The sequence below is a fragment of the Myotis daubentonii genome, chromosome X (genome assembly GCF_963259705.1).
Source record: "Myotis daubentonii chromosome X, mMyoDau2.1, whole genome shotgun sequence".
NCBI lineage: Eukaryota > Metazoa > Chordata > Mammalia > Chiroptera > Vespertilionidae > Myotis > Myotis daubentonii.
This window is the reverse complement of record NC_081861.1, coordinates 137,700,193-137,769,791: the sequence shown is the minus strand read 5'-3', so window position 1 is coordinate 137,769,791 and position 69,599 is coordinate 137,700,193. Positions and strand designations below refer to the sequence as shown.

Sequence of the window (69,599 nt, the reverse complement as noted above, 5' to 3'; positions counted from 1 at the left end):
CCAGTGGATAGAGCGTCAGCCTGTGGACTGAAGGGTCCCGGGTTCGATTCCCGGTCAGGGCACATGCCTGGGTTGTGGGCTCGAACCCCAGTCGGGGGCGTGCAGGAGGCAGCCGATCCGTGATTCTCTCTCGTCGCTGATGTTTCTGTCTCTCTCTCTTCCTCTCCCTTCCTCTCTGAAATCAATACAAATATATTTTAAAAAATAAAAATAAGAAAGGATGAAGAAATCCGCAGATGGAACCGGCAAATGCGTGCTTTTGGGGGGTAGTTTTTGGGACGCGCCCACTGGCCACGCGAGGGTCTCCTGGCGTTTGATGTCACATTGACGAGGCGTTCGTGAGCGGCAGTGGTCGTGTCCTGGGCTCTCTCCTCAGACGGAAAATGGAGAAATGATTAAATTTGGGAACGTCGGCCAGAGATTGTAGGAGGGGGATCTTGCTAAGATCGTAACATCCACCTGTAGAAATCGGTGCTGTCTCTTTTTAGTAAAAGGCGAGAGATTTATATGGTCAGGAGAGAAATCAGAGCATTATTTAAAAAAAATTGTTTAAATGTCTATGATGATTGATTTCAGAAAGAAAGGGAGAAGGAGAGAGGTTGAGGGAAACATCAATGAGGAGAGAGAGAGAGTCATGGATCGGCTGCCTCCCGCACGCCCCCAACTGGGGATGGAGCCCGCAATCCGGGCATGTGCCCTTGACCGGGAATCGAACCCGTGACCTCCTGGTTCCCAGGTCGACGCCCAACCACTGAGCCACACCAGCCGGGCTGTTATTTTGGTTTTTCAGCAGCTTCTTTGACTGCGAGGGTGTTGCCCGCGTGTTGAGATGGTCCCGCCATCGGATCCCCAGCTCATCGGAGCGTGAATTTCCCTCTAACGCAGCTGGGGTGGGGAACGTCCATCCGTCCGTCCATCTGTCCGTCCGACCGTGTGAGGCCCACGAAACCGTGTGGTCTATTCCCACCACGGTGCTCGGGGTGAGTTAACTCGACGTCTGACTGGATAGCGCAGGCTGGTCTCCAAGTGGGTGATGGTGTACGGGCCCTGGGTGATGGCCTCAGTATGCAGGTGGCCTGATCCAGGTCCCCCCAGGCCCCGGCTCGAAGGGAAAGGCTCCCCGAAATCCTGGTCATCGAGCTCAAAATGCACCCATTCCTGCTGCCGCCCAGGGTGCCTGAGCTGAGGGTCCTCCTCTGCAGGCATCTGGCCCGGGGGGCACCCTGCCTCCCCCACCGTCGGGGAGGCCCACACTCTGCCAGCACCCTGCCCACCCCACGGTGGCTGTTAGGTGCCTTCCTCCCGGGCGAGGGCCCTGGCACACGCACAGCCTGTCAGCCTCCCCTCCCGTTGGCCTGAACCCCAGAGGTCTGTCTCACAGCCAGAGGGGCTGAATGGGCTCTGTGTCCAGGGGCTGGCCCGCTCCCCGGCTCGCCGGCAGGCTGGTGAGGGGTGCAGACAGGCGCCCCTTTCATGCACCACCTGGATGGGCATGGTGTGCGGGAACAGGGCTCGGGGGTGCCACACAGGACGTGGAGGAGGGGCAGTGGGCCTGGAGGGAGCCAGATGGGGAGGGGGTGCGGGTGCATGATTGACAGGTGCAGGTGGCTCTGATTGACAGGTGAGGTGGGCGGGCGGGGAGGGCTGCCTTGGCCTGGGGACTGTGAGGGCTGAGTTACACGGAGGGGGGGGGTGAGATGCTCAGCTCTGAACCAGGGTCCCCCAGGAGGGTCCCACACCCAGCGGCACCCCCCCACGCCTTCACCCCGGCTGCTGGTCACCGGCTCACTCACCTGCATTCTGAGCAAACGGGCAGACATCTCCAGGGTCCCCTCACGCCCTCCGAGGAGTTGTAAACCTTTTTCCCTCCTTTGTCTTGGCTTGGGCACCCCCCCCCCCCCAGGCCAAGGGTACCCCGGAGAGTTTCCATCTGGCCTATAGTCACTCATTCATCACCGTTCATCACAATCGACCAGCCGGACCCCAGCCCCAAGCTAACCTACCAGTCAGAGCGTCTGCCCCCTGGTGGTCCGTGCGTGTCATAGATGGCGACTGGTTGGCCGGTTGAACAGACGGTCGGACACTTAGCGTATGAGGCTATTATATAGGATTGAGAAACTTAAATTAAATTAAATATTGAAAAATAAAATAGAAAATAAAATATTAGAAATAAAATAATAAAATATAAAATAATAATATAAAATATAAAATACAATAAAATAAAATATAAAATACTAAAATGAAACATAAAATATAAAATACAATAATAAAATAAAATATAATATAATAAAATAAAATACAAAATACAATACAATAAAATAATAAAATAAAATAAAATAATAAAATAAAATATAAAATAATAAAATAAAATATAAAATAATAAGATAAAATAATAAAATAAAATATAAAATAATAAGATAAAATATAAAATAATAAAATAAAAAAATAAAATAATAACATGAAATAAAATAAATAATAAAATAAAATAAAATAAAATATAAAAATAAAATAACATGAAATAATATAATAAAATAAAATAAAAGGCTGCCGAGAGATGTATGTTGGCCGTGTGGCCTCTCATACTAAGTACACGCTCACACACACGTGTCAGCACCGGCCAGGCCCCGCCACACGGTCCCAGCGGACACTCTCCGGGGCTGGAATAGGAACCGTGGGCTCAGGGCCCACAGTAGCCTCCGTTCTATCGTTTGCATGACTCCGAGGAGGGAACACAGCGCTGCGTTTTACGGGCCCGGCTCCTGGGAGGGGGCGGCCTAGTGACCCGGGGGGGGGGGGGGGGAGGAGAGGCACAGCAATCTGGCTGAGAGAGCTTGCCTGGGTCACGTCCATCTGTTTCATTTGGGCCTCAGGTTTGAAAAAATAAAAAAATGAAAAGAACTCTATAATTTATTTATTTGTAAAATATTTTTATTGATTTCAGAGAGGAAGAGAGAGGGAGAGAGAGAGAGAGAAACATCCATGATGTGAGGGAATCGTGGATCGGCCGCCTCCTGCATGCCCCCGACTGGGCATCGAGCCCGCAACCCGGGCCTGTGCCCTTGACCGGGAATCGAACCCGGGACCCTTCAGTCCGCAGGGTGATGCTCTATGCACTGAGCCAGGGCGAGAACTTTATAATTTTTAAAAAGTTCGAGCCTGGCTGGTGCCGCTCACTGGTTGAGCATCGACCTAGAAACCAGGAGGTCCTGGGTTCGATTTCTGGTCAGGGGCACACGCCCGGGTTGCAGGCTCCATGCCCAGTGAGGGGCGTGCAGGAGGCGGCTGGTCCATGATTCTCTCTCCTCATGGATGTTTCTCTCTCTCTCCCTCTCCCTTCCGCAGGCTGGTTTCAAAGAAAGGGCTTAGCTTTCCAACTTTTAAACGTATTTTAAGCGTCACATCTAACAACCATCAAAATTCATTGCAGTTTTTTTAAGAAAAAGAAATGAGTGCAAGAAGCAACACACAACATGAGCTCATGGGAGTATTGCCTTTCTGCGGCAGCAATAAAATTTTTAAAAAAATACTAGAGGCTCAGTGCACAGAATTCGTGCACTCAGGGGGGCCCTCAGCCCAGCCTGCGCCTTCTCGCCGTCCAGGAGCCCTCAGGGGAGGTCCGACTGACGGCTTAGGCCCACTCCCCACGGCTTCTGGTGCACTGGCCACCAGGGGGCAGTTCCTGGGTTGAGCGTCTGCCCCCTGGTGGTCAGGGCGTGTCATAGCGACCGGTCTTTCCACCACTTGGTCAATTTGCATGTTAGCCTTTTATTATATAGGGTAGCTGGAGGGAGAGGGGGGACTCGTAGGGCCAGGAGATGAGCTGTGATGGTGCTGTGAGGGTGGGTGTCTGCTCCCACCCCTGAGGGTCAGCTGTGGGCTTGGGGTGAGGAGGACGTTGTCTGTGGGGGGGGGGCAGCCTTGGCCACAAATGTGCCATCTGGTGGGGGTGCTGATTATGGGGGAGGGGCTGTGCATCATTGGGGGAGGGGATTGCATGGATTGAGGGGCTGTGCAGGCGTAGGAGAGAGGCTGTACAGGCATAGGGGAGGGGCTGTGAATGGTGGGAGGGGCCGTGCATGGGGGAGGGGCTGTGCATGAGGGAGGGGCTGTGCATGGGGGGAGGGGCCGTGCATGGGGGGAGGGGCTGTGCATGGGGGGAGGGGCTGTGCATGGGGGAGGGGCTGTGCATGGGGGGAGGGGCTGTGCATGGGGGGAGGGGCTGTGCATGGGGGGAGGGGCCGTGCATGGGGGAGGGGCTGTGCATGGGGAGAGGGGCTGTGCATGGGGGAGGGGCTGTGCATGAGGGGAGAGGGGCTGTGCATCATTGGGGGAGGGGCTTGCATGGGTTGAGGGGCTGTGCATGGGTTGGGGAGGGGCTGTGCAGGCGTAGGAGAGAGGCTGTGCAGGCATAGGGGAGGGGCTGTGCATGGTGGGAGGGGCCGTGCATGGGGGAGGGGCTGTGCATGAGGGGAGAGGGGCTGTGCATCATTGGGGGAGGGGCTTGCATGGGTTGAGGGGCTGTGCATGGGTGGGGGAGGGGCTGTGCAGGCGTAGGAGAGGCTGTGCAGGCATAGGGGAGGGGCTGTGCATGGTGGGAGGGGCCATGCATGGGGGAGGGGCTGTGCATGAGGGAGGGGCTGTGCATGGGGGGAGGGGCCGTGCATGGGGGGAGGGGCTGTGCATGGGGGGAGGGGCTGTGCATGGGGGAGGGGCTGTGCATGGGGGGAGGGGCTGTGCATGGGGGAGGGGCTGTGCATGGGGGAGGGGCCATGCATGGGGGGAGGGGCCGTGCATGGGGGAGGGGCTGTGCATGGGGGAGGGGCTGTGCATGGGGGAGGGCCTGTGCATGGGGGGAGGGGCTGTGCAGAGGAGGCTGTGCATGGGGGAGGGGCCGTGCATGGGGGGAGGGGCCGTGCATGGGGGGAGGGGCCGTGCATGGGGGGAGGGCTGTAGGGAAATATCTCTCTTTTCTGCTCCATTTTGCTCCGAGGCTGCACCTGCTGTAGAAACAAAGCACATGGACACGTGTGTGTGTGTGTGTGTGTGTGTGTGTGTGTGTATTGGGCTCCGAGGGCTGTTCTGCCAGCGAAGCCCCCGCTGTCCTCGGGGATCACGTGACTCCGTCTTCCCGGTTGCAGGCGCAGCTCCCGCGCGTGGGACCCGAAAGTGTCCTTTCCGGCCGAGCGTGAAATGCGGCCCTGAACCCGGGCCGGAGTCACTTTCGTTCAGGAGGGAGGCAGGTGCCCGTCAGCTCCGGGCAGCACCCGGCTCCTCCGGCGCCTGAAAGGGCCCCTTTCCCAAAGCCGGGCCGGGGCCACCCTTACGGCACCCCCACCCGCCCCGCGCCCAGGCCACCGGGTGCCCCTGGGCGACTCTGCAGCCTGGTCCCGCACACCCGTTAGCTGAGGTCACGTCCCGCCTCTTACGTCACTGTTATTGTCATCCTTTAACTGGATTACATCACATCAGGTTATCGTGAGTTGCATGGTGTTAATTACATTCATCTACATTGTGCCCCGTCGCTTTAATGCGATTGCTTGGTGTTGTGTCACGTCATTTTACGTTAGTTTGGTTACTTTGCGTTATACCACGTCGCTTTACGTTAAAATAGCTTCATTTACGTCATGTCACGTCATCTTACGTTGGTTAAATTACGTTGTTATACCACGTTGCTTTACGTTAAAGCAGAGTTCATTGTTGTGTCAGCCACTGTGCATTCTTGGGGCTACTTTACCTTAAAGTCCCGTCACTTTACGTTAATTAGGTTGCTTTTACGGTATGTCATGTCATTTTACGTTAGCACATTACTGTACCTTATATTTTCACTTTACGTTAAAGTGGGTTCATTCCTGTTATGTCACGTGGCTTTACGTCATTAAATTAGTTTTATGTTATATCACTTTACATTACATTGTGTTAAGTTCATTTACGTTATGTCACGTCACTTTAGTTAGATTACGTTGTCACTTCATTTTATATTAATTAAATTACTTTACATTATACCCCATCGCTTTACGTTAAAGTAGGTTCCTTTACGTTATGTCTCACCATTTTATGTTAATCATATTACTTTACGGTACTGTACCACGTCGCTGTACGTTAAAGGAGGTTCATTTACGTTGCGTTACGTCACTTTACGGCAATTAGGTCACTTGCCCTTAGGTCCCGCCATTTTACATTAATTAGATTACTTTTACGTTTTGCTACGTCGCCTTCCGTTTGTGTCCCGTGGCTTTACGTTCATTAGGTTACTTTACGTTCTGTTGCATCCCCTTACGTTACTTTACGGTATGTTAACTGGATGGTATCAGCTAGGTGGCGTTAAGTTGCAGGAGATTGATTAGGCTGTTTTGCGTTGCAGTGCCTCACACGTCACATGACCTCCCGCTGCAGGGCGTCACCAGGTGGCATGATCTCCCGTTGCATTGCATCACCACGTCACATGACCTCCTGTTGCATTGTGTCACCCCATCATGACCTCCCGTTGCATTGCGTCACTACATCACATGATCTCCCGTTGAACTGTCACCAGGTCACATGACCTCCCGTTGCCTTGGTCGCCCTGTCTCATGCCCTCCCGCTGCAGGGCGTGCCTTGGGATGGAACCGTGTGTGCCGGCGGCTGCGTCACTGCCCGATGCACCTGGAGTCGGCCCCTTCTCGGACCCCATCCTGGCTGCCCGCTGCGGAGACCTGGGTCTGAGCGAATGTCGGTCGACAGGGTAGGAGGCTGGTCCAGGGGACCCCATCAGCAACACCAGCTGCTGCCCCTGCGCACCCTGACCTCGGGACACCCACTGCGTTGGCATGAGGCCCAGAGGGAAGTCAGCCTGGGACCTGGGAGTCAGCCTGGACCTGGGAGTCAGCATGGGACCTGGGAGTCAGCCTGGGACCTGGGAGTCATCAGCCTGGGACCTGGGAGTCAGCCTGGGACCTGGGAGTCATCAGCCTGGACCTGGGAGTCATCAGCCTGGGACCTGAGAGTCATCAGCCTGGACCTGGGAGTCAGCCTGGGACCTGGGAGTCATCAGCCTGGGACCTGGGAGTCAGCATGGGACCTGGGAGTCATCAGCCTGGGACCTGGGAGTCATCAGCCTGGGACCTGGGAGTCAGCCTGGGACCTGGGAGTCATCAGCCTGGGACCTGGGAGTCATCAGCCTGGGACCTGGGAGTCATCAGCCTGGGACCTGGGAGTCAGCCTGGGACCTGGGAGTCAGCCTGGGACCTGGGAGTCATCAGCCTGGGACCTGAGAGTCATCAGCCTGGGACCTGGGAGTCAGCATGGGACCTGGGAGTCAGCCTGGGACCTGGGAGTCAGCCTGGGACCTGGGAGTCGTCAGCATGGGACCTGGGAGTCAGCATGGGACCTGGGAGTCATCAGCCTGGGACCTGGGAGTCAGCCTGGGACCTGAGAGTCAGCCTGGGACCTGGGAGTCAGCCTGGGACCTGGGAGTCAGCATGGGACCTGGGAGTCAGCCTGGGACCTGGGAGTCATCAGCCTGGGACCTGGGAGTCATCAGCCTGGGACCTGGGAGTCAGCCTGGGACCTGGGAGTCATCAGCCTGGGACCTGGGAGTCATCAGCCTGGGACCTGGGAGTCATCAGCCTGGACCTGGGAGTCAGCGTGGGACCTGGGAGTCAGCGTGGGACCTGGGAGTCAGCCTGGGACCTGGGAGTCATCAGCCTGGACCTGGGAGTCAGCGTGGGACCTGGGAGTCAGCCTGGGACCTGGGAGTCATCAGCCTGGGACCTGGGAGTCATCACCCTGGGACCTGGGAGTCATCAGCCTGGGACCTGGGAGTCAGCCTGGGACCTGAGAGTCAGCCTGGGACCTGGGAGTCAGCCTGGGACCTGGGAGTCATCAGCCTGGGACCTGGGAGTCATCAGCCTGGGACCTGGGAGTCAGCCTGGGACCTGGGAGTCATCAGCCTGGGACCTGGGAGTCATCAGCCTGGGACCTGGGAGTCATCAGCCTGGACCTGGGAGTCAGCGTGGGACCTGGGAGTCAGCGTGGGACCTGGGAGTCAGCCTGGGACCTGGGAGTCATCAGCCTGGACCTGGGAGTCAGCGTGGGACCTGGGAGTCAGCCTGGGACCTGGGAGTCATCAGCCTGGGACCTGGGAGTCAGCCTGGACCTGGGAGTCATCAGCCTGGACCTGGGAGTCAGCGTGGGACCTGGGAGTCAGCCTGGACCTGGGAGTCATCAGCCTGGGACCTGGGAGTCATCAGCCTGGGACCTGGGAGTCATCAGCATGGGACCTGGGAGTCAGCCTGGGACCTGGGAGTCATCAGCCTGGGACCTGGGAGTCATCAGCCTGGGACCTGGGAGTCAGCGTGGACCTGGGAGTCATCAGCCTGGACCTGGGAGTCAGCGTGGGACCTGGGAGTCAGCCTGGACCTGGGAGTCATCAGCCTGGACCTGGGAGTCATCAGCCTGGGACCTGGGAGTCATCAGCCTGGACCTGGGAGTCATCAGCCTGGGACCTGGGAGTCATCAGCCTGGACCTGGGAGTCATCAGCCTGGGACCTGGGAGTCATCAGCCTGGGACCTGGGAGTCATCAGCCTGGACCTGGGAGTCAGCGTGGGACCTGGGAGTCAGCCTGGGACCTAGGAGTCAGCGTGGACCTGGGAGTCATCAGCCTGGACCTGGGAGTCAGCGTGGGACCTGGGAGTCAGCCTGGACCTGGGAGTCATCAGCCTGGACCTGGGAGTCATCAGCCTGGGACCTGGGAGTCATCAGCCTGGACCTGGGAGTCATCAGCCTGGGACCTGGGAGTCATCAGCCTGGACCTGGGAGTCATCAGCCTGGGACCTGGGAGTCATCAGCCTGGGACCTGGGAGTCATCAGCCTGGACCTGGGAGTCAGCGTGGGACCTGGGAGTCAGCCTGGGACCTAGGAGTCAGCGTGGGACCTGGGAGTCAGCGTGGGACCTGGGAGTCAGCCTGGACCTGGGAGTCATCAGCCTGGACCTGGGAGTCATCAGCCTGGGACCTGGGAGACATCAGCCTGGACCTGGGAGTCATCAGCCTGGGACCTGGGAGTCATCAGCCTGGACCTGGGAGTCAGCGTGGGACCTGGGAGTCAGCCTGGGACCTGGGAGTCAGCCTGGACCTGGGAGTCATCAGCCTGGACCTGGGAGTCAGCGTGGGACCTGGGAGTCAGCCTGGGACCTGGGAGTCATCAGCCTGGACCTGGGAGTCATCAGCCTGGGACCTGGGAGTCATCAGCCTGGACCTGGGAGTCAGCGTGGGACCTGGGAGTCATCAGCCTGGACCTGGGAGTCATCAGCCTGGGACCTGGGAGTCATCAGCCTGGACCTGGGAGTCAGCGTGGGACCTGGGAGTCAGCGTGGGACCTGGGAGTCAGCCTGGACCTGGGAGTCATCAGCCTGGACCTGGGAGTCATCAGCCTGGGACCTGGGAGTCATCAGCCTGGGACCTGGGAGTCATCAGCCTGGGACCTGGGAGTCATCAGCCTGGGACCTGGGAGTCATCAGCCTGGGACCTGGGAGTCATCAGCCTGGACCTGGGAGTCAGCGTGGGACCTGGGAGTCAGCCTGGGACCTGGGAGTCAGCCTGGACCTGGGAGTCATCAGCCTGGACCTGGGAGTCAGCGTGGGACCTGGGAGTCAGCCTGGGACCTGGGAGTCATCAGCCTGGACCTGGGAGTCATCAGCCTGGGACCTGGGAGTCATCAGCCTGGGACCTGGGAGTCATCAGCCTGGACCTGGGAGTCAGCGTGGGACCTGGGAGTCAGCCTGGGACCTGGGAGTCAGCCTGGACCTGGGAGTCATCAGCCTGGACCTGGGAGTCAGCGTGGGACCTGGGAGTCAGCCTGGGTCCTGGGAGTCAGCGTGGGACCTGGGAGTCAGCCTGGGTCCTGGGAGTCAGCCTGGACCTGGGAGTCAGCCTGGGACCTGGGAGTCAGCCTGGGACCTGGGAGTCATCAGCCTGGACCTGGGAGTCAGCGTGGGACCTGGGAGTCAGCCTGGGACCTGGGAGTCATCAGCCTGGACCTGGGAGTCAGCGTGGGACCTGGGAGTCAGCCTGGGACCTGAGAGTCATCAGCCTGGGACCTGGGAGTCATCAGCCTGGGACCTGGGAGTCAGCCTCAGACCTGGGAGTCATCAGCCTGGGACCTGGGAGTCAGCCTCAGACCTGGGAGTCATCAGCCTGGGACCTGGGAGTCAGCATGGGACCTGGGAGTCATCAGCCTGGGACCTGGACCAGGGAGTCAGCCTTGGAATGTGGTCCATTCACATTCAAGAGCTGCTGTTGTCATGGAAACAGGAACCTTGTTGCCCAAACAATGGGGCCGGGGCCCCAGCCCGCACTCCCTCCTTCCCCAGGCCTGTGATTCCGACTTCCCCGTAATCTGTCCTTCTGCCCAATATAAGCAGCTGGCTCATGGGGGTTGGGGGGGCGGGGGCGAGACACGGGGGCACAGGGCAGGTTTTGTGGGTGAATAAAGGCTCGCCTCGGATCCACCCCTGTCTCTGCTGAATTGGCTCAGGTGCTGACAGGCGGCCCGGGCTCATGATGGAGAGCCACGGAGCCGGGGAAAAGCGAGGCGCCCCGGAGAACGGGGGCATCATTGTCACAGAGACGGCTGGTTGCTATAAAATGCGGGTCCTCCCTGAATTCATCGATGAACGTCGCAAACCACAGCAGGCGGGTTCCCTTTGTGGATAAAACAGCTGGAAAGATACTGACACGGGAGGTGAGGGGGCATGGCGACCCCAGGAGTGTCCACCCGCGGCGAGAACAGACGGGCGAGGGAACCGAGAAGGGCCCGGCCGGCGTGGCTCCGTGGCTGAGCGTCGACCTGGGAACCAGGAGGTCCCGGGTTCGATTCCCGGTCAGGGCACAGGCCCGGGTTGCGGGCTCGATCCCCAGCGTGGGGCGTGCAGGAGGCGGCCGATCCGAGATTCTCTCTCATCATCGATGCTTCTCTCTCTCCGTCTCCCTTCCTCTCTGGAATCAATGAACATATATTTTTGTTTTTAAGAAGCACGGACGGACAGATCTGTTGGGGAATCGAAGAGCTGAGGAGAGAACGTAGGTGCACAGCCCACGGACTCAGACGGCAGGCTGGGGAGGCCGGGGGAGGGGCCGGTGTGCTTCTGGAATATTCGAGCCTGGCTTTGACCGGCCCCCCGTGTGACCCTAATCCCCCTCGATGAATTCCACCCGGACGGAGTCTGAGTGGCGATGTCTGTGTCCGCAGAGCCGTGAGCCTCCACGGGCCTGCAGTGGGGATGAGCGTGACAGACCGTCCGTCCGGCCGGCCGTCCGTCCCGTACCTCTTCGTGGTCTGCATTCCGATTAGCCTGGACCCTTTAGAAGAGCCAGGGGTCCACGCTGCACTCAGAGCTGGAGGAGGCGGGCGTCACTGTTCGTCCTCAAAGCTCCTCCCAGTGGGGATGGAGCCCACAGCCCAGGCCTGTGCCCTGAGCGGGATTCGAACCCGGGACCTCCTGGTTCCTAGGTCGATGCCCAACCACTGAGCCACACTGGCCGGGCGTTTTTTGTTTTTTGTGGGTTTTTTTTTTTTTTTAGCCAATAAATGGGTCTAGCCCACAGGGCAGTTGCAGGAGACTTTATTGTGTCGTCGTCCATATGTACAAACGTTCCCACATGGATATAATGAATGCATCCCAGCACGTCGGGCTATTTACAATAACTTTTGGGGGTGGTTTTTTTTTTTTTACAATTTTTTTTTTTTTACAAGATTACATCTCTAGATACCATGACACACGCACACGCACACACACACACACACACACAGGAAACATCCTAATTACAGACATAAATAAATTATGGAGTTTGCATGGCCGCTGGGAGGGACGGATTCCTGCGGACCGTCTGGGCGAGCGAGGATGACGACATGGCAGTCTCCTTAGCCGCCGCGTCCACGGGGCCAGGTGCCGAGAGATTCCTCAGGAGGGAAACGGTGAGTCTGGCCACACAGACGCACAGACGGAGCCACCGTCTCTCTGAGTTTTATGGAGTGTTTTGTTGTTGATGATGACTATGTTTTTATTGACGTGGGAGAGGGAGAGCGAGAGAAACATCCATGATGGAGGGGATCCCGCACCGGCTGCCTCCCGCCCGCCCCACGCCGGGGATGGAGAAGAGGCCATCGCTGCAATGCTTTCGTTGCAAGCGAGAGGCTGGGTAAGTGTTTGCACACACGGGCGTGTTATCGAGACCCAGCGGCAGGTGTCTCGTGAAGGAAGAGGGGAGCTGTAAGTGAGAAATCAGGACCCTCTCTCGCGCTGGAGGACGAAACCGTAAAAAAGCAGCCAGAAAGGAGTTGTAATTTCCCTCGGGGGCCGTGGGGGGAGCAGCGAATGGAATCGATCATTTTAGCGTAAAAAGTTCCACTGGTGCCCGGCTGAGCGTCGACCTATGAACCAAAGGTCAGGGTTCGGTTCCAGCCAGGGACACACGCCGGGGTTGTGGGCTCCATCCCCAGTAGCGGGCGGGCGGGAGGCAGCCGGTCCGCGATTCTCTCTCCTCGTGGCTGTTTCTCTCTCCCTCGCCCTCTCCCTTCCTCTCGGAAATAAAGGGATCTATATATATAAACGGCTAATATGCACAGTGTCCCTGCGGGAGTTTGCTCGCTCGCTACGATGTGCGCTGGCCACCAGGGGGCGGCGTGGAACGAGGGAAGGCGGCGACCGGCCCTGATCGCCAGCCAGCCCTAGGGACCCTCCCGGTGCACGAATTCCGAGCACAGGGCTGCTAGTCGATTAGAAAGTCAAATGAAAAGTCTCCCCGGTGAAGGCGAGGCCTGGAGTGAGTATGACCTGGGCGTGGGCCCCAGGGGTCTGATGGGAGAGACCCCGGGAGCCCGCGGTTCTGTGACGACGCGGTGTCGGCTGGCCGCGCCACGCCTGGACACGGAATTTGCATGGGTTGGGCCGTGTGTGCGAGCTCTCCGCTCCCGGGGGATGTGGCTGAGGCCGACGCAGGCTCCCGTGGGGCGCCGTGTCCGGAGGCCTCGGGGTGGAGAGAGGCTCCTGGGGGTGAGGCCGGGGCACACCCAAGGGCTCGGCCGCCTGGAGGGCAGCTCAGGGCCTCTGGGGAGCCCAGCGGTGATGGTGTGGTTGGTGGTGGTGTTTGAGGGGGGGCCCTGGGGAGAGACGGAAAACACCTGTTAGTCCCCTGGCCCCCTGGGGTCCAGCCTGACCCTGAAAGGTCGCAGACCGTCCCATCCCCTCTCTCCGTCCGGCCTCTCCCTGCCCGGGTTGCAAAAAGCAAGTGCAAATTTATTTATTTTTTTAATATAATTTTTTTTTTTTAATTTCAGAGAGGAAGGGAGAGGGAGAGAGAGAAACATCCATGATGAGAGAGAATCAGGGATCGGCTGCCTCCTGCACGCCCCCTACTGGGGATGGAGCCCGCAACCTGGGCGTGTGCCCTGACCAGGATTCGAACCCGTGACCTCCTGGTTCCTAGGTCGACGCTCAACCACGGAGCCACGCCGGCCGGGCGGACCCGTCATTTTGAAAACATCAGACGTTAATCTAGGATCACTTCTCCATTATTTTAAATGAACACACACCTTTAGACATGGCTTTGTACGGTCGGCTGGATGACGGTAAAATGTATAACGAAAAAACAGCAAGATGTTGGTTAAATAGTTGGTAACACTTTTTAAAGACCGTGTTACTGGGTTTAGCTAATTCCATTGGGGTCATATTTTGAAGAAAACGCACATCGTATATTTCAGTAAAATGGGTGTAATAAGAAAATAAGCTTCTTGTCCAAATATTATCGCCTGTACTTCGTATTGGAAAATCTTAATTTCGAGAACATTTCTGCTTCATACAATTATAGGTTTTTTTCCGTATGGACTTATGGTTTAAACGACAAAGAAGTCCCAGCCGGTGTGGCTCACTGGACAGAGTGTGGGGCCTGCGGACGGAAGGGTCCCAGGTTCGATTCCCGGTCAGGGCACAGGCCCGGGTTGCGGGCTGGGTCCCCAGTGGGGGGCGTGCAGGAGGCAGCCGATCCATAGTTCTCTCTCATCATGGATGTTTCTCTCTCTCTCTCTCTCCCTTCCTTTCTGAAAATCAAGAAAAATATCTATACTAATAAAAGGGTGATATGCTAATTAGACCGGGAGACCTTCCGGGCATCCTTCCGGACATCCTTCCGGACAAAGCCATGGTGGTGGGGCTGAGGCAGAGGTGGTTGGGGCGATCAGGCAGGCAGGCAGGTGAGCAGTTAGGAGGTAGCGGTCCCTGATTGTGAGAGGGTGCAGGCCGGGCTGAGGGATACCCCCCCCTCCCGTGCATGAAATTTGTGCACCAGGCCACTAGTATTTTATAAAAAGACAAAGAAAAGCAAGCATTCTGTATAAAATAAAAGAAAGGTTAAAAGGAAAAAGAAGAAGAGGGCGGGAGAAGGGAATTAAACGTCGACCCTGCGATTTATGCTAAAATGAACCCCCCGTGAGCAGACGTGAATGGGGAGGAGGACTCCCGGGGGGACGAGAACCCCATCTCACAGGCCTGCGGCTATGGGTGTTGGTTTTCCCCCAGGACTGCCCCGTGTGGGGAGGAAGGCGGCTCTTACCGTGTCCCGGGGGCGGGCGGTCGGGGGTCCGGAAGGTCTGGAGGGTGGCCGGCCCCTCCCCCGCAGCGGTCAGCACCTGGACCTCGAGTCGGTACAGGGTGGACGGCCTCAGGTTGGGCACGGTGAGGAAGGCGTGGTTCTGGGGGCGACACCAAGCGAGAGGCCGTCAGAGACGCTGGGGAAGGAAGACAGACCACGGCCCGGCTGGTGTGGCTCAGTGGTTGGGCGTCGACCTCGGAACCAGGAGGTCACGGTTCGAGGCCCAAGTTGTGGGCTCGGCCCCCAGTCGGGGGCGCGCGGGAGGCAGCCGACCCATGATTCTCTCTCGTCGTGGATGTTTCTGTCTCTCTCTCTCGCCCTCTCCCTTCCTCTCTGCGATCAACAAAAATACATTTAAAAGAAGAAGAAGAAGACGCACAATGCATGCATGTTGGGTGACAGGCTGTGGTGTCCGGTCCCCAGATAACGTAGAGCCTGGCCCTGATTTCTGGGGTCCCCTGCTGGGTGGTGTCTCAGGATCGGGCTCACTTCCTGGCAGCCCCAGACCCTGGGCAGAGCTCACCCCTGAGGCCAGTCCCAGGTCACCCTGGGACCCCATGGCCCATGCCTCACCCACACCCAACCCACTCCCAGCATCCCTGCTTCTGCCGGAAGCTGGTCCATCCTTGCTGCTTGACACAGTTGCCGCAGGAAAGAGACATCTGCACAGAATATGCTTCAAGGGACCTGGCGTCTATGGCATCCTGTTCTTAATATGTTTGCTCCCCGTCTTAGCGCTATGTGTTCTAACCAAGGTCACCTCTCCGAGAAAGCTTGTTTCCCCAGGTGGGGGTTTTCCCCTGGAGTTAGGGATTAACAGGACTAAGGAAGGGAATAAATCAGTAAAAACCCCTTAACTAAGTCCCAGGCGGGTAGTTAATCACTTTAACTACGAACAATCAGGCTTAAGCTACATAATCTTTACGTCGGATAATCTTTCAGTTACTTCCTTGTAGCTTAACAGAACAATAGAGTAGCGGCCTTGGAATGGAGATAAGAAATGCCCTAACCTTTGGAATAGAATGGATGGGATTAAAATCCACTGGTATAAATACAGATGTAACGGGAGAATAAAGACAGAACCTGGCTGGAACCTGGCTAGAGAACCTGGCTAGAATCTGGCTAGGCTGATGATCAATTGAACGCTGTCTCCGTCCACACCTTTGGGAACCCCTGGACCTGCTGGGGTTGGACCCCAACATGCTTCCTCATGGCTCACTCACACCCACCCACTCCCAGCATCCCTGCTGTCTCATTCCGTGGGACTTTTCTTCTGGGATTTGGGTTCTTTCTCTTCGTTTTGGAGCAGGCCTTGGCGATTCTGAGAGCGTTTGTGAAACCCTCATGGGGGGGGGGGGGGGTGTTTCAAGCCAAGGCCCTGAGTGGCGTGGGAGAGGGGCCAGCTCATTAGGGGCAGGAGCGGATCGGACGGGGGCACAGGAAGAGGGACAACAGCTCCTTTCGGTTCTTTTCTCCCCAATGAAGACCACTCGCTGTGCGTGTGCGCCGGGGCAAGAGGGACGCCGGGGAGCGAAGGCGGGAGGAGAGGGTCTCACACTCGTACAGTCAAGATGGGAGCAGGGGCTCTGGTCCCAGAATCTGTGTAGAGGGCAGTTGATTCTTTTTTAAAAAAAAAAATAGTTTTATTGATTTCAGAGAGGAAGGGAGAGGGAGCGTCAACCTATGAGCCAGGAGGTCAGGGTTCGATTCCCGGTCAAGGGCACAGGCCCGGGTTGCGGACTTGATCCCCAGTAGGAGGCATGGAGGAGGCGGACATGGGGGGGGGGGCACGGACATGGCGAGGGCGCCTACCGCGGGCAGGATCTGGGACTGCGAGATGATGCTGTTGGGCAAGCTGTTCTGCCTGCTCTCGGTCGTCACCTCCGCCCAGGTCACCTGGAAGCCGGTCACGGGCGGGTCGAGGTTGGCCTGGGCCGTCGTCCAGGCGAAGTGGCCGGTGACGTTCCCGTCCTGGACGGCGAAGGAGGCGGACAGGTCCTGGGGGGTGGCCAGCACTTTGGGGAGGTCGGGACCTGTCGGGGTGGGAAGGTGGGGCCGGTGAGGCGGGGGGGGGGGGACGGGGCGCCACGGGGTGCCTTCTGGGCAGGGGGTGCCGGCGGCCTGGTGTGGGGAAGGCTGGTGCAAGGGGACCTGCGTCCCGTCTCGTCTCGTCAGGAAGCGCGGTCTCCAGGGACCAGCGCTGTGATGGACAGGGATCGCGATGGGGCCGGCCCCGGGTCAGGGCCCCCCGTGCAACCTGCTGCCCCTCCATCCCCTGGAGTTTGTTCTCAGAATCCGGGGACGGGAGGCGGAGGAAGGATTCGAAATCTGCCAGGACGTGGCCATCTCTCAGAGGAGAGAAAAGGACTGCGGGGGGAGGGTCGGTGTGGAAGGTGTTAGAAGCTCCTAGGAGGAGGCGAGGGGACTGCGTGGGAGCGGCCGGGGATGGCTGTCCGCCTGCAGGACACACGCCCGGGTGGCGGGCTCGATCCCCGGAGGGGGCGTGAGGAGGCGGCCGAAGCGTGATTCTCTCTCGTCATCGATGTTCCCATCCCTCTCTCCCTCTCTCTTATTCTCTGAAGTCAATACAAATCCACAGTGATAAAAGGGTAATAGGCCAATTAGACCGGACATCTTCCCGACGTCCTTCCGGACAAAGCCATTGTGGCGGGGCCGAGGCAGAGGCGGTTAGGGGCGATCAGGACGGGAGAGCAGTTAGGGGCGATCAGGACGGGAGAGCAGTTAGGGGCGATCAGGCCAGCAGGGGAGGGCGGTTAGGGGCGATCAGGCCGGCAGGGGAGGGCTGTTAGGGGCGATCAGTCCAGCAGGGGAGGGCAGTTAGGGGTGATCAGGCCAGCAGGGGAGAGCAGTTGGGGGCGATCAGGACGGGAGAGCAGTTAGGGGCGATCAGGACGGGAGAGCAGTTAGGGGCGATCAGGCCAGCAGGGGAGGGCTGTTAGGGGCGATCAGTCCAGCAGGGGAGGGCAGTTAGGGGCGATCAGGCCAGCAGGGGAGAGCAGTTGGGGGCGATCAGGACGGGAGAGCAGTTAGGGGCGATCAGGCCAGCAGGGGAGGGCAGTTAGGGGCGATCAGGCCAGCAGGGGAGAGCAGTTGGGGGCGATCAGGACGGGAGAGCAGTTAGGGGCGATCAGGACGGGAGAGCAGTTAGGGGCGATCAGGCCAGCAGGGGAGGGCTGTTAGGGGCGATCAGTCCAGCAGGGGAGGGCAGTTAGGGGCGATCAGGCCAGCAGGGGAGAGCAGTTGGGGGCGATCAGGACGGGAGAGCAGTTAGGGGCGATCAGGCCAGCAGGGGAGGGCAGTTAGGGGCGATCAGGCCAGCAGGGGAGAGCAGTTGGGGGCGATCAGGACGGGAGAGCAGTTAGGGGCGATCAGGACGGGAGAGCAGTTAGGGGCGATCAGGCCAGCAGGGGAGGGCTGTTAGGGGCGATCAGTCCAGCAGGGGAGGGCAGTTAGGGGCGATCAGGCCAGCAGGGGAGAGCAGTTGGGGGCGATCAGGACGGGAGAGCAGTTAGGGGCGATCAGGCCAGCAGGGGAGGGCAGTTAGGGGCGATCAGGACTGGAGAGCAGTTAGGGGCGATCAGGCCGGCAGGGGAGAGCAGTTGGGGGTGATCAGGCCAGCAGGGGAGGGCAGTTGGGGGTGATCAGGCCAGCAGGGGAGGGCAGTTAGGGGCGATCAGGCCAGCAGGGGAGGGCAGTTGTGGGCGATCAGGCCGGCAGGCACAGGTGGTTAGGGGCGATCAGGCCGGCAGGGGAGGGCAGTTATGGGTGATCAGGCCGGCAGGGGAGGGCAGTTGGGGGCGATCAGGCCGGCAGGGGAGGGCAATTGGGGGCTATCAGGCCAGCAGGGGATGGCAGTTGTGGGCGATTGGGCCAGCAGGCAGAGGCGGTTAGGGGCGATCAGGCAGGCAGGCAGGCAGGCGAGCAGTTAGGAGCCAGCGGTCCCAGATTGCAAGTCGGACCTCCCCCGAGGGGTCCGGGACTGGAGAGGGTACAGGCCGGGCTGAGGGACACTCCCCCGCCCCGTGCTTGAATTTTGTGCACCGGGCCTCTAGTCTATACATATTTAAAGGTGTGTGTGTACATTTTGGAGAACAGCCTATACATGGGCCCTCCCATGGAGGCAGAGGGCACTGCCTGGGTTCAGGGCGCTGCGCGACGCGGCCTGGGGACACCTCAAAGTGGCCGACCCCGCGGCCAGCACCCGGGAGGCCCGTCCACGCACCTGCTTCCCCCGGGCAGCTGAGGTGGGCGCGGCTCTTGCCCTGCAGCGCCGCGCAGGGTGGGGTCCTGAAGAACAGGGTCTCGGCCTTCGAGGGGCCCCTCAGCCCCGTGGGCTGCACGGTCACCTTATACTTGCAGGAAAACGCTAGGTCTCGGAGGATCAGGTAGTTCTCCTGCAGCGAGAGAGAGGAACGCGGTGACGGTACAGCTCACTGGGGGGTGGAAACCGCGGCGGGAGACGAGAGGGTCCCCCCTTCAGGGTGTTGCCCGTTGTCGGGGGGGGTGCCATGTGGCCTCTGCAAGGAGCACAGGGCACCCTGTCCAGGCTTTTCATTTTATTAAAATACTAGAGGCCCGGTGCACGGATTCGTGCACTGGTCGGGGGGCGTGGCCTGCGGGGATCGGCCGCTCTGGGGGTGACACTCATCTCGGTCAGCCGAGCGGCACTCTCGCTGTCGGAGCGCACTGACCACCAGGGGGCAGCTCCCACGTTGAGCGCCTGCCCCCTGGTGGTCCGTGCGTGTCGTAGCGACCGGTCAACCGGTCGCTTTGGTCGTTCCACCATTCGGTCTCTGGGCTTTTATATAGATAGGTTTTTATTGATCTCAGAGAGGAAGGGAGAGGGAGGGAGAGGGAAACATCCGTGATGAGAGAGGATCATGGATCGGCTGCCTCCTGCACGCCCCCCTGCTGGGGATGGAGCCCGCAACCTGGCCATGTGTCCTTGACCAGGATCTCTCTTGTCGGTATTCTCCCCCTTTCGGGAGGGAGGGGGCTCTGTGACTACTTCCCGCCCAACGTGGCGCTGGAACAGAAACACAGGCAATGGCTGAAGTCCGAGGTGTGAGAGGCTCGGAGGTGACTGTCCGGCCCCAGGACGGGGGACCCCGAAGGCTCTCACTGGCGTTAGGGACGCTCACCCACTCTCGCCGGCGGGGTCCCCCAGGGCTGGGGTGTGGAAGAGGCAGGGGGGGCCTTGCTCACCTGCCTTTTGGAGGGGAGGGAAGGGGGCGCTGCCGCCGGACAGCAGTGCGGATTCGTGAAAAGCGAGAGACAGGAAGTCAGAGAGAGTCCGGCCGGCGTGGCTCAGTGGTTGAACATCGACCTCTGAACCGGGAGGCCAGGGTTCGATTCCCGGTCAGGACACATTGTGGGCTCGATCCCCAGTCGGGGGCGTGCAGGAGGCAGCCGATCCGTGATTCTCTCTCATCTTGGATGTTTCTCTCTCTCTCACCCTCTCCCTTCCTCTCTGAGATCAATATATATTATTATCAGTTATATGTTATACTAGAGGCCCAGTGCACTAAATTCAGGCAAGGGACTTGCCCTTGCAGCCCCGGCTTCGTCCAGAAGGTCGTCCGGAAGGTCATTTGACTGTCCGGTCTAATTAGCATATAATGCTTTTATTATTATAGATATTCCATCTATATATATAAAAGCCTAACCATTATTATATTCCATCTATATATATAAAAGCCTAACCATTATTATAGATATTCCATCTATATATATAAAAGCCTAACCATTATTATAGATATTCCACCTATATATATAAAAGCCTAACCATTATTATAGATATTCCATCTATATATATAAAAGCCTAACCATAGTGACCGGTCGCTAATACGCGCACTGACCACCAGGGGTCAGATGCTCGATGCAGGAGCTGCCCCCTGGTAGTCAGTGTGCTCCCACGGCCAACCTCCTGCGTTCCCTCCCCGCGGCCGGCCAGCCCCGATCGGGACTGGGCGAGACGGCCCCCATCGGCCCTGATCGCCGGCCAGGCCGAGGGACCCCACCCGTGCACGAATTCGTGCACCGGGCCTCTAGCCTATACATGATAAGTCAATAATATAAATAAATAAAGTTAAGAGCCGCGTCGTCGGTGCGTGGCGTGGACAGGTAACGCCTGTCGCTGCTGGGTGCGTTGGTGGCACTGGGGGACATGGCCGCGTGAGGTGCTGAGCCCCAGGACCGCGTAGAAGGCCCCTGGGAGAGCGACACCTTCAGGCGTGCAGCCAAGTCAGCACTCAGAGGACAATTCAAAGCTTTTGTCCAACTGCATGGAACGCCGAGCCCTTCCGGGCAGGCTGGGTGTCCCTGAGGGACGGGCCTCGCGTCTGCCCGTGGCCTGGCCTGAGCGACACGCCGGCGAGCTCTCGAGGGGACGCGGTGTCCGGGGAGAGGAGGCGCGAACGGGGACCCTCACCGGTCCCGTCTTCGCCTGGCGTTTGCTCGATAGGGGGTTGGTGAGCACGACGTACCCGCGGGACAGACGACGTACACGTGTCTGGGTCCAATTCTACACGCACGTTGGAGGAGTCTATTGTCTATTCCGGACGGAGCCGCGGGGTCGCGGACTCACCTGTGTCGCGGCGGACGCCGCCGCCGCTGGCCGGTCGGTGTCATTGTGGGCACAGGCCTCCGGGACCCACCGCACCTGGTAGCGACTGGCGCCGGGGTCTGCAACGGAGAACAGTCCGGGGTCACGTCCCACCCAGTCCCGGGTCCCCCAGACGTGACCGAGCAGGAAGGAAGGGACTAAAGTAGCACAGGTGACCCCCAAATGCATGCCGGAAGCGAAGGGGGGCCCACGGGGACTTCAGATCCCGACTGCTATTCCGGGATATAGTGGTTGAGCGTCCAGCTAGGAACCTGGAGGTCAGGGTTCGAGTCCCGGTCAAGGGCACACGCCCGGGTTGCGGGCTCGATGCCCAGAAGGGGGCGTGCAGGAGGCGGCCGGTCCAGGCTTCTCTCTCCTCATGGATGTTTCTCTCCCTCTCCCTTCCTCGCTGAAATTAATGTAAACAAATATTTTTAAATAAGATGCTAGCATCTCATCCTCGTCTGACGGGGGTGGGGTAGGGGGGCTTCTGAGGGGAGAGTGTTTGATGGGATCGGGTGCCTGACTGGGACCTGGAAGGAGAAAAAAAACTCACATCAGAGAACGAAAGGGACAGCAGGTGGGCCCCGCGGTGCCGGGTTCGAGGGGACCCGCCGAGGGCGCCTTGGCTCTGTGCTGGTTGTATTTTCCTTTGGACTCTTTTCGAGAGGGTGGGAGGGAGGGGGAGAGGCAGAGAGAGAAACGTCGACGGGAGAGACGCGTCGGTGGGTGGCCTCCTGCACGCGCCCCGGGGACCGACCGGGGCCGGGGATCGCGCCTGCAACCCAGGAGCCTGCCCCTTGGCCAGAATCGAACCCGGGACCGACTTCGGTCCGCAGGCCGACGCTCCATGCACTGAGCCACACATCCAGGCCGGTCTGCTGGGTTATTTTTTTTTAAAAGAGAATTGTGGGGGTTTTTTTTAACAGAATTATGGTTTTTTTAAAAATATATTTTGTATTGATTTTTTACAGAGAGGAAGGGAGAGGGATAGAGAGTTAGAAACATGGATGAGAGAGAAACATCGATCAGCTGCCTCCTGCACGCACCCCACTGGGGATGTGCCCGCAACCCAGGTACATGCCCTTGGCCGGAATCGAACCCAGGACCGACTTCGGTCCGCAGGCCGACGCTCTAACCACTGAGCCACACCGACCAGGGCAAGAATTGTGGCTTTTTAACTGGATTGCGGGATGCCCATCTGCAGGGAGTGAGTACACGCTGCTCCCCTCAGCGATGCCGCCCTGGGCACCGGGCCTGAGGCCGCCCCCCAGGAGCAGCGGCTTTGCTGGGACGTCAACAGGAGGACGGAGCAGCCCCGGCCGGTGCGGCTCAATGGTCAGCGCTCCGGCGGCATACCAGGGGGTCCCGGGTTCGACTGCCGGCCGAGGGCACGTCGACGAGTTGCAGGTTGGATCCCTGCCCCAGTCTCAACGGAACGGCGTTGCGTGGAGCAGCCGCTTTCCTCGACAGCCATCGTGTGGCCCGACATGCGTCCACCCCCCCCCCCCGACTCCCCACTCCACCCCCCAGGACCCTGACAGGCTGTGTGACCGACCGGCCGACCGGGAGCCGGTGGCAGTGACCAGGCCCCCGCGTACCTGCTGTCCTTTTCCAGTAGACCTTCGCCTGCAGCCGGCCGTCCTGGAAGAAGGGGGCGCCCACCTCCAGCCGGCGGGCGGGCCGGCGCCGCTGAGCAGGGGGCTGAGGCCGGATCGGCCCTCCTCTGTCCTTCCCGAGTGGCTCTTCTGCAACCAAGGACAAGGGTCCGGGTGACGGGTCAGAAACCATGCCGGGCCCGGCCCGCGGGGCTCAGGGGTTGAGCGTCGGCCCAGGAACCAGGAGGTCGGGGTTCGAATCCCGGTCACGGGCACAGGCCCGGGTGGCGGGCTCGATCCCCAGTGGGGGGCGTGCAGGAGGCGGCCGATGCATGATTCTCTCATCCTTGATGTTTCTCTCTCTCTCTCTCTCTCTCTCTTTCCTCTCTCTCTAAAAATGAATGAAAACAGATTTTTAAAAACAAATAAAAACAGACGGCGGCTGGATTTGGTGTGAAGGCATAGGTTGCAGAATGAGAGAGAGAGAGAGAGAGAGAGAGAGAGAGAGAGAGAGAGAGAGAGAGAGATGCTGCTCAGGCACCCCCCACCCCCAGGGCCCTAGGACTGGGCATGGACCCTGACATGAGGCAGACGCATACTCGGAATATTTCCGCTTAAATAGCTCGCATCCGTGTCTGCAGAGCTGAGGCGCACGTCCTTGGCTTACAGGCCCTTCACCTGAATGCAGGGTGTGCCTCAGGGTGCCTCCCGCGCCCCCAGGCGGATCTGCTGCACCCCAGCCGGTGGCCAGCCGTGCACCCCAGCGCTGACGCCCTCGCCCAATCCGGGAACCCTCGGGGGGTGTCGGGGAGCCGGTTTCGGCCCGATCCCCGCAGGCCAGGCCGAGGGACCCCACCGGTCGGTGCACGAATCCGTGCACCAGGCCTCTAGCCTATCTCTCTATATAAAAGGCTCATATGCAAATTGTCCGTTCGGGAGTTCGACCGGGAGAGCGCGAGTTCGACCGCTGGGTGGAAGCGCTCACAGGTGAGGGGCTCACAGGTGAGGGGCTCGGTCCCCATCCCACACACCCACCATCCCGGACCCAGGGCTGTCAATCAGACGCCCCCAGACCCAAGAGCAGGACTCCACGCATTTGCTGGGGCGGCTTCCGGAACCCGGGGACCCTTTCCTCACTCGGTCACGGGTTTATGATAAAGGAGAAAGCTCAGGCCCAGCCGGCTTGGCTCAGTGCGTGAGCGTCGACCTGGGAACCAGGAGGTCGGGGTTCGAATCCCGGTCAGGGCACAGGCCCGGGTGGCGGGCTCCATCCCCAGTAGGGGGCGTGCAGGAGGCGGCCGGTCCATGATTCTCTCTCATCACTGATGTTTCTAACTCTCTCTCCCTCTCCCTTCCTCTCTGAAATCTGTAAAAATATATATTTTTAAGAAATGAAATGAAAAAAAAAACCAACTAGAAAACTCAGGAACAGGCAGATGGAGGAGACACATAGCCAATGGGGTGAGGAAGGGAGAGTAGCGGGGTGAGGCCGGGAGTACAGCCCCTCACCCTCTCCAGGCACCCCACGGGCTCCCAATCGGCTCCCGGGCACCCACCCCAAGCTCTCCGACCCCCTCCTTTCTGATCTTAAGGAGACTGTCTAATGCAGGTGCGACTGATGGCCACTGGTCCTTCGAGGTGCCCCTCGCTATGCAGCCCCGCCCCCTGTCCCCAGCTGGGGACGGGAGGGTGGGGCTGGCCATTCCAGTCCTCTAACCCCCAGTGGGTGCAGACCAGCCCCCCTCCTCCCTCCCCCCAGGAGCCTCCAGCAGCCCCGCAACAAAGGCGCTTTCATCCCGCTCACCACTTGGGGAAATTCCCGGAGGTGCTGGGAATCGAGACCGACGCCCAACACATACTTCTTATTCTAAGTCACCACCTGGCCGGCCGCTCCTGTGGGAGAGGCAGCCGCTCCCTGCAAACAGCTGGAGAGGCAGCGGCTGGGCCAGGAGGAGGCGGGGGGAGGAGGAGGGGGGGTATAGGGGAGTGGGGGGGCAGACGATCACCCAGCTCCGTGCCAAGGGCAGCCCTCTCCCCAGCCCCCACCCCCACCAGCCGTATGAGGCCACTGACATCACGGGGTCTGTCCCTGCATTAGCAGGAGTTAATTCAATGTCTGACTGAAGACCACAGGCTCACTTTTAAGTGGGTCATTGTGTGTGGCCTGCGAATGGGGTTACGAGTACCCAGTGGCCCTAGCCAGTGTGGCTCAGTGGGCAGAGCACCAGGCCTCAGACTGAAGGGTCCCGGGTTCGATTCCGGTCAAGGGCGGCGGGTGCCTGGGTGGCAGGTTCCCCGGCCCTGGTCGGGGTGCGTGCAGGAGGCAACCCATCGATGTGTCTCTCTCACATGGGTGTCTCTCTCTGTCTCTCCCTCTCTCTCCCACTTGTTCTAAAAAAAAATTAATGGAAAAATATCCTCGGGTGAGGATTAAAAACAACAATCTATATATATAAAAGCCTAAGCAACCATCTGACCATTTGACCGCCTGACCGTTCGCTATGACATGCACTGACCACCAGAGGGCAGACACTCCAACTGGTAGCTATGACACACACTGACCACCAGGGGGCAGACGCTCCAACCTGTAGCTATGACGTGCACTGACCACCAGGGGGCAGACGCTCCAACCGGTAGCTATGACGCGCACTGACCACCAGGGGGCAGGCAGTCAGCACAGGAACTGACAAGCTGTGGTGACTTGGCAGCTGCAGTTCTCAGGTGATGCACCCGGAACCAGAGAGGAGGGAGCCCGATTCTGGGGTGCGAGACCCACCCTCTCGCAATCCGGGACCCTCGGGGGATGGCGGGGAGCCGGTTTCAGCCCAATCCCCGCAGGCCAGGCTGAGGGGCCCCACTGGTGCACAAATCCGTGCCCCGGGCCTCTAGTCTACGTATATAAAAGGCTAACATGCAAATTGTCCGCGCAGGAGTTCAACCGGGAGAGCGGGAGTTCGATCGATCGCTATGACGTGTGCTGACCACCAGGGGGCGGCGCAGATAATGGCGGGCGACCAGTGGCGGTGGCAGGGGGCTGAGGGAGCAAGGGAAGGGGGAGGCGGGGAGGCGGGGAGGCCAGGCCTCGGGACCTTAATGTGCACCGATTTCGTGCACCGGGGCCTCCAGTACATAAACCAGAAAATGCTCCGATGGCGCCCAAGCAAATGGGGATTTTTTTTCCTCCTGGTTCCTGGCTGTGGGGAGGAATACATGACGTGATGGGAGCCTGCAATCCCGTTCCAGTTGCTCACTGGGAAGGAATGTGGTTTGTTTGTTGGAAAAAAAGCAGAAGGAGAGGAGGAGGCAGGCGGAGGGCGGGGGAGCTGTGAGGCGGGGGGACGGGCAGGTGGGGATCTGGTGGGCGGGACTGAAAAGAGGGAGAAATCTCCTATACGACTCACACCTCCCAAGAGACATTGGGTCCAAAATGGGTATCTGAGGAAGAGTAGACACAGAATTCCTAGTTTGGCTATTACTTTAATTTTATAAGAAAAGAGGTGGCAGGCCCGGCCAGCATGACTCCGTGGTTGAGCGTCGGCCTAGGAACCAGGAGGTCAGGGTTTGATTCCCGGTCAAGAGCACATGCCCGGGTTGTGGGCTCGATCCCCAGTAGGGGGCGTGCAGGAGGCAGCCAGTCCATGATTCTCTCTCTTCATGGATGTTTCTATCTCTCTCTCTCCCTCAACTTTCGTCTGTAAAATAATAATAATAAAATATATATATATATATATATATATGAGAGGCCCGATGCATGAAGATTCGTGCAAGACTGGGCCTTCCTTCCCCTGGCTGCCAGCACTGCCTTCGCTCTGGCCGGAGCCACCTTTCTGCCTGTGTCCCGCCCCACCCACGGCCACTCTGCGTATGCAAATTAACCCACCAGCTTTGTTGGGTTAATTTGCATACTCACTCCTGATCGGCTGGTAGGCGTCACGAAGGTACGGTCAATTTACATCTTTCTCTTTTATTAGTGTAGATGTTGTAAAAAGTCAGCCACATGTAGATTGCAAATGAAATGCTCTCTCTCTGCACGGTAACCCCCCGTGGTTGCTGGGCAGGAGGGCGCGGGGCCGATGAGCCCGGGAGACACTCACTGTTGCTGGCGGCGGGCGTGGGGGTGAAGTGCAGGGCGACCTTCGCGCTCTTGAGGCGCATCTGCCCCCAGTAGGCCACGGCCTGCAGCTCTACGCTGTAGTCGGAGTCCGGCTGCAGGCCCTCCAGGACCACGGAGTTCTGGGACTGGGGGACAGGTGGAGGGCCGCCCCAGTCACAGGCCACCCCGCCTCCCAGCCTCACCCCCCCCCCAACCCACAGGAGGCCGCTCCCCCATCCCAGAGTCAGACCACGGTTTCCTCACGCTCACGGATAACTTTCTAAGCTCATCCCTTCTTCCTCTTTTTAAATTTTTATTTTTAATATATATATATTTTTCAATCCTCACCTGAGGATATTTTTCCATTGATTTTTTGAGAGAGTGGAAGACAGAGGGAGAGACACAGAGAGAAACATCAATGTGAGAGAGACACATCGACGGGCTGCCTCCTGCACGCGCCCCGACCAGGGCCCAGACCGGGGAGGAGCCTGCAACCAAGGTACATGCCCTTGACCGGAATTGAACCCAGGACCCTGCAGTCTGCAAGCCAGCGCTCTAGCCACTGAGCTACACTGGCCAGGGCATGAGTTCCTCTTTAGGACCTGCAAATCCAGCCCTAACCGGTGTGGCTCAGTGGATAGAGCGTCGGCCTGCGGACTGAAGGGTCCCGGGTTCGATTCTGGTCAAGGGCATGTACCTTGGTTGCGGGCACATCCCCAGTAGCGGGTGTGCAGGAGGCAGCCGATCGATGTTTCTCTCTCGTCGATGTTTCTAACTCTCTATCCCTCTCCCTTCCTCTCTGTAAAAAATCAATAAAATATATTTTTAAAAAATAAAAATAAAAATAATGGAGGGAGAGCCCTGGCCAGTGGCTCGGTGGGTTGGTGCGTCATCCCGTGCGCCAAAAAATTGCGGGTTCGATTTCCTGGTCAGGGCGCATGCCCAGGTTTCGGGTTCAACCCCCCATTGGAGCAGGTATGGGAGGCAGCCCTTCAATGTTTCTCTCTCACATGGATGTTTCTCTCTATCCCTCCCTCCCTCTCTCAAAACCAACAACCATATTTATTTACTTATTTTTTATTATTATTATTATTATTATTATTATTATTATAAACTAAAACTAGAAGCCTGATGCACGAAATTCGGCTTCGTCCGGAAGGTCGTCCGAAAGGTTGTTTGGCTGTCCGGTCTAATTAGCATATTACGCTTTTATTATTATAGATAATAATAATAAACTAAAATAGCATAACCCCCAAAGACTATCACAGCTAAATATCAAGGGTGGCTTTTGGAGACGTATTTTATAATTCCAAATGGCACAGATGCCCGGCCGGCAGGGTTCAGGGGTTGAGCATCGATCTAGGAACCAGGCGGTCAGGGTCCGATTCTCGGTCAAGGGCACATGCCCGGCTTGCAGGCTCCATCCCCAGTAGGGGGCGTGTGGGAGGCAGCCGGTCCATGGTTCTCTCTCATCATTGTTTCTCTCTCTCTCTCTCTCTCTCTCTCTCTCTCTCTCTCTCTCTTCCTCTCTGAAATCCCATAAAAAATGTATTTTAAAAAATAAATAAACACATGGCACAGATGCTGCATCTTCAGCGCAAAAAATAAAAAATAAATAAGATAGAGAAACGCTGTTGCTGGTTTTGCTGAAAGACTTTTCAACGTGTGTTTGTTTCCTGATGGCCCCGGGGGAACCGCGTTTGTGCAACTTTGTAACAACTCGATGCAACACGGTCTCAGCCGCGAGGAAAGGGAGTGGCGGCTCCCGTGCCGTGGAACACGCGTGTGCTACGCTCTGCGCTGGCCTGCGGACGGGGTCATGGGGGATCGTGCCTGTGCCCTTTGCTGCCGGCCTTTCGGGAGCGAGCTGCTCCCTGGGCTACATGCAGGCGTCGGCACCTGCGACGCCAAGGGCATCGTCCTCGCTGTGAGCCGTGGCGGTACCGTAGCCGACGAGGCACGATTATCGCTAATTGTTTAAAAAATAAAAAATAAAAAAAGGCATCGGGACTCTCTGACCTCTCTGACTCTCTATAGTCTCCTGGGTGAGGCTATAAGGGTGAAGGGGGGAACATTCCACTCCCTACATCTGCTCCTTTTTTTTTTTTTGCTGTAAATATATATTTTTTTCTGTTAATCTTTATCGTTGAAGGTATGACATAGGTCCTCCTGCTTCCCTCATTGACCTCTTCCACTCTGACTCTTTAGTCTCCTGGGTGAGACTATAAGGGTGAAGGGGGGAACATTCCACTCCCTACATCTGCTCCTTTTTTTGTTTTTTTGTTTTTTTTGCTGTAAATATATATTTTTTTCTGTTAATCTTTATCGTTGAAGGTATGACATAGGTCCTCCTTCTTCCCTCATTGACCTCTTCCAGCCGCTCCTGTCGTCCCCGCCCCCCCCCGCCCCCGCCAGGCCCTCCCCACCCCATCGTCTGTGTCCACGCTGATGCATATACACACACACGTTCATTGGTTGGTCTTGCCCCTCCCTCCCCCCCTGCCTCCCCTCCGATGACCAGAAACAGACCCAGAGTCACAGGAGCACGAACGGACTGTGGAACATGGGCCCTGCGTTAGCTCCGCGGGCGGCAGCCGGGAGCTGGCATGGCCCCGAGGGCACTCGGTCTCTTACCCCGTCCACAGACGTCCTGCGCCTCTTCCTCGTGGGGACCCCCGCACCGCGGGCGGCCCAGCTCCAGAAGACCTTGTAGTGGTGCACGGGGACGTCCGGCTCCTGGGGCCCGTCCCAGGCCAGTGTGACGGTCACACTCCCGTCGCCGTGGCTGGTGGCGTTGGCGAGCCGGAGGCGGGTGGGAGCCGCAGGGGCCGATGGATCTGGAATCCCAGGAGAAGGGCGGCCATGGGAGCCCCGCACCGAGTGGGACACAGAGTGGGGATCTGTGCACCCGTGCTGACCACAGGGCACGGGGCACCGTCCTCTCCATACGGTGTCCCCCCGAAATGTGGTCACACGCTTTGAATAATTATGAAGGCCGTGTTTATTAAAACTGGAGGCCTGGTGCATGAAATTCGTGCAGTCGGGGGCTGGGGGGGAGTCCCTCAGCCTGGATGGCGAGAGGGCGCAGGCCAGGCTGAGGGACCCTATTGGTGCATGTTCGGGGCCGGGAAGGGATGTGGAGGTTGGCCAGCCGGGGAGGGACCTTGGGAGGGCTCCAGGGCATGTCTGGTCCATCTCGCTCAGTCCCGATCAGCCAGGCCCCAGCAGCAAGTTAAACTACCAGTCAGAGTGTCTGCCCCCTGGTGGTCAGTGCACATCATAGCGACTGGTCGACCAGTCGACTGTCTACCCCCTGGTGGTCAGTGCACGTCATAGCGTGCGGTTGAGCGGCCTTAGCATATCATGTTACGTTTTGATTGGTTGAACGGCCGACCGGTTGACCGGACACTTAGCATAGTAGGCTTTTATTATATAGGATACATTTCATTTTCGAAATGGAGCTCACGGCTGTGAAAGTGTGTATACCCTTTGGGGAGACACCCGGTATGTACAATACCAGCTGGAAACCAGTAATAAATAAGACCCCTCTTGCCCGGCCGGTGTGGCTCAGGGGTTGAGCATCGACCTAGGACCCAGGAGGTCAGGGTTCGATTCCAGGTCGGAGCACGTGCCCGGGTTGCAGGCTCGATCCCCAGTAGGGGGCGTGCGGGAGGCAGCCGATCCGTGATTCTCTCTCCTCATCGATGTTTCTCTCTCTCTCCTTCTCGCTCCCTCTCTCTCTGTAAAACAAAACAAAACACAAAACAGTAAAAATATACGGGCGGGAAGCCCTGGGCACCGGTGAGATGGGCGCGGACGTGGGTGTGAATCTAGAGAAATCGGTCCCACGCCCAGGGCTCCCGGACAAGCAGTGGGTTCACACCCCCGTGACCACCCTTCACGGAGCCGCCACCACGGGGCCCGCCAGGCCCTCCTCTCCACGTTAGCCGGCCGCCGCCTGGCGCAGACCGTCCACAAGCTGGGCACGGACTCCCCGCCTCGGGCCCAGGGACCCCGGGACGCTGTCCTGTGAGGTCTCGGAGGACGGCCAGGGGTGGGACAGACACCCCGGGAACCTCAGGCATATCTGGTCCCAGCGCCAGGGACGGCCAGCCTGTCGGCCGCCCAGAAGCACAGGCACAACGAGCAATGAGTGTGCCCCACGTGCCCAGGAGGAGGGTGGGTGCAGGAGGGGGGTGCTCACCCCTGGAGGAGTGGAGGTGCCTGCTGGGGGGCCCAGGAGGAAGGGGGGTGCAGGAGGGGCATGCTCACCCCTGGAGGAGTAGAGGTGCTTGCTGGGGGGCCAAGGAGGAGGCTGGGGTGCAGGAGGGGGATGCTCACCCCGGGAGGAATGTAGGTGCCTGCTGGGGGGCTCAGGATGAGGGTGGGGTGCAGGAGGGGCATGCTCACCCCTGGAGGAGTGGAGGTGTGTGCTGGGGGGCTCAGGATGAGGGTGGGGTGCAGGAGGGGCATGCTCACCCCTGGAGGAGTGGAGGTGCGTGCTGGGGGGCTCAGGATGAGGGTGGGGTGCAGGAGGGGGCATGATCATCCTGGAGGAGGGGAGGTGCGTGCTGGGGGGCTCAGGATGAGGGTGGGGTGCAGGAGGGGCATGCTCACCCCTGGAGGAGTGGAGGTGCGTGCTGGGGGGCTCAGGATGAGGGTGGGGTGCAGGAGGGGGCATGATCACCCCTGGAGGAGTGGAGGTGCCTGCTGGGGGGCCTGGGGGGAGGGTGGGGTGCAGGAGGGCATGCTCACCCCTGGAGGAGTGGAGGTGCCTGCTGGGGGGCCTGGGGGGAGGGTGGGGTGCAGGAGGGCATGCTCACCCCTGGAGGAGTGGAGGTGCCTGCTGGGGGGCCTGGGGGGAGGGTGGGGTGCAGGAGGGCATGCTCACCCCTGGAGGAGTGGAGGTGCCTGCTGGGGGGCCCGGGGGGAGGGTGGGATGCAGGAGGGGGCATGCTCACCCCTGGAGGAGTGGAGGTGCCTGCTGGGGTCCCCGGGAGAAAGGGGGGTGCAGGAGGGGGATGCTCACCCCTGGAGGAGTGGAGGTGCCTGCTGGGGTTCCCGGGGGGAGAAAGGGGGGTGCAGGAGGGGGATGCTCACCCCTGGAGGAGTGGAGGTGCCTGCTGGGGGGCCTGGGGGGAGGATGGGGTGCAGGAAGGGGCATGCTCACCCCTGGAGGAGTGGAGGTGCCTGCTGGGGGGCCTGGGGGGAGGATGGGGTGCAGGAAGGGGCATGCTCACCCCTGGAGGAGTGGAGGTGCCTGCTGGGGGGCCTGGGGGGAGGATGGGGTGCAGGAAGGGGCATGCTCACCCCTGGAGGAGTGGAGGTGCCTGCTGGGGTCCCCGGGAGAAAGGGGGGTGCAGGAGGGGGGTGCTCACCCCTGGAGGAGTGGAGGTGCCTGCTGGGGTCCCCGGGAGGAAGTGGGGTGCAGGAGGGGGCATGCTCACCCCTGGAGGAGTGGAAGTGCTTGCTGGGAGCCGTGAAGCCGCGGGTCCCATGCACGTTGACGGCCGCCACCCGGAACTGGTACCACCGGCTGGGCCGGATGTCCGCCAGCCGCGCCCGCTCGTCCGTGGTCTGGGGGGTCACAAAGCACAGGGGAGCCCCTTATTCTGACACGGCAGGGGGTCCGTTTCCAAAGACAAGCTCGAGGGTCCGGGCTGCTGAGACCTCGCCCCCCTCCCACCCCGAGGCTGGGGCGCCTCCCTCTCACACCCCACCCGGAGCTGGGGGTCGAGCCCGCAGCCCGGGCCTGTGCCCTGACCAGGAATCGAACCCTGACCTCCTGGTTCCTAGGTCAATGCCCAACCCCTGAGCCACGCCGGCCGGGCTGCTTTATTCTCTCTCCATCTCGGGGTAGACGCCTTGCACCCCGCATCCGTCTAACAGCTTTGGAAAGAAAAGGGGATATTGTGCTCCCTCCGCCCGGGCCAGAGAGGCAGGGGCTGGGCCGAGATAAACGCGGCCGATCGCCTTGTCAAGGGGCCAAGACGGAGCAGACAGCACCTGGCAGGGTTGGCGAGCCCCCGGCGGCTCCCCCCGGCCGGCTGGTAGGCGTCTGCCCGGCCACGCGGGTCCGGGCGGAACAAAGGCTCACACTCAGGAGACACGGAGAGAAGGCACTTCCTGATCACATGTCGGATGAACGGGTCCTGGCCGGTGGCCTGGGCCTGGCTCTCGCCGGCTGCCGGCTTATCTCGAGGAAGGGCAGTTCTCGGAGGAAGTGTCCGCACTCGGATTAGAAAATTATCTCCTTCCACGGGGTTGGCAGCACAAGGAGCCCACAGTCAGGTGTCGCGAGGAGCTGGCCAGCCCGTCTCCGGCAGACGCCCACACAGACGCTGCTTCGGCTGCCGCTCGCTGGTTTATAAAAATACTAGAGGCCCGGTGCATGAAATTCGTGCATGAGGGGTAGGGGTGGTGTCCCTCAGCCCGGCCTGCACCCTCTCCAATCTGAGACCCCCCCCCCCCGGGGGATGTCCACAGGGACTGGGCCTAAACCGGCAGTCGGACTTCCCTCTCGCAATCCGGGACCGCTGGCTCCTAACTGCTCACCTGCCTGCCGGCCTGCCTGATCGCCCCAAACTGCCCCCGCTGCAGGCCTGATTGCCCCCAAGCCCACCCCCCAGCTGGCCTGATCGCCCCCCCAACCCCACCCCCCTGCAGGCCTGCTTGCCCCCAACTGCCACCCCTGCAGGCCTGATCGCCCCCAACCCCACCCCCCTGCCAGCCTGATCGCCCCCAACTGCCCTCCCCTCCTGGCTTGATCGCCCCCAACCCCACCCCCCTGCCGGCCTGATCGCCCCCAACTGCCCTCCCCTCCTGGCCTGATCGCCCCTAACCGCCTCAGCCTCAGCCCTGCCACCATGGCTTTGTCCAGAAGGATGACCGGAAGGTCTCCTGGTCTAATTAGCATATTACCCTTTTATTAGTATAGATATATTTCTATTGAGTTCAGAGAGGAAGGGAGAGGGAGAGACAGATAGAAACATCCATGATGAGAGAGAATCATGCATCGGCTGCCTCCTGCACGACCCCACTGGGGTGGAGCCCACAACTGGGCCTGTGCCCCGACCGGGAATCGAACCCTGACCTCCTGGTTCCTAGGTGGATGCTCAGCCACCGAGCCCTGCCGGCCGGGGTCCGTGCGGCACCTGCAGGTGTGGGGGGGCCCGGCCGGAAGGAGAAGGACCGCCCGGCCCCGCACTCACCTGCCCCACCGTCTGCCAGGCCGTGGCCTCGTCCTCGCTGGGGTGCAGGCCCACGTTCCACCTCCTCTGCAGCACGTAGGTCACCGGCTCGATGGAGACGTTGAACCTGGAGGACCACCTGACCTCCAGGTGCCCGGAGGGCAGTTCCGCGAACCGCAGCTCCTTCCTGGGCTTGAGGGGGACGCCTGCCACGGGACCGCGCCCGTTACCGCCGGCTGCCCCCCCACCCCCCGCCGGCCTGATCGCCCACAACTGACCTGCCCCTGCCAGCCTGATCGCCCCCAACTGCCCCCGCCGGCCTGATCGCCTCCAACTGCCTTCCCCCACCAGCCTGATCGCCCCCAACTGCCCCCCTGCTGGCCTGATCGCCCCCAACTGCCCACCCCCACTGGCCTGATCGCCCCCAACTGCCCTCCCCTGCCGGCCTGATCGCCCCCAACTGCCCCCCTGCTGGCCTGATCGCCCCCAACTGCCCGCCCCCACCGGCCTGATCGCCCCCAACTGCCCTCCCCTGCCAGCCTGATCGCCCCCAACTGCCCCGTCCGCCGGCCTGATCGCCCCCAACTGCCCCGTCCGCCGGCCTGATCGCCCCCAACTGCCCCGTCCGCCGGCCTGATCGCCCCCAACTGCCCCCCCCCCGCTGGCCTGCTCGCCCCCAACTGCCCCTCCCACCGGCCTGCTCGCCCCCAACACCCCAACAGCCCCCCCCCCGCTGGCCTGCTCGCCCCCAACTGCCCCCTCCCGCTGGCCTGCTCGCCCCCAACTGCGGGGGTGCGGGGCGCTCAGACCCAGGCTGAGGGGGAGGAGGAACCACAGGCAATTCTCGTCTGCCTCCTTTCTTTAAAAAAAAATACTTTTTTAAAATTGATTTCAGAGAGGAAGGGAGAGGGCGAGAGAGAGAGAGAAACATCAATGACCAGAGGGAATCCTGGACCGGCTGCCTCCTGCACGCCCCCTGCTGGGGATCGAGTGCCCTGACGAGGAATCGAACGGTGACCTCCTGGTCCATCGGTCGACGCTCACCCACTGAGCCACCCGGCCGGGCGCCGCCCCCGTTCCCATCGCGGTTTCGCGTTGGCGACCTCCAGGCCCCGAGGCCAGACTGGCCCCGCTCCCAGGAGTCTCGCCCCGTGGTTCTAACTGGGTCCACGCGGGTCCCTGGTTCCGGACACGCTCCCCCCCCAGTAACCTGGAGGGCCTTTGCTCTCTTTCGTTTTTTTTATGAATTTCATGCACCGGGCCCCTAGTGCACGAAATGTTATTAGTGTAGATATATGTCCATTGGGTTCAGAGAGGAAGGGAGAGGGAGAGAATCCTCACCTGGGGATATTTTCCCATTGATTTTTAGAGGGAGCGAAAGAGAGAGGGAGGGAGAGAGAGAGAAACATCGAAGGGAGAGAGAAACACCTCGATGGGTCGCCTTCTGCACGGGCCTCGTCCAGGGCACAGGCCGGGGAGGAGCCCGCAACCGAGGTCCGTGCCCTTGACCGGGGATCGAACCCGGGACCCTTCGGTCCGCTGGCCGACGCTCTAACCACTGAGCCACACCGGCCCGGGCTCCCGGGCCTTTTCTGTGTGTGTTCCTCATGCTGCCGGGGCGTCCGTGAGGCCGACGTGGGCTTCACAGGAGGGACACCCCACAGCGTTGTAAGTCCTTCGCCCACACAGCGGGCTCGGTCATGACAGCTCGGCCCCCGCCTGCTCTCCGCTGGGGCTCAGGGGTTTTCCTTTTACGGAAACGGTATAAACCCTGTGACCCCGGGGTAGGGGGACATCTTACGACACTGACTTCCATGGCGCACGAAATGCGTGCAAGGGGCTCGCCTTTGTCCGGAAGGTCATCCGGAAGGACGTCTGGAAGGCTGTCCGGTCTAATTAGCATATCAGGCTTTTCTTATTATAGACTAGAGGCCCGGTGCATGAAATTCATGCGGGGGGGGGGGTGTCCCTCAGCCCAGCCTGCACCCTCTCCAATCTGGGACCCCTCGGGGGATGTCCGACTGCTGGCTTAGGCCCGATCCCTGCATTTGCTCTGACCGGGTATCGAACCCTGAGCTCTTGGTTCACAGGTCGACGCCCAACCCCTGAGCCACGCCAGCCGGGCTCCGGTCTTATTTTGTTGGCTAATTCGTTTTGTTCGTTAGATTCCCTGAGTAGATTTCCTTAGGCTTTTATCATTCTGTGCAATCGGGCCCCTTGGTTGACCCCTCCCCAGCATACAGGGACCCCGGTGGGGATGACGGGGGGCAGGGGGGAGGGGGAAAGGGGCAGGGGGGAGAAGGGGAAGGAGAAAGGGGGCAGGAGGGAATGGTGCCCTCCCATACCTGCAGACTCCTACCTTTGAACAGCGTCTTGGGCACCTGGCAGGTGTGCCCACAGCCATTGGAGCAACACTTCTTCACCCCCGAGCACTCGCGGTCCTGCTCACAGCTCTCCACGCAGGCGGCCGCGAAGCCGCTGGCCCTCTCGGGGGCCGGGCAGTCCCCCTGCTTGACGGCCAGCACGTGCTGCAGGAACTCGCAGCTGGTCAGGCACTCGTGGCTCCGCTTGGGGAACAGAGGCTGCGAGGGAGAGCAGGGCAATTCCGCTCAGCCCCGCACACGACGTCGCAGAGGGAGACCAGGGCAATTCCGCTCAGCCCCACACACAACGTCGCAAAGGGAGACCAGGGCAATTCCGCTCAGCCCCGCACACGACGTCGCAAAGGGAGGGAGGTCAGAACCGTTCTTCCGTCCAAATGGTAGAGCAAATGCGCTCCCTTCCTTCCCATTGCAGAAGTCGTGTTTAGCCCTGGCCGGCGTGGCTCAGTGGATAGAGCGTCGGCCTGCGGACCGGAGGGTCCCGGGTTCGATTCTGGTCAAGGGCACGGACCTCCATGGCAGGATCCTCCCCTGCCTGGACCCTGGTCGAGGGGCGCGTGCAGGAGGCAACCCATCCATGCGTTTCTCTCTCATCGATGTTTCTCTCTGTCTCTCCCACTCTCTGTAAAAATCAATGGGAAAATATCCTCGGGGAGGACTAAAAAAAAGAAGTCCTATTTATGCTCGTGTCCTACAGGTTAGCGGTAGCCCCAGGGAGCCCAAGAAGACGGCATATTGGGGATAGATTTTTCTTTTAAAAGTTTTTTTTATTGATTTCAGAGAGGAAGGGAGAGGGAGAGAGAGAGACAGAAACATCCATGATGAGAGAGAATCGTGGACCGGCTGCCTCCTGCACGCCCCCTTCTGGGGATCCAGCCCGCAACCCGGGCATGTGCCCTTGACCAGGAATCGAACCCGGGACCCTTCAGTCTGCCGGATGATGCTCTACCCATTGAGCCACACAGGCAAGGGCAGTATTTTTCTTTTTTATCTGCATTCTCTGTCTCTCTCTCTCTCTCTCTCTCTCTCTCTCTCTCTCTCTCACACACACACACAGTAACTGACCCCCCAGCTACAGACAGACGGTGACCCCCTGTTGGTCCCCATCAGCCAGGGCGCAGGCACCTGGGCGACCGCCCCACTTACCTCGCAGAAGCTCAGACACCCCTCCTTCTGCAGGTCCCGCGTCTCCTTGCAGGGCGCCAGGCACTGGGAGATGGACAGTAAGAGGCGTTAGCAACACGGGGAGAAACCACGGCGGGAAGAAAGAGCTCACCTGTGCCCCTCACTTCTCCACGCCCCCCCATCCTGGGCCAGTGGTCCTCAACCTGGGGCACACGCCCCCCAGGGGGGCCGTTTGGTTTTTAAGGGGGGCAATTCGCGAAGGAGTGATTCACAGTGAATTTTCTGCATTTCTTACGGCTCTAGGGGCACCCTAGGCAGTGTCCTATATATTTAAAGCGTGGTATGCAAATTGTCCCCTCGACCAGGAGGGCATCCGTCCGGGAGTTCGACCAGGGGGCGGGGCCGGCTGGGGGAAGGGAGGGAGGCCACGGCCGACAGCCGGCAGCCGCTAGGGACCCTGCCAGTGCACAGATTTCGTGCACCGGGCCTCTAGTATAAATATATATGGTGGCATATTTATGCATTTCAGGCATCTGTTCTATGTTCTGAAACGATTGGCTATTTTTTCCTATCCCTTCATATTATTATTATTATTATTATTATTATTATTATTATTTTAACCATTTCTTAGGGATTTCTTCCTCAGGACTCCCGTGGTCCTTCCGTTCTTTTACTTTTCCCTTTCATGGAGGCCGTGTTCTTCGGACGCGTGTGTAGACCAAGTGAACGGCCTTTCAGGCTTCCTCCGTGTGAATAGGAGTTCACTTTTTTAAAAAATTTATTTATTTTACAGGAGTAGCTCTCTTTAAAAAAAAAAAAACATTTTTGTTGATTTCAGAGAGGAAGGGAGAGGGAGAGAGAGAGAGAGACAGAAATGTCAATGATGAGAGAGAATCATGGATGGGCTGCCTCCGGCAGGCACCACACTGGGGGGATCGAGCCTGCAACCCGGGCATGTGTGTGCCCTTGGCTGGAATCGAACCCGGGACCCTTCAGCCCGCAGGCCGACGCTCTATCCACTGAGCCACACCAGTTACAGCTGGAGTTCACTTTTTGAAGAATAAGAATTCCATGTCACGGTCGGGGAGGTGGGGGGGGGGGACATCAGGACGTTAGAGATGCTGCGGGGGGGGGGGGGTGGCCAAGACGAGGTTGGGGACCACTTGCCTGGACAGAGGGCCCTGCATTCTACTTGTGTGGGATGGGATGTGATTCTGACCAGGAGCCCAGGGTAGAGACACACACCCACGTCCACGTCCACCCAACGGGATGGTGCCCGGTGCGCAGGCGACACGCAGGGCAGTTTGGATAAGCAATACCGGCAGCCAAGGTACGCGTGCCCGTGGCCAGGATTCGAACCCGAGACCCTCCGGTCTGACGCGCTCACCCCCGAGCCAGACCGGCCAGGGCTGCCGTCCTTGCCTTCTGCCACGGCGGAACCTGTGTGACCAGCACGCTACCCCACACGTATGCGCGTGGGTGCACTCTCACGCCGACAGACACCCACGGATTGGAGTGTCTGTCCTCCGTGGCGGGACCCGCAGTCCCGGGCAGCCCATCCTCACGGCTTGGGGGTCAGCCACACGCCCCTTTAAGAACACGTGTCGTGGACCAATAGGGCGTGTTTCCAAGCTGCTGATGGCAGCCATCCGTGGCGCACGTGTCCTGCTCATCCTGCATCTGTCTGCCGACCGGGCACGGGCCCACGCAATTCATCGTGAGTTCAATTTTAGCTGCCTGCGTGCCCCCCTCCCAATGACCTCCCATCAGCCGTGCCTGACGCTACGTCTCACAGTCCTATATAATAAAAGGCTAATGTGCAAATCGACCGAACGGCGGAACAACCGGTCGCTATGCGTGCACTGACCACCGGGGGGCAGACGCTCGATGCAGGGAAATGACAGCCGCTCCTCTCCCACATCCGCCAAGAACACTTCCCGCTTCTCCAAGTGATCATGCTAATTTAAAAAATGTATATATGTATTTATTGATTTCAGAGAGGAAGGGAGAGGGAGAGAGAGAGAGAAACATCCATGATGAGAGAGAATCATGGATCGGCTGCCTCCTACTGGGGATCGAGCCTGCAACCTGGGCATGTGCCCTTGACCGGGAATCAAACCCTGACCTCCTGGTTCATAGGTCGACGCTCAACCCCTGAGCCACACTGGCCAGGCCATTCAACTTATTTTTAATGGTGTATGTTGGGGCGGGGGTGAGGGGGAAGAAACAGTAAGTATATAACAATTATGTAATATGTAATAATTGTTATGTATAAGCATTGTTATTGTAGTTATACTGTTAATATATTATTGTTTTAATATCAATATATTTATAATGCTGTTATTATATTATATCAATTACTAGAGGTCCAGTGCACGAAATTCGTGCACAGGGTGGGGGGTGTCCCTCAGCCCAGCCTGCACCCTCTCCAATCCAGAACCCCTTGGGGGATGTCCGACTACGGGATCGGGCCTAAACCAGCAAACATCCCTCTTGCAATCTGGGACTGCTGGCTCCTAACTGCTTGCCTGCCTGCCTGGTTGCCCCCTAACTGTTCCCCTGCCTGCCTGATCGCCCCCTAACTGTTCCCCTGCTGGCCTGGTTGCCCCTAACTGCTCTCCTGCTGGCCTGGTTGCCCCTAACTGTTCCCCTGCTGGCCTGGTTGCCCCTAACTGCTCCCCTGCTGGCCTGATCGCCCCCTAACCACTCCCCTGCTGGCCTGATCGCCTCTAACTGCTCCCCTGCTGGCATGATCACCCCTAACTGCCTCTGACTCAACCCCCACACCTGGGACCCAGGCTCCCCTCCTCGGACCGGCTGCAGGCACCTGGGACCCCGGGCGGCTTTGCCTGGGCCCCAGCCTTGTCAGGAAGGATGTCCAGAATGACATCAGGAAGTCGTCCAGTCCGTCCAGTCTAATTAGCATACTACCCTTTTATCAGTACAGCCATATAATTAAATAGACATATTACTTTGTACTCTCCTCATAACTTCTCCAAAACATTGCAAACCAGGGTCAAAACTTAAAATGCATCACGTCATCTTAAACGACTGAAAATCTCAGAGACCACGCGTTCCTCCGGCAGACGAACTGCCACGGGCACGGGCCTGCGGGCAGAGGAGGTGGGCGCTGCCTGAGTGGCCGTCCGTGGTCGAGAGGAAAGGGGGATGGAAGGGCGCACGGTTTGCAGGGGCGTCCCCCCCAGGAGCAGCTGAGCCAGCCTCCTGCAGGCTGTGTGCCGCCGCGTCCACGCCTCCTGTGAGTGAGTGAGTGGGTCAAGCACAGCTAGGGAGCCCCCCAGTCCAGGGCCAGGCAATTTTGGGGGCCCCGCAGGCCAGGGCCAGGATGTCCTGGGAACCACCAGTCTGAGGCCAGCTAGTCCCGGGGGCCCCAAGTCCAGGGCTAGAGAGTCGTGGGGGCCAGGTGCCTCCGGGGACCCCCAATCTGGGGCCAGGCTGTCGGGCCGTCAGGAGGTCCCAGGTCGGCTCCCGTGGCTGTGTGATGCCCCCCGTTTCTCATGATATAACACAGGAACTGGGCTCACCGGCCAGGGTGCCATCAGCCTCCGGCCACGCCCCGCCCGGCTTTGCACCCCATAAACCCTCCTCCAGCATCAAAGCCAAGCGTCGCCCACCGTGAAGGGAGGAAATGAGTCTCCCTCCTCCCTCTGCAGGGCGCTGGGTCCCCTCCTTCGTCTGCATTTACAATCCAGTGGGTGGCACCTGACGAATGACTAGCCCAGGTGGTGTCTGCAGGCCCTGCCTCCGACACATTCGTGCACCCCTGCCCGACCCCGTTCCGCTGGGCCTGGGGGGCCGCCTGCTGCAGGGAATGGGGCGTCCTCTCCACGGCTCCCCAGAGGCGGAGCGGGAACAGGGGGTGGCGGGGACGTGTGCGTGATGGGGGGGGCCCTGATCACGGGCGACACTGAGCTGCCCGTCAGGGGTGGGGGGGTGGGGGGGATCCCGGGGTCGGGGCTGTTTGGGGACCAGCAATTGCTCTTTATTTATTTTTTAAAAAAAATATATTTTATTCATTTTTTTACAGAGAGGAAGGGAGAGGGATAGAGAGTCAGAAACATCAATGAGAGAGAAACATCGATCAGCCGCCTCCTGCACACCCCGGACTGGGGATGTGCCCGCAACCCAGGTCCATGCCCTTGGCCGGAATCGAACCCGGGACCCTTCAGTCCGCAGGCCGACGCGCTACCCACTGAGCCACACCGGCCAGGGCTCGATTTCTTTATTTAAGAGTCAGGGTGGGAGGGAGAGAGAAACATGGAGGCGAGAGAGAAACTTGGATGTGCCTCTGACCGCAAATGGAGCCCATGAGCCTGGGGTGTGCGGGCCGGCGCGCTACCCACTGAGCGACCCCGGCCAGGGCTGACTCAGCAGGGCGGCCTCCGGGTGCAGGTGTGTTCGACGCCCCGCCCCCCGGGGAACAGCTGCAGGAGCGGGTCCCGGACGTCGGGAACTGGACCCCCGATGACGCCTTCCCGGCCGGGAGGAGGCCCCCCCGGCGTGTAGCCCGTGAGCCGCTGCCGTGTGCGCGAGGCCACGCGTGTCCTCAGGTTCCACGCGTGACCCACGGGCAGGGCCGTGCGTGGGGGGACGAGCTTCTCCATCGTGATTTCCAGGTTCTTAAGGAGCAAACCCAGCGCACCGCCCCCCCCGAAGAGAGGACCGCCCAGGCCGCTCTCCTGCGTCCACCCCCAAAGACCGGGGTGGGGGGCCTAGAGCCCGGAGAGTCCAGCAGAGCGTTGCCTTCGTGAAAACTTTGCTGCCTCTCCGGTGGCTCCCAGGGCCCTCCAGGCCCCGCACCACCCCGGGGACAGCAACACCCCCGTCAGGGCTCAGCCCCACCCCCGTCAGGGCTCAGCCCCACCCCCGTCAGGGCTCAGCCCCACCCCCCCTCAGGGCTCAGCCCCACCCCGGTCAGGGCTCGGCCCCACCCCCGTCAGAGCTCAGCCCCACCCCCCCTCAGGGCTCAGCCCCACCCCGGTCAGGGCTCAGCCCCACCCCCGTCAGGACCCAGCCCCACCCCCATCAGGGCCCAGCCCCACCCCCGTCAGGGCTCAGCCCCACCCCCCCTCAGGGCTCAGCCCCACCCCCGTCAGGGCTCAGCCCCACCCCCTCCCAGGGCCCAGCCCCACCCCCGTCAGGGCTCAGCCCCACCCCCCCTCAGGGCTCAGCCCCACCCCCGTCAGGGCTCAGCCCCACCCCCGTCAGGGCTCAGCCCCACCCCCCCGTCAGGGCTCAGCCCCACCCCCCCTCAGGGCTCAGCCCCACCCCCGTCAGGGCTCAGCCCCACCCCCCCTCAGGGCTCAGCCCCACCCCCGTCAGGGCTCAGCCCCACCCCCATCAGAGCCCAGCCCCACCCCCGTCAGGGCTCAGCCCCACCCCCTCCCAGGGCTCAGCCCCACACCCCCAGGGCTCAGCCCCACACCCCCAGGGCTCAGCCCCACACCCCCAGGGCTCAGCACCCCCCCCAGGGCTCAGCCCCACACCCCCAGGGCTCAGCACCCCCCCCCAGGGCTCAGCCCCACACCCCCAGGGCTCAGCACCCCCCCCCAGGGCTCAGCCCCACACCCCCCAGGGCTCAGCCCCACACCCCCAGGGCTCAGCCCCACACCCCCAGGGCTCAGCCCCACACCCCCAGGGCTCAGCCCCACACCCCCAGGGCTCAGCCCCACCCCCGTCAGGGCTCAGCACCCCCCCCAGGGCTCAGCCCCACCCCCCCCAGGGCTCAGCCCCACCCCCGTCAGGGCTCAGCCCCACACCCCCAGGGCTCAGCCCCACCCCCGTCAGGGCTCAGCCCCACCCCCTCCCAGGGCTCAGCACCCCCCCCAGGGCTCAGCCCCACCCCCCCCAGGGCTCAGCCCCACACCCCCAGGGCTCAGCCCCACACCCCCAGGGCTCAGCCCCACACCCCCAGGGCTCAGCACCCCCCCCCAGGGCTCAGCCCCACACCCCCAGGGCTCAGCCCCACACCCCCAGGGCTCAGCCCCACACCCCCAGGGCTCAGCACCCCCCCCCAGGGCTCAGCCCCACACCCCCAGGGCTCAGCCCCACACCCCCAGGGCTCAGCACCCCCCCCCAGGGCTCAGCACCCCCCCCCCAGGGCTCAGCCCCACACCCCCAGGGCTCAGCCCCACACCCCCAGGGCTCAGCACCCCCCTCCAGGTCCAGCACCCTCTTCCCAGGACTCAGTCCCACCCCCACCCCCAGGGCCCAGCACCCCCACCCGCCCGCTCGCTCAGCCCTGGCTGGGCCTCTCGGGGCGATTTCACGATTTCACGCTGGGATGAAAGGCAGGGCTGTTCCCGGGGACCTGAAAGGCTGCTTTGTCAGCAGGTGGGGGGTGCGGGAGGCCTGCCTTCTGGGGGCGCATCCGTCTGTCCTCCCTCCCGCCTGGGTCCCCTCACGGGAGGGGGGAGGGAGGGACACAGAGCGGGGCCTGTTTCGGCCGGGCCCCCCCCTCCCCGCCCTGCAGGGCTGCCCACCGATGCCCACCAGCAGGTCCCCAGAGCCCAGCCCCTCCCTGCTGCTGGCTGCAGTCTCACTTATTGCTCAGACAACAACATAAATAACAATAATAATAATAATAATAATAATAATAATAATAATAAAACAACAGGTTTAATCAGCAGGTGCCCGACCGGGAATCCAACCGGGGACCTTCTGGTGCCGGGACGCCCCTCAAATCAGCGTCAGTTTGCTTTTTAATGTATTTTTTTATTGATTTCAGAGAGGAAGGGAGAGGGAGAGAGAGAGAGATAGAAACCTCAATGACGAGAGAGAATCGTCGATCGGGCTGCCTCCTGCACTCCCCCCCCCCCCCACTGGGGATGGAGCCCGCAACCCGGGCCTGTGCCCTTGACCGGGACTCGAACCCGTGACCTCCTGGCTCATAAGCTGACGGTCGCCCACGCTGACTGGGCACCGGTGTCAGTGTCGTCTGCCGCCCACGACGGCTGACCGGGGACCAGGGCGGCTGCAGGGAGTCCAGCCGTCTCATGGGGACTGACCTTCCTCCAGAGGCCATGGGGCTGAGCCGGGTGCCCCTGGGGCCGCCACCGGCAGCCGAGCACGCACGGCCCCTGAGCCTGTCTGCCGGTGCCCCCACCTGCCCCGGGGACACATCAATAAAAGTATTTTTTTAAGAGAAACAGCACAGAGAGGGACGAAGGGATGCCCGTAACAGAGTCGGAGAACCAGGCCCCGGCTGTGGGGACGCGTGTCAGCCAGAGGCGGCGGCCTGGTGGCCACACTGCGCGATCCAAGGAGCAGGACGGGAGTGGGGGGCGGGGGGTCCAACGGGCAGCCCCAGAGGGCGCCATCCCCCTAACATCTCCCCCGCCCGCCCCCAGTCACACAGCTCCGTGACCGTGTCCACTTCTCCTCCTGGCATCGCCGGAATCCGACACCGTCCTGGGCACACAGTAGGTGCGCAGGAAACGTGCCGGGCGTGAGAGAAGGAGGAGACTCGAAACCGGCACTCATGGTGCAGCTGGGAAGCCGCGGCTGTTTCCAGGGGAGATGGGGGGGGGGGCGCCAGGCTGTTGACCAGAGTGGCTGTGGCCCTCGGGGATGATGCACCGAAGTCCCTTTGGCCTCGACCTTGAGGGGAATGACCTCCTGGCCGCTGCGGCCCCGGCCCTGCCCGCCCGCACTTGCACCTACAGCCCCAGGGCCGGAGCTGACGCGCCCCCGCCGCCCCCGGCCGGGAACCTGACCCCTGGGTCTGCAGGACGAGGTCTGAGAGGACGGTCACGTACCACAGCAAAGGCTGTTTATTCCCAGAGAGCGCGCTGTCCGGGCCAAGCCCTCCCCAGGCGGAGAGGCCGTGCCTGCGCTCGGAGACGCACGGAATCCATGGGGCCGGCCCAGGCCCGACCCCGCCCGGCACAGAGAGCTGCGTCCGGCGCCAGAGAGTCAGACCGCTCTGACCTTCTGCCCAAACCTCGCCAGGCTGGGGGCGGGATCCGTGTCCCGCCCCGGCAAGCGAACAGGACGGATGCTCCTGGCTTCCTGCATTATCTGCCCTGACCCACCCGGGGGCTGGGGAGGAGCACGGAGAGCCTGGGGCACGTGTTCAGCAGCCGGGACCCCGGGCCTGGCCACCAGGACCCTGCCCAGGGCGGCAGCTCACCCCCCACCACTCACACACTCGCCCCCTAGGCCCAGCGAGGGAGCAGCCGCTGGAAAAAGTGACCGGGACACCATGGGGGAGACTGGGCCCCCTGGGGGGGGGGACTGGGCCCTCTGGGGGGGACTGGGCCCTCTGGGGGGGACTGGGCACTCTGGGGGGGACTGGGCTCTCTGGGGGGGACTGGGCACTCTGGGGGGGACTGGGCCCTCTGGGGGGGACTGGGCTCTCTGGGGGGGACTGGGCACTCTGGGGGGGGACTGGGCCCTCTGGGGGGGACTGGGCTCTCTGGGGGGGACTGGGCTCTCTGGGGGGGACTGGGCACTCTGGGGGGGGACTGGGCCCTCTGGGGGGGACTGGGCCCTCTGGGGGGGACTGGGCTCTCTGGGGGGGACTGGGCCCTCTGGGGGGGACTGGGCACTCTGGGGGGGGACTGGGCCCTCTGGGGGGGCTGGGCGCTCTGGGGGGGCTGGGACCTCTGGGGGAGACTGGGCACTGTGGGGGGGGGGAGACTGGGCCCTCTGGGGGGGACTGGGCCCTGGGGGGGACTGGGCCCTCTGGGGGGGGACTGGGCCCTCTGGGGGGGCTGGGCGCTCTGGGGGGGCTGGGACCTCTGGGGGAACTGGGCGCTCTGGGGGGGACTAGGCCCTCTGGGGGGGACTGGGCCCTCTGGGGGAACTGGGCCCTCTGGCGGGGCTGGGCGCTCTGGGGGGGACTGGACGCTCTGGGGGGGACTGGGCCATCTGGGGGGGGACTGGGCCCTCTGGGGGAACTGGGCCTTCTGGGGGGGACTGGGCCCTCTGGGGGGGCTGGGCGCTCTGGGGGGGACTGGACGCTCTGGGGGGGACTGGGCCCTCTGGGGGAACTGGGCCTTCTGGGGGGACTGGGCCTTCTGGGGGGGACTGGGCCCTCTGGGGGGACTGGGCCCTCTGGCTTCAGGACCAGGCTGGGCAGCTCTCTCCTGCACAAGGTGCAGGTGGCCTTGGGGTGAGGCAGGAGTCACACTCTCACACACTCACACTCTCACACACTCACACACCTCACACTCTCACACACTTTCACACTCACACACACCCTCCCCAGCCCTGCTCCTGCACTGACAGGAGGAGACCTGACACGTGAGCCAGCCCTCCGCTGAGCGGACGAGCTCCCTTTGTGCCGGCCGTGGCCGTGGCCGTGGCCGTGGCCGTGGCCATGTCTGTGCTCACACTCACGACAGGAGCCACCGGCCGCCTCCCAGGGCGCCCTTCAGCTCAGCCCGCCTGTGGCCTGGGGGACGCCCGCCTGGTGCCGCTGCCGTGAATGTGCCGCTTGCTCAGGCCGAGCGGGCGGTGGGCCGTCGCACCAGCACCAGCGGCTCCTTGTGAGGCGCCAGGTCAGGAGGCCATCTCCCGGCCCATCTCCCCGGCCCATCTCCCGGCCCATCTCCCCGGCCCATCTCCCCGGCCCATCTCCCCGGCCCATCTCCCCGGCACATCTCCCGGCCCATCTCCCCGGCCCATCTCCCGGCCCATCTCCCCGGCCCATCTCCCGGCCCATCTCCCGGCCCATCTCCCCGACCCATCTCCCGGCCCATCTCCCCGGCCCATCTCCCCGGCCCATCTCCCGGCCCATCTCCCCGGCCCATCTCCCCGACCCATCTCCCGGCCCATCTCCCCGGCCCATCTCCCGGCCCATCTCCCGGCCCATCTCCCCGGCCCATCTCCCGGCCCATCTCCCCGGCCCATCTCCCCGACCCATCTCCCGGCCCATCTCCCCGGCCCATCTCCCGGCCCATCTCCCGGCCCATCTCCCCGGCCCATCTCCCCGGCCCATCTCCCCGGCCCATCTCCCGGCCCATCTCCCCGGCACATCTCCCCGGCCCATCTCCCGGCCCATCTCCCCGGCCCATCTCCCGGCCCATCTCCCCGGCCCATCTCCCCGGCCCATCTCCCCGGCCCATCTCCCGGCCCATCTCCCCGGCCCATCTCCCCGGCCCATCTCCCGGCCCATCTCCCGGCCCATCTCCCGGCCCATCTCCCGGCCCATCTCCCCGGCCCATCTCCCGGCCCATCTCCCGGCCCATCTCCCGGCCCATCTCCCGGCCCATCTCCCGGCCCATCTCCCCGGCCCATCTCCCCGGCCCATCTCCCGGCCCATATCCCGGCCCATCTCCCGGCCCATCTCCCGGCCCATCTCCCGGCCCATCTCCCCGGCCCATCTCCCCGGCCCATCTCCCCGGCCCATCTCCCGGCCCATCTCCCCGGCCCATCTCCCGGCCCATCTCCCCGGCCCATCTCCCCGGCCCATCTCCCGGCCCATCTCCCGGCCCATCTCCCCGGCCCATCTCCCGGCCCATCTCCCCGGCCCATCTCCCCGGCCCATCTCCCGGCCCATCTCCCCGGCCCATCTCCCCGACCCATCTCCCGGCCCATCTCCCCGGCCCATCTCCCGGCCCATCTCCCGGCCCATCTCCCCGGCCCATCTCCCGGCCCATCTCCCGGCCCATCTCCCGGCCCATCTCCCGGCCCATCTCCCCGGCCCATCTCCCGGCCCATCTCCCGGCCCATCTCCCGGCCCATCTCCCCGGCCCATCTCCCGGCCCATCTCCCCGGCCCATCTCCCGGCCCATCTCCCGGCCCATCTCCCCGACCCATCTCCCGGCCCATCTCCCGGCCCATCTCCCCGGCCCATCTCCCGGCCCATCTCCCCGGCCCATCTCCCGGCCCATCTCCCGGCCCATCTCCCCGGCCCATCTCCCCAGCCCATCTCCCGGCCCATCTCCCGGCCCATCTCCCGGCCCATCTCCCCGGCCCATCTCCCCGGCCCATCTCCCCGGCCCATCTCCCCGGCCCATCTCCCTGGCACATCTCCCGGCCCATCTCCCGGCCCATCTCCCCAGCCCATCTCCTCGGCCGGCGGGTGCCCTGGCTCCCCGTGGGGCTGCAGGCCGGGCTGGCGGCTGCCAGGGCCCCGGCCGGGGAGGAGCCCGCAACCCGGGCCTGTGCCCTGACCGGGATCGAACCCTGACCGCCTGGTTCCTAGGCCGACGCTCAACCCCTGAGCCAGGCCGGCCGGGCACAGCTCCTCCAACTCCCGTCTGTGTTCCCGGGGCCGCCGGCTCTTGGTGCAGGAGGTGGCGAGACGTCCAGTCATGGATGAGGCCGCACACTTGGCGTCCCCTCTCCCAAGAGCCTGCGGGGAGGGGGGGGGGTGCTCTGTGCCCGCGGCGCCGGAGAAAGGCAGGGCCCCGGACCCAGGCGGAGGACACTGTGCTCACTGAGGCAGATAAACGCGTGAAAGGGGCGTTTAGTTCCCACAATGCCCCCCCCCCCGACATCTCTGGGCGGGGGCGGAGGGAGCGAGGGTTACCCCGAGTGCAGGCTCTTCGCTCACACAGGACGGGACAATGCCAAACGCCAGCACCCAGGCGGGCCCTCCCCGGGAGCCGGGGCCGCACCCCCCCGCCCCCCCCCAGCGCGGGGCCTGGGACCCCCCATCTTTTGTGCATTTGCTTTCTCTTGGGAAACAGCTCAGGCAGCGGCAGCCACCCAAGTTCAATCAACTTCTCAGCGGGAGAGCCGGCCGGCCGGCCAAGGGCCAGCTTCAGGCAGGCCTTTGGGGACGCACACGGGGCAGAGCTGGTCGGGCGGCCACCTCCCACCTGGACGGCGCCCCGGGCAGGCCCACAGCCCCCTGCCCCCTGGACCATGCCCCGTGCAGGCGTGCGAGAGGCTGACTGGCCAAGTCTGCAGGTGCCGACGCCTGACCCGGCTCAGCTGACCTGGGGTGCACTGTCCTGGCCCAGCGTCCAGCTCCCGGACAGAGCGCTCCCCGTGGGAGACCCGGCCGGGAATCAGGGCCTGCTGTGGCCCGAATGAAACGCGTGCTGTTTAATGAGGCCACGCTGGGGGACCCCGCATTCCGACCCCAGCCTGCTCTCCTGCATGCCCCACTCGTGCCCCACGTCCTGCCAGCGGGCGGCTGCGTCCCTGGAGAGAGAGGCCTGGGGGTCACGGAAATCGCCCTCGTCGCTGCCCCTGAGGCGCTGGAGACGGGGGAGGGGGGTCTTTACACGCCACACCCCGTGAGCGTTCCTTCGCTGCACAAATGGAGAATGAACTCACCCGCCCCCGCCGCCAGCTCTGAGCTCTGAAAGGCACCCTGGAGAGCGGCCCCTTCATTATCTGCCGTGAAAGCCCGTCCCCCGACCGACCGGCTCCTGGGGACTGAAGGTCTGTGAGGACCAGGCCGACCCCAGGCGCCCGGCGCTGCAGGCGGACAAAAGCCACTCGCCCTCGTGCCCGGACCCCGTTTCATCCCACAAATCCGCACCCTATCCCCGTTTTCGTGGCATTTCCCGGCTTCTGAGCCCGGTCACAGCCTACGTGCCCAGGGTCGCCCAGGCTCCCCGCAGTCAGGGGTGATGCCCACGGGGATGCCGGTCACTGGTGCAAAGTGGGTTTCGCAATCCAGGGGATTAACCGATTGCCCCATTCGATGAGTTTCCCGCAAGGGGCTCTCTCTCCCGGTTCCCCCGACGTAACCAGCTCCGGACCATCATTGGCCCCCGAGGGCTCCGCCTATGAAATAACTGGTCATTCGCCAACGGTTGCAACATGGTGGACGGGCGCCCTGCCGGCGTGGCTCGGTGGCTGAGCGCCGAGCTAGGAACCAGGAGGTCAGGGTTCGATTCCCGGTCAGGGCACAGGCCCGCAGTGTGGGGCGTGCAGGAGGCGGCCGATCCGTGATTCTCTCTCCTCATGGATGTCCCTCTCTCTCTCTCTCCCTCTCCCTTCTTCGCGGAAATCAACAAAAATATTTTTTTAAAATATGATGGGCAAGAGGTGCTAATAAACTTGAGCTCTCCTTGCAGTCGGCTACAGAGAGTCTGTGAGAGTCGGATAAACAGCGGTAGGATTGTGCCTTACGACAGGGAACGCATCTGTGATTTCGATGGGCGGTTTCCTGGCATCGCCAGCCCCGTTTTCACGCCCCCTCCCTTCGCGAGAGACGTGGTGCCCCTGGGCCCTGTCCACGGACCCCCGGCTGCTGCCACGTGAGCCAGCGAGCATCTCACAGCAAAGACCCTCAAGGGCCGCGGTGGTGTGTCTTCCCGGGGCCTGAGCGTCCCCTGAGTGTCCCAGGAGGCCGCCCAGATGTTCACCCCAGCAAAACCCGCCCTCCCCGCCTCTCCATGGGGCTCCGAGCCGCCTGGAGCGAGACGAGGAGGTTGGCGCAATGGCCTCACAGAACCGAACGCCTGCTGAGATCAAAGCGACAGGCCAGGCACCGGCCTGGCCGAAACCGCGCCTTTTCCACACGTCTCCCCGCAGCCAAATGGGAAGCAACGTCAAGGGAGTGAGTTACGACCCCTGGGACGAAAAGGAAGGGCAGGCGACAACCACTATCAGTGCCCGGGTTGCAGGGAACAGCACGTTAAAGGCTAAACCTGGCCCGGCCGGCGTGGCTCAGTGGCTGAGCATCGACCTGTGAACCAGGAGGTCAGGGTTCGATTCCTGCCCGGGGCCCATGCCCGGGTTGCAGGCTCGATCCCCAGTAGGGGGCGTGCAGGAGGCGGCCGATCCATGATTCTCTCTCGTCATGGGTGTTTCTCTCTCTCTCTCCCCCCGTCTCTGAAATCAATGAAAGTCTATTTTTTTAAAATATTGTCAGAATAAAGAGGAAAAGTAAGGCACATGGATCTTGATTTCAGCGGTGGCTACACTCATTGCAGCTGCACCTGTGAGAAACCCCATAGACGTGTGTGTGTGTGTGTGTGTGTGTGTGTGTGTGTGTGTGAGAGAGAGAGTGTGTGTGTGCACGTGTGTGCACGTTGCACCAACATCAATTTTGTGCTTCCGTCACGTCCTACAAAAGCCTCACGTGTAACGGCCGGTGGGCGCCGGGCGAAGGGTGCCTGCCTTCTCTCTCTGCCAGGTCGGCGACTCCGTGGGACTCTGTTGTTTTTGCAAAATTAGCACCTTTTTACGGGAACCCCAGCATGTACGTACCTTGGAGCACTGCTTGTGACTCTGGCACCAGTCCAGGGAGCCGTTGTTCTGCAACAAGAGAAAGACACGTGGACAGGTTACAGGGCCGTCCGACGGGACCCGCACGCGTGGCCACGGGTGCCAGGGACATTTTTAAAGATCTGCACCGACAGGAGCCGGACGCTGGCTTCCTGGGACGTTTCTCTCTCCCTAAACTGGTAAGTGGGGCCTGGGCGGCGTGGCTCAGTGGCTGAGCGTCGAGCTATGAACCAGGAGGTCCCGGGTTCGATTCCCGGTCAAGGGCACACGCCCGGGGTTGCAGGCTCCGTCCCCAATAGGGGGCGTGCAGGAGGCGGCCAGTCCATGGTTCTCTCTCATCATGGATGTTTCTGTCTCCCTCTCCCTCTCCCTTCCTCCGAGCACGGAGCCCAGACCCGCAGGACGATGGGCCGCGGACAGCTCCTGCCTACAGAGATTTGGGCCAAGTCAGGCGCTGGGCGCCCTGCGGCTCCTCCTCTCACGCGGCTCACAGCGCGTTTGAGCGGCACAGACGGCCCTCAGGTGAAAAGCCGCCTCTCCCCGTTAGAGGAGGGTTGACAGGAGCCGGGGACTAAGGAGCCCAGGGCCTCAGTTTACCCCCAGAGAGCAAAGGATGACACCTCCTGGGTGAGGTCGCAGGAACGATCAAAATCACACACACACACACAGACACACACACACACACAGACCACGTCACGTGGCCTGGCATCCGTTCAATAGCAAACAAGTGTTAGGACAAAGGCAGAGGCAGTTAGGGGCGATCAGGCCGGCAGGGGGGAGCAGTTAGGGGTGATCAGGCCGGCAGGGGAGGGCAGTTGGGGGCGATCAGGCCGGCAGGGGAGAGCAGTTAGGGGCGATCAGGCCGGCAGGGGAGGGCGGTTAGGGGCGATCAGGCCGGCAGGGGAGAGCAGTTAGGGGCGATCAGGCCGGCAGGGGAGGGCAGTTAGGGGGATCAGGCCAGCAGGGGAGCGGTTAGGGGCATCAGTCAGGCAGGCAGAGGGGTTAGGGGCGATCAAGCCGGCAGGCAGGTGAGTGGTTAGCAACCAACAGTCCCGGATTGCGAGAGGGATGTCTGACTACTGGTTTAGTGTGGGATCAGGCCTAAACCGGCAGTCAGACATCCCCCGAGGGGTCCCGGATTGGAGAGGGTGCAGGCCTGGCTGTGGGCCTCCCCTCCATGCACGCATTTCGTGCACCAGGCCTCTGGTCATAACACAAAAAGCTCTGTCGTTAGAACGAGCCATCTGGGGCATTGGCGAGCAAGCACGGAAGAGGATTTGATTGGAAATGGCTCTTATTTATGACTGAAGAGGGCATGTGGCAGGAGGCTGGGAGATTAAAAGATAATCCATGCCAGGTATTTAGCAAAATACAGAGGCGGATGTCGGGGCGAGGCCATGGTTAGGTTACCGATGATCCTTTGCTGGTCTGCATGGTTACTGTTTCTCGTTGTTGTTTTCTCAATACATTTCTACTGATTTCAGAGAGGAACGGAGAGGGAGGGAGAGAGACACATCCACGATGAGAGGGACTCATCCACCGGCCGCCTCCCGCACGCCCCGCACTGGGGATCGAGCCTGCAACCCGGGCACGTGCCCCGACCGGGAATCGAACGTAACTTCTTGGTTCATAGGTTGACGCTCAACCACCGAGCCACACCGGCTGGGCACATCTGTCTTGTGACCTCATTCAAGGATCTTTTCCACGCAGAAGTTTTCCACACACACACACACACACACACACACACCCCGAAATGTGTCTGCTTCCTCTTCGTGCTGGGAGTCTCCTGCTCTCTCAAATCAGCCCCTCCCCGTTTGAGCTCCTGCACCCGCCATGCCCGCTCCTCCCTCACTCAGCGGCCTCCACAGAGGACGGACTTCTAAGGGGCCTGCCTGCCGCCCTCAGGGGTGAGGGTAAAGCCCCGATGAACTCGCCCGTCGGCCGCCACCACCGCTGTGTGGGGCCCAGGTGTGCGCACCGGCCCCCTCGCCTGTGCCGCCCACCTGGCCGGCTCCTGGGCAGGCGGGCCCTGCAGACACACCAGCAGCCATTGCGTTGCAACCTCCCGCCCCCGGGGGGTGGGATGGGGGGCGGAGGGGGGGTTCAGGCGCAGCACAATCCCTTCACCCGCTAAGCCGCCCGACCACAGGGTTTGCGGCGAAGTCTTGCTCTGGCCTAAAGCCAGGCACATGAAAGGGCCAAGCGCATTAGGCGGGAGAGACGCTGGCTTTGGAGGATCATCCCTGGGCCCCCGACACCCCCCTCCCCCGGGGGATCAGACAGCGGGGCTCGCACGCCGTAACGAGGTCGCGCCGTCTCTCATCGGCGTTGCCAGATCAAACGTGGATGCTGCCGGCGAGGTCATCAAAGGCTGACAGAGCGCCGTTCGCCGGCCCCTGGACGCCCTTTGCACAGCAGGTGCTGAGTTCCCCATCCCCGGCCTTCTGATATTTTTCCCCTTGAAGCAAACATAATCCTTCAAAAAGCGCAAGGGAAGAAAACCGGTCAGCCCTGGCCGGTGCGGCTCAGAGGGTAGAGCGCCGGCCCGCGGACTGAAGGGTCCCGGGTTCGATTCCCGGTCGAGGGCACGGGCCCGGGGTTGAAAGCTCGGTCCCCCGTCGGGGGCGTGCAGGAGGCGGCCGGTCCATGATTCTCTCTCATCATCGATGTTTCTCTCTCTCCGTCTCCCTTCCTCTATGAGATCCATAAACATATATTTTTTCTTATTTTTAAAAATGGATTTTATTGATTTTTTTTACAGAGAGGAAAGGAGAGGGATAGAGAGTTAGAAACATCGATCAGCCGCCTCCTGCACACCCCCTCCTGGGGATGTGCCCACAACCAAGGTACGTGCCCCTGACCGGAATCGAACCTGGGACCCTTCAGTCCGCAGGCCGACGCCCTACCCACTGAGCCGCACCAGCCAGGGCCATAAAAACGTATTTTCCAAAATGTATGTGACCAGGAGAAAATGCCAGTGGGTCACGTCTGCTCCACAAAATGCCATGAACGCCCGAAAGCCTTCGAGACGGGAGAAATGGGTTTTGCCGAGAGACGTCCCACCCTGAGCAGGTGGGCGCTCTACCCACTGAGCCACACCGGCCACGGCTGACCGGTTTTCGTGAAACGTAATGGCTAACCTTTCCCACAGGACTCAGGTTACACAGGGAGGACGTGTGAGCCAGAGGCGTGCGGCTGTGGGCGGAACAGCCGAGGCCTTGTTCCGGGGACCTGATCCATGAAGACAGACAGGTCCACGGAGAAGTGCAGCCGCATGCCCTCACCCCCCTGCTGTCCGTGTCCAGGGGTTATGCTCAGAGGCATGCACACAAGTCCTTTGGTTGACCTCTTACCCCCTCCCCGAAGCCCCGCTCCCCCGCCTTCCCTCTGAGGTTGGACGGTCTGTTCGACGCTTCCCTGTCTCTATTTCGGTTCATCAGTTTATGCTGTTCATTATAATCCACAAATGGTCGTGTGATGTGTATCTTTCTCCGACTGGCTTATTTCGCTCAGCGTCATGCTCTCCAGGTCCCTCCGTGCTGTTGCGAATGGTAAGAGTTCTTCCTTTTTCAGGGCTGCATAGTATTCCATTGTGTGGATGGACCACAGTTCTTGAATCCACTCGTCTGCGGATGGGCAATTGGGCTGTTTCCAGATCTTAGCGATTGGCAATGGCGCTGCTGTGAACATAGGGGTGCATATGTCCTTTCTGGTGGGTGTTTCTAGGATCTTGGGATATATTCCTAGACTAGAAGTGGGATCACTGGGTCCAGTGGGAGTTCCATTTTTAGTTTTTTGAGGAAACACCCGTCTGCATTCCCGCCAGCAGTGCACGAGGGCTCCTTTTTCTCCCCATCCTCTCCAGCATTTGTCATTCGTTGATGTGTTGACCTTTTTTCTCTTTTTTTTAATGTTTTTTATTGATTTCAGAGAAGAAGGGAGAGGGAGAGCGAGAAACGTCAATGATGAGAGAGAATCACAGACCGGCTGCCTCCTGCATGCCCCCCACTGGGGATGGAGCCCGCAACCCGGACACGTGCCCTTGACCGGGAATCGAACCCTGACCTCCTGGTTCCTAGGTCGATGCTCAACCACTGAGCCACGCCGGCCGGGCCCGGCAAGTCCTTCCCCCAGGGGTTGAGGTCGTTTGGGATGCGTGGCCGCCTCCCTTCAGGTTGATTCATTTTTTTCCTGATAATAAGAACTGTTTCTCCCCAGAATATCCACCAAAGAACACGTCCTCTCAGTATGTTTCCACCTGCATCTGGGCCATGCTCTCATCCAGGCTTTTAAAAGCAGCGCCAGCCCCGGCCGGTGTGGCTCAGCGGCTAGAGCGTTGGCCTGCAGACTGAAGGGTCCCGGGTTCGATTCCCGGTCAGGGGCACAGGCCCGGGTTGCGGGCTCCATCCCCAGTGTGGGGCGTGCAGGAGGCAGCCGATCCACGATTCTCTCTCCTCATGGATGTTTCTCTCTCTCTCCCTCTCCTTTTCTCTCTGCAATCAATAAAAATATAATTTAAAAAAAAAAACTAGATAAATAAAAGCCGCTCTAGCAGGAAGCTGGGCGCCCCAACCAGCGACGCGTTTGGCAAAAGCCAGGTCAGCGCCGTGGCAGTTTCCGCGAGGAGCCGACACCGTGAAGGAAGCAGAGAAAAATGCCGAGGGACGCGGAAAACCACCTGGAGATGTCACCGAGGCTGGCCTCGGCGGCCCCCCCCCGGACTGTCGCTGTCTGGAAAGATACACGTGGCGCCAGCCCGCAAGCCGCTGCTGTGTACTGTGAGTGGCACTGTGCGAGGAGGGGTGTTTACGCGTCGCTGCAGAGGAGGAATTTTAGCAGAAACGAAAGGTGGGCCGCCAGCCGGGGGTCAGGGTTCAGGAGGTCGCCAAGCTCGCTGGACGTTCGACCTTGTCCGGCCCGGGGAGGGTGGCGTGCACAAGGTGTTCTTGTGCGTGAGCCGTTAGCATGAGCAATTAATAGCTGTTTTGTTTTTGTTGATTTTTAATGTATATATATATATATTTTATGGATTTTTTACAGAGAGGAAGGGAGAGGGGTAGAGAGTTAGAAACATCGATGAGAGAGAAACATCGATCAGCTGCCTCCTGCACGCCCCCCACTGGGGATGGGGCCCGCAACCCGGGCATGTGCCCTGACCGGGAATCGAACCCTGACCTCCAGTTCCTAGGTGGACGCTCAACCACTGAGCCACACCAGCCGGTGGCCTGAGCTCCTGGAATTCTGGCTTCCCCGCCGTGACTCACAGGTCCACCCGGGACCCAGACCCTGTGGCCCTCCTGGAAGTGGCCAACAGCCGCCGCTACGCCAACTGCCTGTGTGGCTGGGCCCCTCTGTCACCCCGTCTGCGACGGCGTGAGGTTAATTCCTGCAGGGCTAGGCCCGGCCGCCCCGACCAGAATGCGATCCCAACCACCCCTGGAAATGTTTGTAAACCGTGGCATTCCGCCCCGATGACACCGTGTAATTACGCGTCGGAGAAGAGCGCTGAGGGCCACGGAATCCGTCTCCCGGCCGAAAACAAGACGCGCAGAACGCGCTAATGACATGTCATTGTCTTCCAACACCGGGGGCTTTCCAAGGAGAGGGGGGTACAGTGTCCCCGGGGCCTGGTACCCGTCGTACTGGCTTTTCCACCCCTGAGTTCCTAGCAAACCTCTCAGATCCAGTGCAGAGCAGAGGGGCCCAGCCGGCATGGCTCAGGGGCGGAGCATCCACCTAGGAACCAGGAGGTCACGGCTCGATTCCTGGTCAGGGCACAGGCCCGGGTCGCGGGCCCCATCCCCAGTGGGGGGCGTGCAGGAGGCAGCCGACCCATGATTCTCTCTCATCATGGATATTTCTCTCTCTCTTTCCCTCTCTGAAATCAATAAAAGTAAATAAACCTATATATATAAAAGCCTAATATGCAAATTGCCCCCTTGGGTGGGAATTCCACCCACTGGGAGCTCGACCGCTCGCTATGACGTGCGCTGACCACCAGGGGGCGGCGCGGAAGGAAGGAAGGCCCTGGCCGGCAGCCGGCAGCCGGCAGCCGCTAGGGACCCCCTAGCTGTGCACAAATTTCATGCACTGGGCCTCTAGTAACTAGATACATAGCAAAGGGGACCTTCTACCTGCCGACATTTGATGCTCATTCCCTAACTCCTCTAATAACTCTCCCCAAAATAACTGCAAGGCCCCAGACCAAATGAGACGCCTGGGACCCAGACGGAATGAGACGCCAAACGGGAAACACACATCGTCCAAAGACATCAGCTCCAAGGGCAATGTGTTGGGAGTATCAGAGGGAAGGTCACATGTGACTCGATTGCATAATGTGCAACGGCGGGACACGGAGCCCCGGGTCTCCTCCGTGACATTCCTACCCTGACCGGGAATAGAACCCTGACCTCCTGGGTCACAGGTCGATGCTCCACCCCTGAGCCACGCTGGCAGGGCCCCTTTGTTCTGAGTATTTTTTTAAAGATATTTGCATTGATTTCAGAGAGGGAGGGAGAGGGATCGTCAGCGAGGAGAGAGAATCGGGGATCAGCTGCCTCCTGCACGCCCCCTGCTGGGGATCGAGCCTGCAACCTGGGCAGGTGCCCTTGACCGGGAATCGAACCCTGATCTCCTGGTTCCTAGGTCAGGCTCTACAGAAAGTTTTAGGAACACATCCTGGAATACACCCCGTAAATGCCAGGCTAATGTTAGAGCGAAATCTCCCACCTTGTTCGACCGCTAGAGGCCGAAGAGTCGAGATTTAGACGCGTTGCTTTTCATTTGCACGGGGAGGGGGGATCTAAGCAGGTGAAAGAATGACTAGAAACCCCCGTCTTTCCCGATTTTGTGTGAAAAATGGGATTTCTGTCTCGCTGCTTCCCGGCGACGCGTGCTTCCTCCTGGCGCTGATGTATGCGGCGTCGGTTGGAGAGTGCGGGACGATTAATCACGCCCACAGGGGGCCTAGCGGGGTCGGCCCATTCATCACGGCTCTGCGTTACCTTCGCGCGGACTTCCAGGGGGAACGTGCTTTAATGAGCGGTCGCCGGAGAGGGCATGATGAATGGAGGGCGATGGCGGAGACGGGGCAGTCACCGGCCGGGGACAGACCGCGCCCCCGAAGACATCAGCTCCAAGGACAACCTGCTCCCTGCGGGACCCCGAGCACCAGGGGGGCGTCCCAGCCAAAGGGACAGCGTAGGACCTGGCGGGCTGGCCTCCTTACACAGAGGAGATCCAGCTAGGACCTCCAGCTCCGGTCAGGCATCCTGCTTCAGCGGAGAAGTTCTAAGGGGCCAGGATGTCAGGACTGTCCCCCAAGTAAGTAAAAACAAAGAACGGACCAAGCCCTAGCCGACGTTTGGAGGGAAAGAGGCCGCAGGCAGGGAGGTGGGCCCGGCCGGCCAGCGTGGCTCAGTGGTTGGGCGTCGACCTAGGAGCCAGGAGGTCAGGGTTCGGTTCCCGGGCTGCGGGCTCGATCCCCAGTAGGGGGCGTGCAGGAGGCAGCCGATGCGCGGTTCTCTCTCCTTATGGATGTTTCTCTCTCTCTCTCTCTCCCTCTCCCTTCTTCTCTGAAATCAATAAAAATATGTATTTTTAAAAATCAACAAAACAAAAACCAAACGAAGGGCTGGCAACGATGGAAGGGGAGTTTTTCCTCGTTGCATTTTACAGACGCAAGTGCCTCTCCCTTTCCTGCATCTCAGGGGGAAGGCATGAGGGAGCAGCTTTCCAAACGCCCATGTTGTGTGCGAAAGAGGATATTGTGGGTGCAATCCGTTAGTGGGTGGGCATATTGGAGTTTATTCTTTCAAAGAAGAAATCTGAACATGTAAGAAGAGTCATAGATGGATGGATAGATAGATCAGTGGAGAGATAGATAGATGATAGATAGATAGATAGATAGATAGATAGATAGATAGATAGATAGATAGATATGGTATTCAGATGGATGTATACATATCTAAATACTAGGGGCCCGGTGCACAAATTCATGCATGGGTGGGGTCCCTCGGCCTGGCTGATCGGAGCTGATTGGGGCCAGGGGAGGTTGGCCGGGGAGAGGGCCCACGGGCGGTTGGCTGTGGGAGCGCACTGACCACCAGGGGGCAGCTCCTGCATTGAGCGTCTGCCCCCCGGAGGCCAGTGCACGTCATAGCGACTGGCCATGCCGCCGTTTGGCCGATTTGCATATTAGCCTTTTATTATACAGGACTGTGTATTCTCCGAGCTCACGCCTCGTGAGTAACAGGAGGAGGAGTTTGCGGACAGATGTCTGTCCCCGTGCGGTCAGCCCCCCCCCCCCCCCCGACCGCGCTTGCCCGTGGTCCAGGTGACGGCTGTGAACACACTCTGTCCGGCGTTCTCCCTCCTTCCCCTGCAGCTGCGAGGACGTCCTCTCCCGATTCCGGGTACAGAAACGCAGAAACGACCGCGGAGGCGACGGTCCCACTGCCTCGCAGGTTCCGGCCCCGTGGGAAAAGGGCCTCCCAGGGGTGTGGGCCCTGTTCTGGAGTCATCTGCCTTCGAAACGCACAGCCAAGTGTCCGAGTGGAGAGAGAGGGGAGAGGGAGGAGGGAGAGGGGAGAGGGAGGGAGGGAGGGAGGCAGGGCAGGGGGAGGGGGAGGGAGGGAGGGAGGGAGGCAGGGGGGAGACAAGGGGACAGAGGAGGCATTTGTATGCACGGATGACATATGTGGGCATGGCGTCTGCTGAGGTCCGCCAGCCTCAGGAGTGAGCACAGACCTCTGGGGTCGGAGTTTAGAGCTGAGAGGCCGAGTCCTCGCTCCAAAGGGCCCCACCAGCCCCACACGCGGGGGAGGGAGGACATGGGAACCAGACCAGGACGGTTTTCTCGGGGGCGTCGCGGCCCTTCCCGGCCGCTGGAGAAACTGAAAAGCATCCCGGCTCCCACCCCGTTGTCGTGGCAACTGCCTCCGACTCCCTGCTCCCCCTTTTCTGATGGTAACCAGTGCCCCCCGCCCCCCCGCCCGCCCCCGGCATAAACTTGGCCTTGTCGTCCTCCCCATTCAGCTCTGGAAGGCAGGCTGGCCGGGTGCAGTCTGTGACTCCATCTCTGTGTGAGCCGTCCGTCCGTCCGTCCGTCCGTCCGTAGGGCAGGACGCTGGAGCAGGAGTGGGTCGACCAGATGTCCGCCGCGGCACCAAAAGCGGGCTACGGCCCGGCCGGCGCGGCTCAGGGGTTGAGCGGCCGCTTATGCACCAGGGGGTCACGGTTGGATTCCCGGTCCGGGGGACATGTTCCGGTGGCGGGGGCGCAGACCCCAAGGGTCACGGGTTCGATTCCTCATCAAGGGCATGGGCCTGGGTTGCAGGTTCGATCCCAAGCCCTGGTTGGGAGGGGGGAGTGTGTGGGAGGAGAACAAGAAGGAGAGGGAGGCCCTGGTCAGTGTGGCTCAGTGGATAGAGCGTCGGCCTGCGGACTGAAAGGTCCCGGGTTCGATTCCCGGGCAAGGGCATGTACCTTGGTTGCGGGCACATCCCCAGTGGGGGGCGTGCAGGAGGCAGCTGATCGATGTTTCTCTCTCATCGATGTTTCTAACTCTCTATCCCTCTCCCTTCCTCTCTGTAAAAAAATCAATAAAATATATATTTTTTAAAATAAAAAAAAAGGAGAGGGAGGAGGAGGAGGAGCAGGGGGTGTGCAGGAGGCCAGTGGACATGTCTCCAACATCAGTGACCGGACCTGCAGACTATGACAGCAGAGCAGGAAAGAAGGTGCGAACTGGAAACAGGAAACATCCCTGAACCGCACGCGGCAACGAACTCCGGCCCCTGCTCTTGTCCCCCGGACGGACGGACGGACGGACGGACGCCGGGATGACGGATGGGAACCTGGAAAGTGATGAATCGCGGGCGGAACGGACGTTGCCGGTCTCATCAGATGCCCTCCCGTTCTGCGTTTCCGTTTCTGGACTCGGGGGGCTGTCACTTGTTTGGGAATTAGCCGCGGGATTTCAGACGGCGGCGGCGAGCGGTCGCGGGGCGCGACTGTGAGGGGGAACTTGCTTTTTTTTGTTGTTTTAACTTTTCTATGGCCGTTTGCCTAAAGTAAAGGCTGCGATCCCCGGATGTCGTGTGACTTTTTTATTTTATTTTTTAATATGTTTTTGTTGATTTCTGAGAGAGGAAGGGAGAGGGAGAGGGAGAGGGAGAGGGAGAGGGAGAGAGAGAGAGAAACATCGATGATGAGAGAGAATCATGCATCGGCTGCCTCCTGCACGCCCCCCACTGGGGATGGAGCCCGCAACCCGGGCCTGTGCCCTGTGCATGTGTCTGACCGCAAGCACACACGTGTGACCCCATCAGGCGCCCCTGAAGGCAGGCGGCTGGGTGTGTGCGTGTGATGTAGGGGGTGCAGCTCGGGGAGGGGAGGGGCAGGCAGCAGAGGAGGCGGGGGAGCTGGCAGGGGTGTGTCTCAGCCACAGCCCTGCTGGAGCCGGTCCCAGGCAATGGTCAGGGGCGTGGAGACCCCCCCACCCCCGCCCTGAGCTGACCGGCCAGCTGGCCTCCCTCTGCCCTCAGCAGCGAGCCCTGCCCGAGACCGGCCCTCATCCAGGGGGCGACGCCTCCCGTTCCTGCAAGAGGCACCGGGTCCAAGCTTCACCTCCGAGGCAGCATCTGGAAGCCATTAGCAGCCGGTGCGGGAGCCGGGCCGGGGGCCAGGGCCAGGGGTCGCCACGCCCAGCTGCGAAGGACCTGTTTTCACTGTCTCAGCGAATCCCAAGGAAACCCCACTTTTTCCGAAGACGCCGGTGCAGAGCACGGCAATGTCGGAACGTGCGTTGGACCAGGTCGCGGCGGCCACACGCTGGCCTGGGCCGGGGAGACCCAGGGACTTATCTGATTGGCGCAACGAGCAACCGACTCACGGGAGGATATTTTTTCCATGGATTTTTAAAAATATGCATTTTATTGATTTTTTACAGAGAGGAAGGGAGAGGGATAGAGAGCTAGAAACATCGATGAGAGAGAAACATCGACCAGCTGCCTCCTGCAGGCCCGACACTGGGGATGTGCCCGCAACCGAGGTACATGCCCTTGGCCGGAATCGAACCCGGGACCCTTCAGTCCGCAGGCCAACGCTCTACCCACTGAGCCACACCAGTCAGGGCCTCCATGGATTTCTAGGGAGAATGGAAGAGAGAGGGAAAGACAGAGAGAAACATGGATGTGACGGAAACACATCGACGGGTTGCCTCCTGCACGCGCCCCGGCGAGGCCTGGGCCAGGGAGGAGCCTGCAACCGGGGTGCGTGTCCTTGACCGGAATCGAACCCGGGACCCTTTGGTCTGCAGGCTGACGCTCTATCCACGGAGCCACTCTGGCCGGGGCTAATGGTATATATTTTTTAAGGACTTGGATAACAGTGACATGTTTGACCGACTGTCATTTCACGCCCCCGTCCACCCGCAAAACCGTGTAAGAGTCAGATTTCGGGAGAGCAGCGCCAACTGCACAAGGAAAAACCCCCGTTTCTAGGTCAGTGCCCGCCGTGCCATTAACACGCGCCTGAGTCTCTCTCCCCAACCCTCACGTCGGCACACGCACGGGGACACGCACACGGGGAGCTTACGCAATGAACTCAGTCCATTCGAGGGAAATATCACCACGGACGCGTTCATGGTGACGCTTTTAAGGTGTGAGCATCTGCACCCATAGCGCTAACTTTTTAATTCAGGCCTCCACACACACACACACACACACACACACACACGTTTTTAAATATATAAACTATATAAATATACACACAGTATTTGTCCTCTAACGGGACGGTGCAAAATGGAGACGAACAATGCCGCAAGTGTTTTCCAATGTGTTTTTAAAACGTTCTACAATAAGACTGACTTTCTAAATGTAGATATACTAGAGGTCCGGTGCACGAAATTGGTGCATGGGGGCAGGGGGGGGGGGTCCCTCGGCCCAGCCTGCACCCTCTCACAATCCGGGACCCCTCAGGGGATGTCCGACTGCCGGTGTAGGCCCGATCCCACACAGGCCTCTCGCAATCTGGGGCCGCTGGCTCCTAACCGCTCACCTGCCTGCCTGTCTGATCGCCCCTAACCACTCACCTGCCTGCCTGATCGCCCCTAACCGCTTGCCTGTCTGCCTGATCGCCCCTAACCGCTCACCTGCCTGCCTGATCACCCCTAACTGCTCACCTGCCTGCCTGATCGCCGCTAACCACTCTGCCTGCCTGCCTGATCGCCCCTAACCACTCGCCTGCCTGCCTGATCACCCCTAACCGCTCGCCTGCCTGCCTGATCGCCCCTAACCGCTCGCCTGCCTGCCTGATCGCCCCTAACCACTCGCCTGCCTGCCTGATCACCCCTAACCGCTTGCCTGCCTGCCTGATTGCCCCTAACCACTCGCCTGCCTGCCTGATTGCCCCTAACTGCCTCTGCCTCAGCCCCACTGCCTCAGCTTCATCTGGAAGGTCGTCTGGAAGGACGTCCGGAATGATGTCTGGAAGGTCATTTGGCTGTCCGGTCTAACTAGCATATTACGCTTTATTATTTTATATATATAGATATAGATATAGATATAGATATAGATAGATAGATAGATAGATAGATAGATAGATAGATTTTTATTGATTTCTGAGAGGAAGGAAGAGGGAGGGAGAGAGAGGTAGAAACACCAATGATGAGAATCATAGCTCAGCTGCCTCCTGCACGCCCCCTACTGGGGATGGAGCCCGCAACCCGGGCCTGTGCCCTTGACCGGGAATCGAACCCTGACCTCCTGGTTCCTAGGTCGACGCTCACCCACTGAGCCACGCCGGCCGGGCACAATAAGACTGACTTTTAACTCATGTTCCAGGAGAAGCAGCACTGTGTTCAAAACACAGAAACTGGCCATGCGTGGCCTCATGTGCAGTTTGGGTCAAATTCGGGAGTTTTTACGAACGCGAACACGTATAGCACAAGCTTGAGGGTGGCCTCTCTCCCCCCCCCACCCCCCTCGCCCGACCACACCCTCCCCCCCCCCCCCGCCCCGGGGCTCCCCAAACACCTGGCCGCCCGCCGGCAGACACCTCTTCACAGGCGAGGCCACGCCCCGGCTGAGTGCACTCCCCACAAACCCTCGAGCCCGGCTGACCTGGGGCCTCGCACACCTTAATTGTTCGCTTGCTTTTCCTTGGCGGCCGGCTGCTCCTCTGAGTGGAAGGAGCTAATCGGCAGCTCAGCTCCCTTTGGCCAAAACAAACAGCTCCCAATGACCGCTGGGAGCAGCCTAGCCACCCCAGGGACACTACAAAGACCTTTCTGGGGCCCTGGGGCACGGGAGGCTGCCAGCACCTGCATGTAGCTTCCCGCGAGGTCCCACCCGCCTCTCCCGGTCCCGGTAGAGAAGCTGCGCCGTCTCCCTTCCGTGCAGGCCGAGCGGTTTTATTTTTCAATCTTTATCGTTGAAAGTATGTTTTTGTTCATCAGTTTACGTTGTTACTTAGATTCCACGTAGGAGTGAGGTCGTGGGGTACGTGTCTTTCTCCGACCGGCTCGTTTCGCTCAGCGTGATACCCTCCAGGTCCCGCCGTGCTGTGGCGAATGGTAAGAGTTCTTCCTTTTTCACGGCTGCGTAGTATTCCACGGTGTCGCTGGACCACGGCGTTTTAGCCGCTGGAGCCGCCTTTGAGGAAACAGAGGCCGGGAAGGAGCAAGTGGCGGGCGTGCCAGTCCACACTGGGGTGGCCCTCCCCCCAGGTCCGAGGCTCAGCCGGCCGCTGCCACCACCCGTGGTCTCCACGGCGACCCCCCAGCCTGCACAGGGCAGGCAGTCTCTCTCCAGGGAAGGGAGAGTCGCCTAAACAAGATCTCGCCCTTTTCCCTCTCCTTTCACCTTCTAGTGCCGTGGTCGGCAAGCTGCGGCTCGCGAGCCACATGCGGCTCTTTGGGCCCTTGAGTGTGGCTCTTCCTAAGCCTTGGGAGGACCCTCATTCAGTGAATAACCATGTACCTGCCTTTATGGTTTAAGTTCAAAAACTTTGGCTCTCCAAAGAAATGTCAGTCGTTGTGCTGTTGATATTTGGCTCTGTTGACGAATGAGTTTGCCGACCGCTGTTCTAGTGGTTTGAGGAAACGGCATAGAGCCGGTCGGTGCCATGTGGGCCCAGGTCCGTGCCATGTGGGCCCAGGTCCGTGCCACGGGAGCTCACGTGAACATCATAGGCTGGCACACGATGAGCAGCGCCATGCAGAGCCACCATGCCAGTGGGCCAGCCCTGTCCCCGAACTCTGCGCCCCAGACGTACAGCACCCACTACGCCAGCTCCGCGGGCATTAACCAGTGCCGTGGCCCGTGCTCAGCAGGGCACCTGCGCCCGGGGCTCGGGCTCCATCGCCCCCAGATTGAGGCCCTCAGCGGCTTCCCCTCTGCGTCTGGTATGTGAAGTCAGGTGGGTGTTGGAGCCTCGGGTCACATGGCGCCCGCTCGCCTTCCCAGGCAAGGTCCCGGCTCCCGCTCCCTGGAGCCCTGGCACCCCAGGCCTCGCCCAACCTCTCCCTGCTCACTCCTCCTCGCCCCAGGTCTCTGTCACCCTCTGCCGCCTGCAGGGACCTGGGCGCGGTGCCTGGAGGGCCTGGGCGGGGAATGCCCACGCTGATGGTTCCCAGAATATAGCGCTGGCTGTCCTCACCGCCCCCCCACCCCCCGCCGGCCGCCCGCTGCCAGCACCTGCTGTGTTTGGTGGGTGGCCAGTCATTGGCGTCCGAGTGTCCCCAGGAACTGGCCTCTTGCCCATCCTCATGCCCGAAGGCAGCTGCACCAGGGAGGGGCTGGGGGCTCGATTCCCCAGTGGGGGGGCGTGCAGGAGGCGGCGGGTCCATGATTCTCTCTCCTCATGGATGTCTCTCTCTCTCTCTCTTCCTCTCCCTTCCGCTCTGAAATCTATAAAACTGTTTCTTTTTTAAAGGGGGAGCAGGAAAGGGTGACGATGTGCAAGCAGCGTGTGCTGGTGCCATGCGGGTAAGTGGGCCGGGATACAGGTGCGGGCAGCCTCCCAGCGCCTGCCCGTGCGGGCACCGAGCCCTGCCTGCCTGCCCGCCCCGCGGGCAGCTCATTAAAATGTGATCAGGATTCCCGGGCGCTGCGCGCGCTGTCAGCAGTTTCTCTTCCGAGGGAAACCCCGCCAACAGCCCACAAGGGGAGCCTTTCAGGGCGCTGCCCTGGTTTCACCGGCGGCTCCGAGCGCTGAAACTGGAGAACAAACGCGCTGCCGCCGCCGCTGGCGGCTCCGCACAAAGAAGCAGCAAGAAAGAAAAGGAGACTGTTTCTTCCCCGGGAGGGAGCGCGCGGCCCTGTTTTGTGGCGTTTTTATCTTTCTGTGGTTGAAACAGCAGCGTGGGTGACCCTCCGGGCGGGCGGGCGGGGCGGGGTCGGAGCCAGGTTGGTGGCGGGAGAGGCGCCTCCTCCAGGAAGCCCTCCAGGAATGCCACCGCCGTGAAAGAGGGGGCCTCGGTCCTCCCTCCCCCACATCCAGGGGGACCGCTACGTGTTGCTTCTTGGAGAAGAAACAGAGCCGCACACTCAGGCAAATTCCTAAAATCCTACAGGGAATCTCCACCCGGAGTGGATTTTTTCCTCCTTTTTTAAAAATTCTATTGTTGATTTTTAGAGAGAGTGGAAGGGAGGGGAGGAAAGACAGGGAGAGAGAAACGCCGACGTGAGAGAGAGACATTGATTGACTGCCTCCCGCAGGCGCCCGGACCAGGGCTGGGGTTGGAGCCGCAAACCCGGGAAAATGCCCTTGACGGGATTCGAACCCCGGACCCTTCCGTCCGCAGACGCGCTGAGCCGCCCTGGCTGGGGCCAGCCTGTATCTTCAGGGCAGAGGCCTCCCACCCCCACCCCCACCCCCGCCTCTGCCCGGCTCCTCCCGGCCTCCGCGGGTGAGAAGCCGGACGCGACAACAGGTGGGAAGGTGAGGGCGGGGGCGGGGGCGAGGGCAGATGGAGGCCATGGGCGCAGGAGAGGAAGGGTTCAGAGAGCGCGCGCTCGGGGCCCTGGGGCGGGCAGCTGCGCGGTGCGCCTCCGCCCAGCCCCTCGCGGCGGCCGTGCGCCCCGCACCCGGCGCCCGGGTCCCCACTGGGGTCCCGCCACTGTGCCCAGCGCGCTTTCCCCTGCACCTGCCCCGCCCCCCCCAGACACTCACACGCTCCCCACCCTCGGGGGTGGGCGGATAATGACGGACCCCGGATCTGCTGGGAGCATCCGCACGCCGCCCCTCTGGCCCCGCGTCCCCACAATCTCTTCCGAATTCACTGACAAGACCCCGAAGCGTTGGGGCTCGGAACGGGGGCGCGCGCACCACCACGCCCGGCCCCATGCGCCTCGGCCGGGGTGCCCTCCCCGAGGCTTCAAGCATCGGCCCGCCGGCACCTGCGGGGCCGGGCACGTCGCGCGGGTCTCGGGCGCGCCCCCCGCCTCCCGCCTCGCTCGCTGCGCCCACGGCGCCGACGCCCCCACCCCACCCCCCCGCCCCAGCACCCGGCCCCGCCTCGCCACCAGCGCCGGGTCCGCGCGCGCGCCGCAGTCCCGGGAAACTACGGACCCCACACGCCCACCGTCGGAATCTGCCGGGCTGCGCTCCCTCCGCAAAGACAGCGCCCGCGGTTGGCCGCCGGGGGAAGGCAGCTGGGGAGGCGGGCTGCAGCCCGGCTTCTCTTTCCCGCGGCGGGAGGCGGCTGGAAAGAGGGTCCGAGCCGCCGGGCTGCAAGTCCAAGCGGAGGGACAGCGGACCTGCCGGCCGCGCTGGCGAGAAGTTGGGCGCCGAGGCCGAGGCGCGCGCCCCCGTGCGCCCCCCGTGCGCCCCCGTGCGCCCCCGCGCGCCCGCAGCGGCGGAGGCCAGCGCGTCTCCGTACCTGGAAGAGCTGGAAGAAGGCGGAGAGGCGCGTGAGCTGCAGGCTGAGGCACCGGGAGGCGCAGCGGGCGCGCGGGACGCTCCCGGCCGACCACGACTCCTCCAGCCGCCGTGCCGCCGCCCCCGGGCCGGCCGCCAGGCTGCGCCCGCAGGCCGCCAGCCAGAGGCAGAGGGTCAGCGCCGCGCCGGGCGCCCGGGGCACCATGGCTGCGGTGGGGCGCGGGGCCGAGGCTCCCAGCTCCGCCGGGGACCGCGCGGCGCTGCGACTCGGCTGCAAAGTTCAATCATTCAACTCCAGCCCCGGCGCTCCCGGCCCGCCTCCCGCCCCGCGCGGCCTCGGGGGCGGGGAGGTGGTGACAGACGCCGCGCCATTGGCTGGGAGGAGAGTGAGTGACAGGAGGGGCCGGGAGGTGGGCGGGTCTAAGGGCTGCCAGGCTCGGCGCGCGCAAAGGGAGGGCGATGGTGACGGGTGCCCAGCGCGCACTCGTCTCGGGGGGCTCGGCCTCCCACGCAGGCTCCCCCACCCGCCGCGCTCGCTCCTTCCTGCCCCACCATCCAGGTCAACGTCAGGTGTGGACACGCCCGGGCCTGGGCAGGGAGCTGCGGCCTCGGGAAGGGGGGTGATGGGGCCCCACTGCGTCCGTCCACGCCTTGCGCGCCTGGCTTTCCCTCCCCGGGTGGTGGGCACGGGCTGAGCCAGGCTGGATAGGGCCCAGGTGCGCACTCTGAGGTTTTCTTCCTTCCTCCCTCCCGCGCCCTTTCTTCTCCCCTCCCTTCACCCCTCCCTCCTGCTTCCTTCTCCCCCCACCCCGCCCTGCTCTCTCCTTCCCCCTCCCTCCCTCCCTCCCTGCCTTCGCCCCCCCTCCTTCCCTTATGATTACCTGGAAAGGGGCCTGAGTACATAGCCCATGGCATGCG

At 61.3% G+C, this 69,599-nt stretch overlaps 1 protein-coding gene across 2 annotated transcripts; it reads right to left on the bottom strand.

The window, feature by feature from the left end:
* Positions 1 to 12,403: 12,403 nt before the first annotated feature.
* ANOS1 (anosmin 1) lies at positions 12,404 to 68,995 on the bottom strand. Of its 2 annotated transcripts, none has more exons than XM_059679043.1 (14): positions 68,683 to 68,995; positions 51,780 to 51,827; positions 37,659 to 37,721; positions 36,491 to 36,713; positions 34,153 to 34,337; positions 32,389 to 32,518; positions 29,576 to 29,778; positions 26,943 to 27,087; positions 22,852 to 22,995; positions 21,233 to 21,330; positions 18,869 to 19,040; positions 16,438 to 16,658; positions 14,587 to 14,725; positions 12,404 to 13,138 (listed from the first exon to the last, which is right to left on the bottom strand). In XM_059679043.1, exons 1-14 carry the CDS (start codon positions 68,884 to 68,886, stop codon positions 13,077 to 13,079), a joined length of 2,037 nt encoding a protein of 678 aa, XP_059535026.1. In that variant the 5' UTR covers positions 68,887 to 68,995; the 3' UTR covers positions 12,404 to 13,076. The 2 variants fall into 2 exon arrangements, with proteins under 2 accessions (XP_059535026.1, XP_059535025.1); XM_059679042.1 differs by having other exon boundaries at positions 22,852 to 22,998; positions 68,683 to 68,994.
* Positions 68,996 to 69,599: the final 604 nt, after the last annotated feature.

Coding starts and splice junctions, on each gene's coding strand:
- ANOS1 (XM_059679042.1), bottom strand. CDS start 68,886: ATGGTGCCCCGGGCGCCCGGCGCGGCGCTGACCCTCTGCCTCTGGCTG. Junction 32,519..34,152: donor CCTGGCAGACGGTGGGGCAG/GTGAGTGCGGGG, acceptor GTGACCCCCCAG/ACCACGGACGAGCGGGCGCG. Junction 21,331..22,851: donor CTACTGGAAAAGGACAGCAG/GTACGCGGGGGC, acceptor TCTCCGTTGCAG/ACCCCGGCGCCAGTCGCTAC.